Genomic DNA, 72,089 nt, shown 5'->3' on the forward strand with positions numbered 1-72,089 from the left:
AGATCTCGAGTTAGCTCCCTTTGATACATTATACATACATTTGAGTGTCTTTAGGTCACCAGCTATGTGCCACTCAATCCTGTAGTTCCCTAATCCTTCAACAAATAGCTCTTCTCCTGCTTGTTGCCTTTGAATAACATTAGGTATTGATGTTTGATGAAAAACCCAATATAGTATATCAAAATTCTCAGTATCTACCTCAAATGCTCCTAGCCACCAGATGTTATATTCAGATTGAACACTAAATGATGTTGAGTGATTGCAATGACTTGACGAAAGTGCTCTATTCATCAAGGTGATAGAGATTCTCTCCAATTTTTTACATTTCAGAATCTCACTTTCATCAAGTTTAATCACAAATCTAGCCACTCCCTGTGCCTCAACTACTGACAAGTCATAAAATTTGATCATTAAGCATTGTAGGGTGGGCAAGTCAAGGAAAATATTGTTAAATTCATTGAATGTAACCTCCTTTTTCTTGCCCTTGAAGCTAGCCTTGATATGAAAAGGCTCACCTAGAATCTCCATCACTTTGTTATTAACTCTCTGTCTGATAGTCCTAACCACAAATGGTTTCGGAAGTATGCAATTGTGTACCTGTCCTTGCTTCATATTTGATTGTAAAAGTTGGAAAAGTTGCATATAAGCATCTCGACTGATACCAATACTATCCAGTGTCTTCTGTACTAACTCAGAATCCAAAGAATGATCCTTCACAAATGACTCCAAGCATTGTTTCTTTGCCTTTTTAAATTTCTTCTTCTCCAAAATATCCTTTGAAACCACTGAAGGAAGAAGATGATAATAAAACTGAGCTGCTTTTAAAGAATCTCTTTCACTTGCATTTGGTTGTAGAAGAGATCTAAGCAAAATTAACATCACAAATCAATGCAAGTAGTTTAAATAAAGCCATATTTAAGATTTTTCAAGTGAAAAAAAATATACCTTGCTGCTTGGATTCTTTTACCACAGCCTCCTCCTCCTCGTTTGAGATTCTCAATATTTTTAAGAGCTCTTTGTCGATTTCGAAGGCCTAATAAAGTTTGCTTTTGTTGATAAGCTTTGATACGCTTTTCCAATGAATGAATTTTTTGTTGACAATCCTCTAGCTTCTGCAACAACTCTATATTGTGTTTCATCAAAAGATGATTCTCTAGTCCAAGGATATCCTTTTCTGCAACAAGATTAAGTGTATAACCTAAAAATCCATTGTAGCCATCGCCAATAAACCTCATTAATGACGAGCTATTATAGAAAGGAGGAGTGCTATTTCTGCTAGGATCTTTGGGATATAGCTTTCCATCTAACCAAAGATCAATATTCTTCTTTCCTTCAAACCTCAGTATATGTTTCATAGACTCTGTAACCGTGATAGATTTTGTTCTCTTTCTTATCGGTTCATACTCACTGTCCAACTCAATATGAAGATGATAGAGAGGTCTTTTATGAGAGCTACAGAGATCATTAGATGATTGATCCATAGCTGAGTTACAGAGATCATTGGGTGATTGATCCATAGCTAAGGATATGATTAGAAGCAAGAACGAAAACAAAGAAGAGACTAATAAGGAGGAGAAAAAAAGAAGAGAGAAACGATGGAGAAACGATGGAGGGAGGCAATCAAGTATCCACCAAAATTCAAATTGAATATTACTTTTCACTTTAATGAGGAGAGGTAAGATCTTCATTATGACAACCTTGCCAACTTTATGGCGACCTAGATTTCTAGGTTTGATGTGACCACGAGAATATCACGACAATGACTTATTAACGAATTTTGATATTTTAACTTACCAAAATATAAACCTTTTAAAAATTCTATAAAATGATTTTATTTCGTAAATTGTTTTCTCTCTCTAGGATCTCTTACAGGGCATTTTCGAGACCTCAAAACTCCCCTAATGTCCATTATGAAAGCTCTCTATGCGACCCAATGCTCCAAGTAGAACACGAGAATAAAAGAGGTTATAGTTTACTTGAGAATATAATTGAGCCAAGCTGACAATAGGCATTCTAAAGAGCCCATCAACATGAGTTCACATGCATCATATCACGGAATAATAACTATCTCGTAGAAAGAACAACTACGTTTATTGATGGATAGATTACCTGCAAGAAGCTTGCCCTACTTAGACATCACCTTGGAAAATATATTGTTTTCGTTCCTATTTCCACTTGGCTGTGGTGCCTATGATGGCAACATCTATCTTAGTGAATACATCAAGATGCGGTGTCAACCTTGTTCTTTGTGTACACCTTACGCAAGTCTTACATCTTGATTCTATACTAGCCAAAATAGGCTGTCTTGGGATCATGAATGACACAAGCACAACTTGCCTATAAAGGGATATTGACAACTACATGCGTGTAAACAAGAACAGTACCAATGAGGAGGTCACTAGGCACATCCTCTACTATAATGCTCTCACTTCAATGCTAGGATCCCCATCTTGGCACTTAACTTGAAGGACCTTATCAAAATAGTCGATGCATGGGGCATGCCTCATTTCTTCCTTATATTCATTGCAGACGAGGTCACCAATACAAGGTAGGCCGAGATCAACAAGTTAGAATGCATTGCCAAGGTGTTCAATCCTGAATTCTCATGGAAAGTTTGCATCGTCGAGTGCGCTATCTTCTTTCACACTAGGTTTCACCTTTTCTTCAACTAGTATATTCTTGGTAGAGCTACTTGCATCAGACGCATCTAAGCACCGTGTCATTAGGTATGAGATTCAACATAGGGGCTCCTTACATGCACATGTGATCCTATGGTTACATGAGGTAGACGTTGCAAACATGACAAACGAGATATGCACATACATTCCATCCAATGATGATCGGTGCAGTTTGACAAGAAAACTAAGAGCCCTCGTCATGGAAATAAAATATCATAGGTGTTGTCATGCCTGCTACATAAGCAAAAGTAATGGCCATGGTAAATGCAAGTACGAATTTTTGTATGCCTCACATGACAATTCAGAACCAACAATAGACCTTGAAACTCAACTATACATCTATTACTATCCTGGAGATGAGTATTGAAATGTTGTGCCATATCATGCAACACTATTGCTCCTTTGGGGAGTGCACATAAATATTCAACGAGTAACAAACTCTTCCATCTCTTACTACTTGCTCAAGTATGCAATGAAAGTGGAGCTAATTGGAAAGTTAATGATCCAGATAGAAGATGCCAAGAGATAGGGACTACAAGACTTGGACTCAAACAAGTAAAAAGTAAATGTTATCGCAATATTGTGTAAGCCAGTGTCACCCCCACCAAAGCAACATTAAATTTCATACAAATTCCAATAGTCATACGAAGTGAGTTTGTTGAGTACATTGACATCTCCCTTGCACAAATATGATAGCGGAAGCTCACAAGGACAAGGAATATCATCATGCACCATGTAGACCTTTACTATGCCCCACCATCGAGCTTAGAGCATGTAGCATTCTATCACTACCACAAAAACTACATCATCACCAAAACATACATTGCATCTGATCTCAAACCCACTCTCTGTGTGATGCTTATGGCAATACCGTGGAGTAGCATAAGAGACTAGTACAATTCATTGATTTTCACCTAGACCACCAAATTGAAGATTCCTTCTTTAACACATTATTGCAACGAATAAGATTTAGGTTAGAGAGCAAACTAATAAGTGCTGAGAACTTGGCACAATCATACTTCATCGAGTGCCAACTCCATAGTCTCATGGCCAATGAGGAAGACCTCAAAATATTCATCATAAACTACACACAAAGAAACTTGCTCGTCTCAAATTGAACCCAACAATTGTTTGATGAACACGATCGTTCAAAAGATTCCTTTCATCAAAGACAACCCATTGACATTCATAGTACCTCTAGTAGCTTCTAAGCGAAAGTGGCGTCGCACCAATACGGATAAAGATATCACAACTCATGAAAGAGTTTTGAACAATTCTTGACAGTACTCTAACAAGAGAATAGCAATGTGTCTACAGCCACCTCATCGATGTGCCATAAGGTCTACACATCATCAACAACACACTAGGTACTCGAAAGAGCTTCCTCATACATTACTACAATTACAACCTCATTTGCCAGGGATAAGAGCATACTGTTGATAGCAAGCATAGGAGCAGCTACAACTAGACTATGCAACCTATCCACTGTGATCTACTACTAGTTCAAGATATTAGTACATGCACAACAATATTTAGTGCACTTGCAAGAGACGAATGAATGCTACATTGCACTAATAGAAGCTAATGCAATCATCATCAATGAGATGTTCATGTTAACAAGGACAACATTCAATATAATAGTGTGCCAAGATAGTGAGTGTTTGCCAAGGCTCACTGCTTAGTCCATTCAGCACAAGAAGCTCATGATATTATTTGGCGATCTTGCACAAGTACTGCCTATCTGCAACCATCAACTTAGTTCTACAAACAATGTCACATCACCTCTTCATTGTATTGGGCATATGGAAAGCAACACACTCTCCAAACCTCTGTTTGACACGTATGGGAATTGCCATTCCTATAGTTTCTACATGTGATCAGGCATCGTTTTCCAACAAAGCGAGAGGTACATGAATGCTTACATAAGTGCATGATTGACAAGAAGGCCATCCAAAATTTCATCGACCAAAAAACAACAATCATATGCATACACAAGGAAGATGTTTGCAACTACAACAAGCAGATTCTACACAAATACTACACATCTGAACAGATCCACACCATCAAAGTTCAGATGAATGCAAACGATAAGGCATAATTGTAGACTTGGCTACATGATAAGCACTTCCATAGAGACAGAGGAGATGACAGTTGGGGCGATTGCAATGATAATTGGGAACATTGACCTCACCATAGGTGCAACAAACGATGAGATGTGTAAGATCAAGCGTATTGACACATCAAACGATAAAATGATATAAGGAATCTAGGTCACGATCCAATCAGCGAATTAATAGCTCACCCTATGGTGCAACAAGCACTAACGCAAGACACTGAATAGCAAGTGGTACCATAAATCCACATTCTCATTGACGATCGTGTATGCAATCATTGGTCACAAATCGCAAGGAGCCATAGTCAACCAAAAAATACTTTTACACATAAGAAGCGTATTCGTGTTCGGACTAGTCTATGTAATGCTATCCCGCGTAATCGAAAGAAGAAATTTGTGCATCATCGGCCTTCCAAATCCATTTGCCTTCGCTTCGACACCTTTCTTGACACCATGACTCAAGTAGAGAAACAACGTAGCTCAACAAAAAACAAATAGAGATTTAACACAACACATTTCATCACACAACAACCTCATACGCTTCTTGTAGCAAGTAATAAAGCAATCTTCTAAACCTTCTTTCAAATGCTACTTGTTAATATACTAATGTGTTTTCCTAAATTTTTCTCCTACTAATATATTTATTAACATACTAATGTGATTTTCTCATTTTCTCCTTTATAGATACACATTACCCATCAAGGCAAAGACGACTCCAGACGAGGTACACACAATCCAAACGATACCTAGTATGTGTAAAAATACAAATATATTACTTCACCCAACCACATTGACATATGCATGCAGATGTTCTAGCTATACATTGAAAACCATAGGAACACCCAACTCCAGTCGTCCTACAAATACATAAAATCATAGGTAACGACAAACCAAATGAGAATGGCAAACATCACTGGGCAAAAGCCATCAACTATGTCAATGGCTTCGCAACATACAATGACCTCCAAAAATTGATTTCCGCATCCACTCAAATTCTCAACAAAACAAATGATGACTTGCATTGATAAGATCGCAATCGGTACACAACCTTCTACGAACTTCGCAAACTTCATTTTTACTTGAAACAACAATGCTAACTCATATGCACTTAACATGTGGAACTCCTCAAAGACATACTTGACATACTCGAACTTGACTACTAAAACTCGATTCACAATCCACTACGAACAAGCATGGCCTAAGCACTTTTGAACATAAGAACAAACCGCATTGGAACATATCCAATTGAGCTGTTACACTATAGATTTAACATCTCGCTCAACTAGTTGGTAAAAGTCACAAAAAAAGAAGGCAATGATATACTAGAAGATTACATAAAAAAGAACCACTACAACCAAGGTCGTGACAATCTTGCAATAATGATCGAGAAGGTCACATACTTATCAAGCAGCGAGGTATACACCTAGAAATACGGTTCCAACTTAGATCCATTCAGCAACATAATTTATGTAACATGCAAGTTCTCAAACACAACTTCTTCTCAAACATTACAAAAAAAAACTAACAATATCAACATTTATCATAGAAATGCAGACAAAAGCAAACAATAAGAAACTAAACTTCTACCATCGCTAAACTTGCAACCTCAACTGATGCAAGTCCTGCCACCAACTCAAGTACTTTCATATCATTTGGCACCGTCTACAACCAAAACCCATAAGCCAATCTAGAAGCGCCAACACACAGATACAAAGCAAGTACTTCATCTACAACATAAGATGTAAGAAAAACAATAAGGAGGACATTAGACACACGACCAACATCGAGAAAAGAATCCAATAAAACCGAAGAAATCCCGTCAAGAAAATAAAGAAAGACATAGAAACATTCCAGCCATTTGAGGATAACTTTGAGGTTAACATAGAAGAAATAGTTGATAGCATAGACAAGGCTAGGAATTTTGAGCAGATGGTGTAAGAAAAATGCAACGGTGACAAGGTACAACAACCTATATGGATACCTAGGAAAATGTAAACATTATTATTTTTTGAAGAGAAGAAACCTTAGTTTACATAGCAAAAAAAAAAAAGAACGTTCAAACTCACGATCATTGACTCGAATTATGTAAGTATACCTATTCTCTTATCGAGATTCTCCATGTATTTAAACAACGCTAAATCTTATCTACGAACGTACTTCACTTTAAAACATGTCACATAACTAAATACCATCATTAAAACTGCTACATAACAAACATGCAAGAATTGCATATGGAACTTCATACTCCTTTACTTAGCTGAGCATGTGAACCTAGTTTATCTGCAAACATAACGGTTTTCAAAATGGAGTGATGCAAAGTTATTTGTGGAGTGAACTTAGAAACTCTCTCAAAATAATTTCTTGTTGTAGTCCAGTTAGTTCGAGTCTCGAACAAGAACTGCGAGTGTGTGAGTTCAAACCTTGGGTTCCGCTTCCGTGGTGGCGCAAAAGTATTTGCATGGACAAAAGGTTGCTAGTTTTTATCGTCCACACGGGAACAGCTCCTAAGTTGTGAATGCGAATGGTGCTGAACTTACAGCTGGTAGTCATGTAAAAATAAGCACGTTGCAACGACGACGAGCTTCTGGAACTAAGCATGGCAGTTGCGTCTTCCCTCGCAAAGGATTGCGTCACGCCATCATGCATTGCCCTGCAGTGCAGGAGCAGCATCAGCATCAGTAGCAGGTGCAGAGGCCTGCCGTCGCGCTTTCGCCTTCACTCCCAATTTGTACCAGGTTCTCTCTCTCTCTCACACACACACACACACACACACACACACACACACACACGCATTAGTTCATTTTGACCTGAAAGGTGTGATTTTGGTCTTCTCTAGTCATGGCCTTCACAGTTCAATTTGACCTGAAGCTCGCGATTTCCATTTTTGATCTGAAACATGTGATGCTGGTCTTCTCTAGTCATGGCCTTGTCAGCTCATTTTGATCTGAGATCTGTGACTTTTATCTCCTCTCGTGATGGTTGCGTTGCAGGAGCATCATGCAGCATTGGTTCCTACAAGCATCCCGGCAGACAAAAGACATGCCGCTTTAATGTTTCAGCCGCCATAAAAGAGACCAGAGGATCAATTACAGATGCAGATGGGCTTCGTTTTGCTGTGGTACCGTCAGACGTCTCTCCTTATCACTTGAATTTTGAAATTGAGGACAGAATTTCGGAAAGGTGCAATGAGGGAGTGGACTATGTAACTTGCTGGCCGTTCTAGGCAGTAATAACGTGTGCCTTTACTGGTGATATCCTCATTGTGAAGGTTGTCGGGCGTTTCAACGAGTTTGTCACAAGACCTTTGCTTGCTGGTGCTCTGGAGACTTTCAAAATGCATGCGGTCAAGGATGACAACATTGAGGTGCAAATATGCAAGAGCCCATTATTACTTTATATCAAAAGTTCTAATGCAGATTTCTGCCCTCTTAACAAGTTTTGGAGTCTCTGAAATGGAGAAAAACATGCATATTGAGATATCTTGAGAGAAATTTCTGTTTCTTCAAAGGCAATTAGCATCAAGGCCTTACCCTTTTATCAGTCCTGTATGCAGTGATATGAATTATTCGTTGAACTCATGGAAATGATAGCTATGGAGTGTGGTGGGCCCTTAGGCTTGCTGTGCCTGATCAATGCAATTAGTTTAATTGATTGATGCATCTGGATAATAATTGTTCTCTTATTCACAAGTTATTCTGTCCACTTACAAATGAAAAATGGGACTGGATAGAGACCAACAAGAGAATGTACTTATCACTTTTAATGTAAGACAGGGCTTTCAAACTCAGAATAGAAGTAATGTGCTGATGTTGTACCTTCAAATCCCCGTCATTTTGCAGAGTTGATATAGCTTCACTATCCCCATCAAAAGGAAATTTCTCACATAGCACCAATTTAAGCACTAGGCTCCTATATGCTATAGTTACCCAAAATTGCGTACTTAAACTTTCCACCATTTGTCTAGATGATGATGGCAACAGAGACATAGAAGGGTGGACTACAAAGAAGGATATACATGATGAGAGTGAAGGCAATGTTAACAAGGACATAGAAGAGTGGACTGCAAAGAAGGATAAATGTGATAAGCATGAAGGCAAACACGAGGAAATTAAAACCGAGAACCGAAAGTGCACTGTACAAAGAGCTTGCCTATGATAGACAAAAACCATGAAAAGTGGTTGACTTGGACAGGGAAAATGTTGGTTTGCCAAAATATGGGAGCTGGTTTAAAAAGAGGCCCAATAAATGGACAAGAAACACTTAAAAAAATGTGCCCAAATATGGAGGTGACAAAACCTCTCAAAATGCCCCCCCCCCCCAAAAAAACCCCAAATTTTGGTAACATCTAGGGACAAGAACTGGAATGAGCCAAGGGTCTACACAATTATGTTCAAATAAATGAGGGAATGCTTATATCAAATATGATATTGTATTGCCTTGAATAAGAATTTACTCCAATTTGAATGTTGCTAGCTTGATGTGCTCATGAACAAGATGATATTCAAACCCCCATGTGCTTGGTCTTCAAATGAAATACTAGCTTCTTGGCTAGAGCATTCACACTTTGACCATCAGAGTTGGTGATGGTGAGTTTTTCCTATGTATGGCCTAACTCTTGAATAAGATGGGAACGATATGAGAGCGTCTAAGTAGCATTGTACTAGGCCCAATACTTTGCCTTTGCTCAATATTGTGTTTGATTGTGTGTTGCTTCCTGTTGAACTAGTAAATGAGTCAAGAGCTAGAGATGAATGTAGTATCCTCCATGTGATCTCTTGGTGTCGAATTTGCAAGCCTAACTTGAGGATGCCAAGGATTAGGTATCTCTAAGATAATGAAGTACTTAGTTTGTGTTGACTAGATAAAGGAGGGACACAACCAATTGCTTGCATTGGGTAGCGTTGATAAGTCCCAAATTATCATGAAGTATAAGCTTGTCATTGAGATCCATGACATTTAAAACAGGGTTACACTTAGTTGCGCCTTTAGAGAAAAGCATCTCAAGACGATGCTTGTCACAAGGACACAAATTTTTGACTTCATGCCCTTGGAATAGACACTTTAGGTTGCATACATAAGTTGAATGTGTCAGGCTAACAAGAAAATCCTAGCTCGAGTAGTGGTGGGGGAGATTAATAGTTGTTATGGATAAATACCAATAGGATACCTAGGTTAGATATTGGTTAGAGACATTGAATAGCTCCTTGGAAATGACTTTTGGTGGAATGCAGAGCAAAATGGATGTCCCATTACCTTAGGGCATTAGAAGGCATGCAACACACGAAGTAGGGGGGCACATTTGGTTGATATAATGGAAGTAGATGATGAGCCTATTTCCTTGGACAAAGCTCAGTAAGATGTACGTTGGATGTAGTCCATGTAGGAGGAGTGGGACTCCATTGCCACTAACTCTGCATGGGATCTTGTGGATTTACCACTTGGTAAGAAGGCTATTGGCACAAAATGGGTTTTTAAACTCAAACACAAAGCTGATGGTACTATTGACGAGTAGAAAGCACACAATTGGTAGCAAAAGGCTATGCACAAAAGAAGGGCATAGATTACGAGGAAACTTTTGCTCCTACATCTTGTATGAGTACGGTGAGATGTGTGATTGCTATGGCTGCAAATTATGGCTAGAAAGTATATTAGTTGGACATTCAGACAACAATGGGGATTTGCACGAGGATGTTTATGTGTCACAATCTCCAAGGTTTGTGATTAAAGGGAAAGAGCACATGGTATGCAAGCTGCATAAAGCTCTTTATGGTCTTAAATGGCCTCCTCATGTATGGTACTAAAAAATTGATGCATATTTGGCCAGCAAAGGGTTCCAACTGCTCCCACTCTATACATTAAGAATGAAGGGGGGGACTTGCCGATTATCATTCTTTATGTAGATGACATGTTGCTCACTAGCCTACAGAGGGAAAAACTATAGATTTTAAGGTTGAATTAAAACATGTATTTGCTATGTCAGATATGGGCTGTTTACATGATACGGGGACGTGAAAATTTAAGGAGATTTTATCTTGCCGATAACATTTGATTAAGTTTTTAATTAAATATGCAAGGTTGTTTAGTATATGTGATATGCATGGCAGTTATTTCATGATAAGAGACTAAGGACCTTGAGAATGTAGTGGTTGTTAAAGGCAAAAGTTTTAATAATTAATGCGTGACAGGTACTAGGTAGTACCGGGGGTTAGATTTTGGCCTAGACCAATTTATTGGTCACTAATGTTAGTTTGGTGACATTAGAGATTAGGCATGAATTAATAAATTAGTGCCAATCTAAGGGTCAATAACTACTCAGGGATACTTGGAAGACAAATTGGCCAGCCAATTTAATTATTGGTTGGTGAAATTAAAATTTTAAGCACTAGAATGATTATTAAATTAAAATTTAAAAATGTTTTTTAAAAAAATTAAATTAATAAGCTAAATAATGCTGAAAAATGAGATTAGAAGGCTGCCATTGGGCAAAACTTGCCCATACAAGTGGGAAAAACGTTTTTAGGGGGGGTTGTAAATCTATTCCATCCATTGTGAGAGAGAAGAAGGCTGTTAGAAAGCAAGGAGATATTGCTGATGTGATTCTAGCCACCAGGGTTCAGTTCTACAACATGCAATAACAGTTTGGAGCCCTCTAGGATTAGATGATAGCAGCCCAAGGTTCTTCTGGTGCAGATGACAGCATATAAGAGGGGGTGGCAATCTTTTTGGTGGTCCTAAGCTGTAGGTGATAGCTTCTATGGTTGTTTGAGTAGGACAAAAATAGTGTTTTAGCATTTCTTATGATGAAACTCTGAAGTTCTCTCTCTACACCATTGTTTCTCACCCCCATCCATCTCTCAAGTTATCTCAGCATTTTTCAACAGTTTGAGCCATCAGAGGAAGAGATTTCAGTCAATCTTTGCTGTAAACCTAATTTACAATAGAAATTAGGGTTTGACTACCACCTCAAGATGCATGCTTAGAATTGAGGGCCTAGGACTTGAATTTCAGCTGTTGAAATTGAGGAATTCTAGGGAGATTCAAGAGGCTAGCTAGCCAATATTAGATTTGGGGTTGAATTTGTCTTTCAAGGAGCAAGCTGAAGGCCAATCCTTGAGCAAACCAAGGTGAAATTGGTTTGGAGGCTTGTTGGTCAGTTCGATAGCAAGAGGGACTGGATTAGCGGAGGAGATCAAAGGATCTTAGTTGTATTTCTTCCATTTGTAATATAAGATAAAGAAATACTGGGGACGCCAATTTTGGGGCCAACAGGGTATCCAACGTCCAAGATTAAAGTGGTAAAATTTTCATTTTCAGTTTATGTTAATTTTATGCTTGCCGTAATTAGTGTTAAATCAAGTTATTTACCACCCTATTTGAGAAGGAAGACGGGTTCCACTACACTATTATTTGGGGATTTAGTTTACCCAAAATCAACATGGTATCACATGTCACAGTCATAGTATGTGGATAAGCTGTTACATAGGTTCAATATGCAAGATTGTAAACCTATGTGCACTCTTACGGAGCCAAGCTTAAAACTGTCTATGCATGATGGTGAAGAGATGTTTGATGTTGCAATTTATAGCCAAGGTGTTGTCTGTCTTATTTATCTTTGCAACACATGCCTTGACATTCAGTAGCAGTTTCATGGCTAAGTAAGAAATCTTGTGAGGTTGAGTATAGGGCAACCTTCACTGCAATAGTGGAATGTGTATGGTTGCGTAGATTGTTGGCTGATCTACAGATTTCTTTGGAGGGTCCTACACCCATTCTTTTTGACAGTCAAATTGCTATTGCAGTGGCATGGAATCCTGTTTCATGCTCGTACGAAACACATTGAGGTACATTACCATTATGTCAAAGAGAGAGGCTATCCAGGAGAGATCAGTTTGATGTATGTCGGTACACAAGAGAATGTTGCAAACATTTTCACCAAAGCACTTCCTCGTGTGAAGTGTGAGGCTTGTCGAAAATCCTTGAACTTGCTACCCTTTGGTGATTGATCTTCTTGTACTTCTACCACATTGGCATTGCAAGGGGGTGTTAGAATTTGCCAATTCTATGGGCAGTTCCCAATGTTTTAGTTATTTGGTTTGTAGTGTGAACATAACTACATTAATAAGTTGTGTCACCACTTCTAGTGTTAGCTCTAGAGTTGAATGAGCTCTAGTTGAGTTAGGGATGGGTCTAACTTAAGACCTATTGTTCTTTCATTCTATCATTGTAGCATTTGCATCTTTTGAGTGTGGAACTACTGCCCACTCTTGCTCATTTTCTTGTGTTCACTCATTCTCTCTCTTTCCTCCATTTCCAACATTGATATTTGGGCATTTTCATGTTTTAGCAAAGATATGTCAGGTTCCCTTAGTTTCACATCAGCTCATCTCAGCACTGCATTGTGGCTGCAGTGTTGCCATGTGCATGCTTGGTTGGCTGCATAGGTTCTGTTTGAAAATTTATATCTAATGCTCTATGGTAAGAGTGCTCAGCGGAAAAATTTGGTATTGTCATTGTAGTTTGGGATAGGCTCCTGCAAGTGCATAAATTTACAAGCTGTAAGAGAATGAGTTTCTTCCAACAATATGGAAGCAGCTGCTTCCGCAAAGGGGGAGGAAATTGTGGGTTTGACGCTCCATATATTGTTTGTAACTTGCAAGGTTCAGACAAGTTGTAAGCAAGTGTCTTGCAATATGGAAGGGTAAAGCAATTGCTCTTCTTTTGTGTGTGTGTGTGTGTGTGTTTTGGGGGGTGGGGTCTGAACCTATGTATTGTTTGCATTGCATTACAGTCATGATAGTTTGTTGGAGTAGAATAGTCAAGATAAGCATTAGATGGAATAATCAAGATAATGTGAGGGGTATATTGTCGGTCTTGTGATTGTGGTTCCAAATTTACTTGGTACTTGTGTAAGGCTGGGAATTCTGTATTTTCTCATGTTTTGGATCAGAACAAGAGAAGCTGTTTCATGAGTGTATGGGGAAAGAAGAGTAATTGAGTCAAAGACCAGGGGGTTCATACAAGCATCTTAACTTGGTAGCCTTAAATATGATAATATAAAAATGCATTATACAGTTTGAGCATGCATTAATATTTAAGAGAGTGTTTACTTCAAAAGGGATGAAGCCAACAAGGATGTACTATGTGGCAAGTGTAAATAGATTCACTAAGAACAAAACAACCGGTCGAATTTAAACAAGATCACAAATCTTCTTGTTAACTTCATGGCTTTTTATTAAAAAAGATAGACTATGAATAAGGTTAATTATGGAGGTTACTTGTGCGTAAATAATTTGATAGTTGCAGAAAATATTCAACATTTTAGGGCTTACATTCACGCAGTGTGCTGTTTGGAGGCACCTTCAAAAGAGGTTGCAATGCCCTTTTTGTGCATATGAAGTCCATTTGTGTAAAATAATTTCTGGTGAGTTTAATGCTAGTTTTGTGTTTGATTTGTTGAAAACATTTCCTAATTTCTTTTTTCAGGTGGTTTGGGTTCCAGGCTCATTTGAAATCCCAGTTGTAGCTCAAGCCTTAGCAAAGACGGGGAAATATAATGCAGTTCTATGCATAGGAACTGTTGTAAGACTTCTAAACACAAATAAAATTGCCAAATTGTTCTTATAATGCTGTTTTCAACATGCAGTTCCAGTTTTTGATATTATTCGGTAGCAGTTTATACGGTAATCCTAGTTTGCAGGTTTTGACGTTGTCCCAAAAAAGTTGAAAAAGGAGGATAACTGAAGCTCCTATTGATGAATTCAAGTCTATAGGCTTTCTTCATGATGATCTTACAGTGTGTCCTAACTAATCTCTATTTGCCTGTTTGCTTTATGTGCTAAGTTAATGGTGTAATTCATCTCTTCTGGCTTGTTATCTCATGAGTGTATACTTATCCTAGAAACATTTGCAGCCGGATTTCAAAAATGCTAATTGCAATAAGTAAATTCAATGCATGTATTTGAATCACTAGTGCATATGGCAATGAAATAGGTTGTGCACTAGGGAAGATATGATTTTCCTTCATGTTGCAATATCAAGGAACCCATTGGTGTGTTTAAGCAGCCTCTTTAAATGCTTAGAAAGGTGCTTGCATGACACTCACCTAGGATGGCATCTAAATAGCTTCTTTTAATTGAGGACTTTTAGCCATGGTTTTGGTCATGCCTTGTGATCCTCCAAATCCAGGCATTTCCACTGAGTTTCCAATCAGTTTATTCAATCAAAACAGGATTAGGTAAACTCAAGTGCAGTTTATGTTCTTAAATGCTTAATATATATGTTGGTAAGGAAAATATTCTGTCTCTGTGGTGTATCTCATTCTTCCTATAGATTGCAGTTTTATAGACAATGATTATGCGTGCATAACATAGAGATGATTGGTTTCATACACAATCTTCTTTCCATTGAGATATTTAAGCCATGGTGTTTGATACTTGGGTATTCAAAGCAGGGAGATCACCTTTGATGTCTTTAGTTTGGCATAGTGCTTGTTTTGTGTATGGTTTAGTTACCTTTGATTGAGGATCTTCTTTTAGTATCATGAAGCATTAACTTTGGGTTATTTACAAGGAAGCCTCAAGCTTGTGCTGGTTGTAGAGGAAAAGGCCCACTACAGAGACCCAGTCATAGGAAACCTGCTTTTGAAGGCAGCTCTTGTCTAAAGTCAGGCATTAAACCTTGATCAATGCAGAAGCTCCAGAGGAATAAGAGGCTATATGGCATGTCTTATCTCGGAAAAAAACACAAGAGACTGTATGGTTTGGAGGTTAGTCAAATATTAATTCTCCTGTTTTTTCTTTGTTTGCTGTCATTTTAGGGCTTTTAGATTGATCCAGAAGAGGGCATAGGGGTGGTATAGAGCTTGAGTCTCCAAGCTCTACCCACCATTGCATACTTTGGAAGCATCTCACTGTTCCATCCTCATTGTTGAGATGGGGAACATGGGATGCTAGAGAATGTTGGAGTCATGTGATGGTGATGGATAGAGATGGTAGGTGATTGATACCAAGTCAGCCTGCTCAATATTCATGTAGAGAAGGTGCTTGTTAGGGCAACCATTCTTAGCAATGTCTTGGCTCAATTCCTCTAAGCACAGAGACATAGAGTAAAAAACCCCTTGGAATGGAAGAAATTTTTTGGTGAGCTTTCTTAGACCAGCTTTTTAAATCATCAAAGATTCTAGGCGAGCTTTTGCCTCTCTCATACCATACTCATTTCTGTAGATCGAGTACCCCTCGTTTTCTCTCTCGGGTTGTCATTTGTATCTTTGGGTCAGTCTTCTTCTTGGGCTGCTTGTGCCTATTTTATGGGCTACACTTAGTCTATTGGTCCCCCACACCTTGTTGTGGCTAGCATCTCTCTATGTTGGATTGAATACATACACATTGCTTAGAGCTTATGAGACATACTTGCTCGGGAAACCCAAGAACTAACATTGGATAGCCACCCAGTCGCTTGTCCTAAGCATCACCATCCAAATCCCATGGAATGTATGGGGTTAGATGCTCATATTGCTTTTGGGTCTACCTCATTGGGGAACCTTCGGCTTGACCCACAAGGATAAACTTGAGGTTCCTAAAGACTCAGCTATAGTTGCTAACAACATTCTAATGTTGAGCGAAGAAGGCTACTATTGTGTGATCAATCATAACTCGAAGTGGGCAAGCACCACACTTGGTTCAATGAGAGTGAGAAATGGGGGTAGTAAAATGTTGGCCCCTCTATCCATAAGGCATAGTTTCACGTTGGCTCCCTAAAACGGTGCTATGTTGGTATCTAAAACTTGGATCCTAAAAAAGTCAATGTTCAGCTCTAAACCTAGTCATTGAGAAACCACTCAACTAGTTAAGTCCACTTAGACGTAGGACAACTCTCGTCAGGGGAAGTCGTTCTCCTGCTTTCCACGCGCACATCCAAAATATCTTTAATTTTCTAATTAGGATCTTAGCACATTTAATTTGACATTCAAAGTCAACTCTTGAATTAATTCTTTAGCACAGGTTTCTATATGCCTTTAGATCATATATACAAAAACAATCGAAAATAATCATTTCAAAACAATTCTTTTATTTCAAACAAGGTAAATACTATGGTCATTATTCTATAATTATATCTTATTCTTAGTTGGACACAAACTGGCTCTGGGAAAAAACGACCTTGTATCGAGCTAAAAACTGTTGTCTATAGAGTATTCTATACCGAGTAAAAACCGCTATGGACTACAACTATTGGTATTGGGTTTTCAGCAAACCATCTTCTAGTTAGTATAGGGATCTTTTGGTGGGCTTGCAAGCCATTGATCCCATCATGGACCCGTGAAGGTTTTTGTCACAAGGACGTGAAATTTTCTTGCTTTGCTTAGCATTTGATTAAAAGTCAATCAAATGTGCTAATTTGACTTGTACATGTAAGGTGTAAGTTAATTATTTCACAGTGTGGGACCTAGGACCCCAAGATATTAGTTGGTGCCAAAGAAAAAAGTTGTAATAAGTTATGTCTGAGAGATACTAGGTAGTACTTGGTGTTAGATTTTGACCTATACTAATTTATTGGTCACTAATGTTAGTGGAGGCATTAGAGACTAGGCATTAATTAATTAATTAATGCCAGTCTAAGGGCTAATAACTGCTCAAGGATACTTAGAAGACAAATTGGCCCAATCAATTTAATTATTGATTGATAAAATTAATTTTTTGAACACTAGAATAATTGTTAAATCAATTTTCTGAATTAGTATTTTGAAAATTAATTTAATAAGTTGAATTATGCTGAAAAATGGGATTAGAAGGTTGCCAAATGGCAAAACTTACCCATGGAAACCCATGGAAGTGGCAAAAACGTTTTTAGGGGATGCTGGCTAGAAGTCTATTCCAACCATTGTGAGAGAGAAGGAGGTTGTTAGAGAGTAAGGAGATGTTGTTGATGTAATTTACAGCCACCAAGGATCAGTCCTATAGCGTGTGTCAGTAGTTTGGAGCCCTCCAGGAGTAGGCAATAGCAGCCCAAGGTCCTTCTAGTGCAAATGACAGCATACAAGAGGGGGCAACGGTCTTTTTGGTGGTCCTAAGTTGCAGGTGACAGCTTCCATGGTTGTTTGAGTAGGGCAACAGTAGTTTTTTAGTATTTCTTGCGATGAAACTTTGATATTTCTCTCTCTACAGCATTCTTTCTCATCCCCTAGCCATCTCTCAAGTCATCTCAGCATTTTCCAGCAGTTTGAGCCATTAGAGAAAGATATTTCAGTCAATCTTTGGTGTAAACCCTAATTTACAGTAGAAATTAGGGTTTAACAACTACCTTGGGATGCATCCTCAGAATTAAGGGCCTAAGACTTGAATTCTAGCAGCTGAAATTAAGGAATTTTAGGGAGATTCAAGAGGTTAGCCAGCCAATATCGGATTTGGGGATGAATTTGTCTTTCCAGGAGGAGGGTGAAGGCCAATCCTTGAGCAAACCAAGGGGCAAATTGGTTTGGAGGCTTGTTGGTAAGTTTTGGTAGCAAGTGTCACTTGGATTAGCGGAGATCAAAGGATCTTAGTTGTACTTCATCAATTTGCAATGAAAGCTAAAGAAGTATCGGAAGGGATATCGGTTTTGGGGCCAATAGGCTATCCAATGTCCAAGATTGTGTGGTAAAGTGTGCATTTCAATTTTGTAAATTTGTTAATTTAGTGTCAAATCAGGTTATTTACGACCCTATCCAAGAAGGAAGGTTGGTTATAGTTTTCCTAGTGCTCCGCTAGTCATCAAGGTGGTGGGTGATTAGCTGTACCTTGTGGAGAGACCTCTCATCTACAAGTCTAGTTTGAGCACTCCATAGAACCAGCTCCTAGTGGTGGATGAAGGGGAGAGAGTGCGCAATGGAGTGCGAGATTGAGGCGCAAGTTGCAGAGTTGAGAGCTAGAGAGAGTGAATGCAGAGATAGGTGTACCTGATCGTGATGGTACACAAAGAATAAAAAAATGTATTTATATGTTAGGGTACAATAAGGGTGTGTTCACACCCGTAAGACTATTTACACGGAGACGAAGGGACTTTACACCCAACAACCTTCCACTTAAAGGTCTGAAGTGGTACCTTTAAGGTAACCAACTCCCACTAAACAAATGCAATGCCCATGCTAAGCCTTTGCAAGACACTTAGTGAGAACATTTGCAGGGTTATCTTGAGTTTTGACCTTAGTCAGTTTGACAAGACCATTATCCAAGACTTGTCGAATAAAGTGATACCGAACATCTATGTGTTTGGTATGTGCATGGAACATGGCATTCTTAGCCAGATATATTGCACTCTGGCTATCACAACCAAGCACTTGAGTCCCACCAGCCAAAGTAAAAACATACCCACTGGTAGATCTCCTAGTGTCAAGATCTCCTACCATGTCCAAATCAGAAAATCCCTGCAACTCTAGTGTACCCTTTCCATAGCATATACACTTTTCTCGTGTACCTTTCAAGTATCTGAAGATACATTTCACTGCTTCCCAATGTGGCTTGCCAGTGTTAGACATGAATCTGCTAACAACTCCCATTGCATGAGCAATGTCCGAGCGAGTTGCAACCATGGCATACATCAAAGATCCACAAGTTGATGCATAAGGTATACCCTTCATGGCATTAGCAGCTGCATCATCCTTGGGGCAAGTAGCTTTGCTAACCTTTATATGTGGCGGTAAAGACACGCCAAGAGGCTTAGCACCAGCCATATTAAACCTGTTAAGTACTTTGCTGATGTACTTGTCCTATGAGAGAAACAATAAACGCTGCCCTGTGTCTCCCCTCTGTCTCTTTTAATGTGCATGCCCAAAATGTGTTCAGCTGTCCCCAAATCTTTCATGGAGAAGGCTGAACTCAGCTGCCTTTTAAGAAGATTCAAAGTATTCTTATGCTGTTCTGCAATCAGCATGTCATCCACATATAAAACCAGCACAATAAGGCTTCCATCATCAGTCTTTTTAGTGTATAAGCAGTGATCTGCATGATTGCGTTTAAATCCATGGCTGAGCATAAAGGTATCAAATATTTTGTACCATTGTCTAGGGGCTCGTTTCAGCCCACATAAGCTGCGTTTCAGCTTACAAACCAAATGCTCTTTTCTTGGAATAGCAAATCCTTCTGGCTACTTCATGTACAGCTCTTCATCCAAGTCACCATGAATAAAAGCAGTCTTCACATCCATCTGATCCAACTCTAAATCCAAGAATGCAGTGAGAGCAAACAAAACACGGAGCATAGTCATCTTCACGATTGGTGAAAAGACCTTCTGGAAGTCAATGCCTTCCTTCTGTGTGTAGCCCTTAGCAAGTAGCCATGCCTTGTACTTGGGCTTCCCATCAATACATTTCACTTTGTAAACCCATTTATTAGGAATAGCTTTCCTATCCTTGGGCAAAGGTACAAGCTCCCATGTGTTATTTGCATATAGAGACTTCATCTCTTCTTGCATAGCAAGCTTCCACTTTCTCTTGTTTTCGCACGAGTGTGCCTCTTTAAATGTCAGAGGCTCACCCTCATCAGTCAACAAAATGCAATCCAAAGTTGGCTGAAACCTCTGTGGCTGCCTTCTTTTGACACATGTAGACCTTCCTACCCAATGATTTGTATTGTCAGGTAGTGGGCCTACATCCTGAGGAATGTGTACACCATCACTAGGTGGCTGATTTTCAACATTTTCTTGTTGCTGTAATCTGTTTTCAGCATGTTCTTCTTGCCGTCCTATTTCATCTTGTGCATCTATTTGTTGTCCATGATCTTCTGGCTGTAGCACAATAGGTTGCTGCTCATTTTCAGCATAAAAAGGGATAGAACTTTCATCTAATGGTTGCTGAATGGCTGGCTGTTCATACTGAAATTTGACCTTCTTTTTGTCAAGATCACCATGTGTAGCATTTTTCAGCAACTTTGCCTCATTAAATACTACGTCTTGGCTGCGTACTATCTTCCTGCCTTGAGGAAGCCAAACTCTATAACCCATCTCTCCCTCATCTCCATATCCCATGAAGATGCCCTTAATGGATTTCATGTCTAGTTCGGTCCTTTGTTCTATAGGTACATGCACAAAGGCATCACAACCAAAGACATGCAAATGGTCACATGAAGCAGGTTTGCCAGATTAAACCTCTTCAGGAATGCGATTTTCCAATGCACGATTGGGAGAGCGATTGTATACATGAACTGCAGTTGTAAGAGTCTCTCCCCAGAACTGCTGCGGGAATTAGCTGTAGACATCATGATTTGACTCTCTCACAAATTCCCTCTTAATGCCATGCATCTCACAAAACTTGTTAAATTCATTTGAGATATACTCACCCCCAATATTTGTTCTTATGGCTTTCAACTTAAGCCCTTTCTGTGTGGTAACAAAAGCATGAAACCTTTTAAAAGCATCCAACACTTCCTTTTTGCTCTTAAGTACATACACCCATGACTTTCTACTAAAATTATCAATGAAAGTAACAAAGTAGTGTGCACCCCATACGAATTAATAGGCATAGTGCACGCATCATAGTGTACTAAGTCAAGAGCATTAGACTTCTTAACGACACTAGAGTAATAAGGAAACTTTATTTGTTTTCCATATAAGCAATCATTACAAAATTCGAGACCAGAGCCTTTTACATCAAATCTCCCTAAAGAGGAGAGAACCTGAAGGTCTTTTTTGGCTCATATAGCCAAGTCTTTTGTGCTAAAGCTCTATTTGTGAATGGACTTCAGCCACAACCAAGAACTTGCTAGGTAATGGTTTACAATGTAAGTAATATAAAGTCCCCCTTTTACTGCCTTTAATAATCAGCATAGAGCCCTTATGGACCTTCCAAGATCCACCACCAAAGGTAGTAAAATACCCTTTAGCATCAAGCTGCCCGACTGATAGTAGGCTTTTCTTTATGCCAGGTACAAATTTGACATCTTGCAAAATCAGCTCTTGGCCATTTTCAAGAGCCAAGTGAATGGTGCCAACACCCTCTCTCACATGCATAGTTATTACCCAAGTAAACCTTGCCTAGGCAACCTGCAGTGTATTTAGAAAATGACTCCAAAGAGGGGGTAACAAGAAAAGAGGTACTGCTGTCCACTATCCATGATTGTGACAACCCATCATGAGCTGAAAGTAAGGCATCAATTACCTTCTTTTTGGTGATGTGCATATCACCTGCTGTTGCCATAATATCTGCATCATTACATGAGGCTACAACAAGGATCTCTTCAGTGTCAAGAAGCTTTTCAATGACCACACTAGATGCAACATTTGCCTTTGCAACTTCTTTTGAGGAAGAGCTGTCATCATCTTTCTTATCATCCTTCTTTTTCTTAGCTTGCTGTTTCTTTCTTTTTTGCTCTTTCTTGAAGTACCGAAAATCGGGCTTTTTATGCCCCTTATGCCCACACTGATAGCATGTGACATCCTGTTGTTTGCCCTTGCTTTTGCTTCTGCTTTTCCCTTTACTGGCTGCATTACCCCTCTTTTCAGACGTGCCTCTTACATGGTAAGTTGAGCCACTGCTTTCACTACTAGACTTTCTCGTGATTTCTTCATTAAGGATTGAACCTCTAACACCATCAAAAGTCAAAGCGGGGTTGTTGCTAAGTGACACAACCAAAGATTCCCAGCTGTTAGGCAAAGTCATCAATAAGAAAATAGCTTTCAATTTATCATTGAAAGCTGCCAAACCAGAGTCCTGCAAACTGATTCAAAACCCCTGTGAAAGCACTCAAATGCTCAGATGCTGGCTTAGATTCATCCAACTCCATGTTCACAAGTTTATGCATAAGATGCACTTGATTCACAGGAGTTGTATTTTCATAAGTGTCCTTAAGCTTTTTCCATATAGCATAACCTGTATCAAGATGCTTGATGTCTGTAAGTACATCATGAGACACTTCCATCTTAATGTATGCAATGGCCTTCTTGTTGAGTCTAGCCCAATCCATATCTATCATAGCTGCAAGCTTAGTCTCCAAGAGAGCATCTTGCCTTGCATCCTATCCTTCCACAAGTCAAAGGCAGTGCCATCAAACCTCTTGATTTCAAAGAGGGATTTAGTGTCACTGCTGCTAGAAGCATTTGCAGCCATTTTTCAGCAATACATCAGAAATTCAATGCTGCAATTTATGACAGCAAAAATGGGCTGAATATTCAGCAGATTTCAGCCCAAATTTTTTGTAAATAATAGCAAGATTCAGTCCAAGTACATGTACGGCAGTAGAACGAATGACTTTCAGCAGTATGACTGCAATTTCAGCATACATTAAATGCATACATCACATTGCGAGGTAAGTCCCACTTCAGCAATATCACCAAAAAATACATCTGCAACAATCTCAGATCTGCAAAGGATCACTAAGACTGTTGCAACATGAATAATCAGCAATATATCAACTCAATGGGAGGTGCCCAACATGTGTGCTGCATACATATGTGCTCGTATCAACTTCTGATACACAAAACACCAAGAAATCTCTGCAATTTCTCCAAAATCGCACAAAGGGGAGATAAAAGTGCTCAAATCACTCTGCTTATGGCAACAAGATTGCTTCAGCAATATTCCCAAAGTGCATTTCACGCATCAACTTTGCCAAAATCCATAGATTTCAGCAAAAGGCTCAAAATTTCACTATCAAATCTGCCCCAATTGCATTAATACATGTTCCTTAGAGCAGCCAATGTGACTCAGCTGAACAAAATTTCACCAATACAGCAAAAGCCCCAAATTTTATGGGTCCAATGTTGAGAAATTTCACTCAAATGAGCAAAATTTCACTAAATTTTGCGAAATCCCCAATTCAAATGCGCACAATGTCTGTAATTTCTGATGGAGATCTTTAATTTTGCATAAACAGAACTCAATCTGAAAAGCCCCAAAATTTTGGGCATAAATATGCACAAATTTGAACTCTATGCTTGCGCATGCGAATCCCCGTCAGAGCAAGAGGATAAGTGAGAATAAGGAAATTTCGGATTTTGGTTTTAAATGGGGGGGGGGGGGGGGTTGTTGACCCACCGTCACGACCTGTTGTATGCCCGTCCTTCGGCCTGCCGTCACACAGGTTACACCCGTCAGCCGGCCCGTCATGCAGGTCACGGCAGTCTGTCGGCCCGTCATGCCAGGAGTCTGTGCAGTTGTCGCTTGCACGTTGGTTCCCCTCTCTAGACTTGTCCCGTCAGTTGATTTCGTTGGCGCGTGGTTTCAATGTCGACCTGCACAACTGGTCGCTTGCCTGATTGTCACGTGTGCTTGCCGCTGGCGCTTGCTCAACTGCTCGCTACTCGTCTCCTGTCTGCCGGCAACAGTTACACACTCAGTAGCTACTAGAGTCACCCTGACTGGTGCTCGACTGACCTTCTTTTGCCTCGAGCTGTTCGCGAGCTGCCTTTGATCTCGAGAAGTGTGCACTCTGTGCTCTGATACCAGTTTGAAGGGTAGAGGGTGCGCAATGGAGTGCGAGATTGAGGAGCGAGTTGCAAAGCTGAGAGTTAGAGAGAGTGAACGCAGAGATAGTTGTACTAGATCGTGATGGTACACAAAGAATAAAAGAATGTATTTATATGTTACAGTACAATAAGGGTGTGTTCACACCCGTAAGACTATTTACATGGAGATGAAGGGACTTTGCACCCAATAGTGGAATCCAATAGTGTGCTTGGAGATAGCCACATTTCTCCCCATACACTGTATAAGGACTCAATCTATGAGTAGCTTTCTTTGGAATACACAAACAAAGCAACCGATACTTAGTTGAAATATTACTTGGAAACAATCCTTTCTTAACTACATCTTATCGGATCAAAGCAACAGAGCAAACAATTATTCCATTGCTTAACGATTGCAAAAGGATACTATGTTTTTCTTAAAAAGCTAAGGGGCTGTACATGTCATTGCAATTCCTTGCTTCTCGCTATGGCTAGGACTTTCTCGGCTATGGTTGTACTTCTTCTCTTTGGGGCCATCGTATTGTAATGATTCTGATTGGCTCTCAAAGTAGAGTGGATGGTAGAGAGCTTGGTTAGGAGAAGGAAATGTGGAAAGTTTGGTAAGGATTAGGTTGAAGTTGTTGGAGCTTGACATTCCTTGGACAGGCAGGTGCAGCAGGTGCATGCAGCAGGATAAGCAGGCAGTCCACATGGCAGTGCAGTAGGCAGTCCATGTGGCAGCTGACGTCAGCAGGCTAGAGACATGTGTTAGGTCGGGCAGGCAGGCTGTCCACAGTCAGCTGCATTACTGCATTTAATGCAGCCGACCTGTATTTTCTGGTGCATTATTTGTGGCCTTTTTATTGGCCTCGATCTTCACATTCTTTGACAGTTGTGCTCTCAGTTTTCAGGGTGCAGACTGTGGAGACTGCCTCGAGGTTCTCGGAGAGTGAGATCTTTGAGGTGGAGACATATGCAAATATTCTCTTTGCACCCATGTATATATCTCCATCCTTATGCAACATTCTTTACCTGCTGGGTGTAAAAGTCCTTCGGGTGTAAAGTCCTTTAATCTGCGTGTGTATAAAATTATACGGGTGTGAACACACCCTTATTTGTATCCTAACATATAAATACATTTTATTCTTTGTGTACTGTGACTTCCTGGTACATAATCTTGGGATTCTCTCACTCTCACTCTCGACACTGCTCTTGTCCCATTTTTGTCTTGCATTCCATTGTGCACTTACCTCAACAAATTGGTATTAGAGCTGCAGCAAAGGATTGCATGCTTCCCGAGGCAGGCAATAGGTCAGTTGTGACCAAGTGAGGTAGGCGATAGGTCATTTTTGACCAGCTGACCAGTCGAGGCAGTCCATAGGTCATTTTCTGACCAGGCAGATAAAGCATGAGCTGCGACAGACAGGTCAGGCATGAGTCAAGCGTGAGTAGGCAACACCGATAGGTCAGGTGTGAGCAGGTGACAGCCTGGCTGGGACCACGGGACAGCAGGCAGGCTGCGGTAGTCAATCGCAGATCATGCGATAAGAGGCAGGTCAACAGCGTCACATTTCACTATTTCTTTTTCATCAGATTTTTTATTAATTTCTGCAGTCTGTTCCCCTTCTCACTGATGGGGGTTCGCACGGGTAAGCACAACTCTCAGATTTCTGCATATTTATGTCCAAAAATTTGGGGGTTTTCCCAGATTTGATGCTGTTCATGCATAACAGTGACATTGGACCCAGAAATTGTGCACATTGGCCTTGAAAAATTTGGGGCTTTTGATGTATTAGTGAAATTTTGCTTAGCTCAGCCAAATTTACTGACTTTGGTGCACATTTGGACTCCAGAAATTTGGGGCTTTTGCAAAATTTGCTTGTTTTATGCTCTCGCTAACATATATTTATGCAATTGGGCAGATTGGTCAGTGAAATTTCGGGACTTTTGCTGAAATTTGTGAATTTTGGCAAAATTGATGTGTGAAATGCACATCAGGACATTGCTGAAGCAATCTTGGTGCTGTAAGCAGTGAAATTCAAGTTTATTATCTGCCACTTGTGACATTTTGAAGAAATTGCAAAGAATTTTGGTGTTTTTGTGTATTAGAAGTACTTTTGAGCACATATGTATGCAGTATACATGTTTGGTAGTTCCCGTTGAGTTGATGTGTTGCTGAATATTTATGATGCAGCAGTCTTAGTGATCATTTGCAGATTTGGGATTGTTGTAAATGTACTTTTGGTGATATCGCTGAAGTGGAAGTCACCTTGCGTTGGTGTATGCATGGATTGTATGCTGAAAACTCAGTTATATTGATGAAAGTTATCCTTTCTACTGTTGTACATGTATTTGGATCAAATCTTGCTCATATCTCCTAAAATTTTGGGCTGGAATTAGCTGAATATTCAGCTTGATATTTATTGCCATAAAATACAGCATTGGTACTTGGCACTTTGTTGAACAATGGCCGCTAATGCCTCTAGCAGCAGTGACACTAAATCCCTTCTTGAAATCAAGAGGTTTGATGGCACTGGCTTTGATTTGTGGAGGGGCAAGATACAAGGCATTTTGTTTCTCAAGGATTGTGATGATGCTCTTTTGGAAATCAAGCCTACAGCTATGACAGATGAGGATTGGGATAGACTCAACAACAAGGCCATTGCGTACGTTAAAATGGTTGTGTCTGATGATGTACTTATAGACATTAAGCGTCTTGATATGGCTTTTGCCATATGGAAAAAGTTGATGGACACTTATGAAAATACAACTCCAATAAATCAAGTGCATCTCATGCGCAAGCTTGTGAACATGGAGCTGGATGACTCTAAGCGAGTATCGGAGCATTTGAGTGCTTTCATAGGATTTTGAGTCAGTTGTAGGACTTTGGTTTGCAGCCCTTCAATGATAAATTGAAGGCTATTTTCTTATTGATGACTTTGCTTGATAACTGGAAGCCTTTGGTTGTTTCACTAAGCAACAACCTTTCTTTAACATTTGATGGTGTCAAGGGCTCTATTCTCGATGAGGAGATTAGAAGAAAGTCCAGTGAGGAAAGCAGTGGTTCAACCTGTCATCTTAGAGACAGGTCAAAAAAGAGGGGTAATGCAGGAAATAAGGCAAAAGTAGGAGTAAAAGCAAGGGCAAACAACAGGATGTTACTTGTTATTAGTGTGGGCGTAAAGGGCATAAAAACCCCGATTGTCGGTACTGCAAGAAAAAGGAAGAAAGAAAGAAACAAGAAGGAAAGAAAAAGAAGGATGACAAGAAAGATGATGACAACTCTCCCTCAAAAGAAGTTGCAAAGGCAAATGTTGTATCTAGTGTGGTCATTGCAGAGCTCTCTGACACTGGAGAGATACTTATTGTAGCCTCTTGCAATGATGTAGATACTATGGTAGCAATAGGTGATATGCACATCACCAAAAAGGAGGTGATTGATGCCTTACTTTCAGCCCATGATGGGCTGTCCTAATCATGGATAGTGGACAACGGTGCCTCTTTTCATGTTACTCCCTCTTTGGAGTCATGTTTTGAATGTGAGATAGAGGGTGTAGATACCATTCACTTGGTCCTTGAAAATGGCCAAGAGTTGATTTTATAGGATGTCAGATATGTACCTAGCATAAAGAAAAGTCTATTGTCAGTTGGACAGCTTGATGCAAGAGGATTTTTACTACCTTTGATGGTGGATCTTGGAAGGGCCACAAGGGCTCTATGTAGGGAAGGGTAGGCATGGAGATCGAGGCAGTCAGTCATTATGCGCCGTGAGAGAGACAGAGAGAGTGCGAGTGAGCAGAGTAGAGAGTGAAGACGTTTTTCTGTACAATGACGAGTGTACCACTTTAGGTTTTTAGATAGATATATGTATGAAAGTACAATATGCTAAGGGTGTGTTCACACCCGTGCACATATAAAAGGCACGATGGCCCTTTATTTCCAACTGTTAGCAGTCATGTTTGTCATGCCTTGTCATCTCCTGCCTGTGAGCCTCAGTCTGAGTCAGACGAGGACATTAGGAGCTCTGACATGTCTGTCATGTGTTATGATGGGGGAGGCTAGTCACTCTTGACTGGCTGTCTTAGGATGTGTATTTCTTTTTGGCCTCTTTTAGTGGGCAGCCACTGGCTGCCCGGCCACTTTTTTGGTCACTGATATGGGGCGCCCATTTTAGGGCATTTTTAGGGTTTGCGCCCATTTTAGGGTTAGGGTTAGGGTTTGTCCTTTTGCCTATTTATTGGCAGCCCCCCTTCCCACTTGGTCACTTGTCTTCTTGCAGATTCCGATACTCCTTCTCCCCCGTGGTGGTGCTGCCATCATCATCAGCCTGATCTGGTGCCCTCACTGACGCTGTGGGCTGCGTGCAGGGACTGATCAGTCTCCTTCCGCCTTCCCATTTGTATTCAGCATTCATTTCAGTCAGTGCAGATTTCTCTTCCTTATTTTCTGCTTTCTCTCTCTCTCTCCCTCTGTGTTCGTATTCCCTCTTCCGCAGCGCACTCTCACATGGTATCAGAGCAGAAGGAGAGTACACGGAGCTGAGTTTTACGCGGGAGAACACCCACAACCTTGCGTTTGCTGGCCAAGACGTCTCTAACAGCTGAGGCGTCACCTTCTGCACCATCTCCTTGATCAAGGCGGCCTGTTTTGGTATCCACCTATTTGCGTTTGCTGTTGGCGTCATCCCCAAATTTGCATTTTCAGTCTGGGCGGCCCTCCTCCAGCTGGGCGACACTCCTCCAGCCTGCGCCTTGCTGTTCTGGCTGTTGTTCCATCTTCAGGCGGCTCTTTTCCTGCTGGCGACCTATTCCCAGGCTGCGTTTTGAGGCAGGAGGCTGTTTTTCTGTGGTGATTGCATCGTTAGCATTTGCGTTTGACATCATCCTTGCGTTCTGTGCAAGGCGGCCAGCTCAGGAGCTTCTGGTGTTTGTGTTTCGGCCCCAGCAACCTTCCCTTGTTGTGTTTTGGTGTTTGCAGATATCGAAGATGTCTTCTCATCAGTTTACGGGCTTTGATGACTCAGATGACGAGCTTTTGTCTTGACACTCATCTGAACGGAGGTGTGATTTCTATCACGAGGACCGTCGTCCGGAGTCTATTCCTCTTTCCCGTCCCCCTTCTATTCATGTATCTCGGCGAGCCCCTTCCAGTGGGCCGAAGATGCAGCCTTTGGTACCCCCTGTACAGGTACCCGTACTTCCTCAGCTGTCCAAAGAGGACCGGTTGGATGGCTCCAACTTTTCTCTATGGTCCTGCAAGGTGGAGTGTATCTTGGACTCCTTCGATCTTTGGGAGCTTGTTTCTGTTCCTATTCCCCGGCCTCAGGTGGATCCCGCAGATGGGACATCTATGGATCGTGTAGCCTTATGGGATCGGCTTAATTCTAGAGCCAGATCTTTCCTCTTTCTGAGTTTGCAGGATTCTGTCCTTGTTTATGTTCACAGGTTGAAGACTGCAGCAGATGTGTGGAGAAAGCTCGCGTCTCTCTATCAACAGAAGACGTTTGCCCACCGGATATCTATCGAAAAGAAGTTGCGGATGCTCGCTATTGATGATAGTCCTTCCATGAAGGACCACATCAACAGATTACAGGATATGAGGGATGAGCTTGCATCCCTCGGTCGGACGATATCTTCTGAAGACATGGCTATGATTCTTTTGACTCAGCTGCCATCGCCTCAGTTTGATGTCTTCTACACCAGCCTTCTTACATCGAGGACCCGTGAGAAGCTTCTATGGGAGGAGCTATCCCTGCTTGTCTTGGAGCATGACGAGCGACTCAGAGAGGTCATTGCTAGTGGATCCGACTCCACTAGAGCCTTTGTTGCAGGTTCGGGAGGACAAAAGAAGAAGAAGAAGTCAAAGGCTAAGAAGAAGGACAATTCTTCCGGCTCTGACTCAGATTCAAAGAGACCGAAGTGCCCACACTGTGGGAAAGGGACACATCCCGAGGAGAAATGTTGGAAGAAGTACCCTCACCTTCGTCCGGGAGCGAAGGGTGGATCTACATCAGAGCCTTCTTCTACCTCTACACCAGCTGTTACCCATGAGTTAGTGTTCCTTCATATCCATGCTTTGGAGGAGGATCCTTCTTCCGTGGCTGCAGTGTCTTCTGCGCAGCCTTGGTTAGTGGACAGTGGTGCTGCGAGTCATATGACTCCCCGAGGTGATTTGTTACAGGATCTCCGTCCATCAGAGGGTTCCGTCACTGTTGGTGACATTTTATTGGTGCCTATTAGTGGTGTTGGCACATTGCCTTTGTTTACCGACCGACCTTCGAGCTCCTTTTCACAGGCCCTACATGTTCCGGATTTGGGCCTTCCCCTCCTCTCAGTTTATGGCCTTACGAGGCTTGGCACACGTGTGATCTTCACCAAGCATGCCGTTGTTATTGAGGATTCTCTTACAGGAGCTGTCTTATCTACAGGTTGGCAGGAGAGCGGGCTTTACAGGCTCCATTCCCCTTCTTTGATGCAGGGTCCTCCGAGGCAGTCTATTGCTACACCCGTTCCCGCTTGTGCACCTTCTATTCCACAGGTTCCTTCCCATCCCCCACCCTCTCCTCTGGTGGTTCCCTCGTACCTCCCATCCCTTTCAGAGGGGGACGATCTCGGTGATGCGGCTGTGGATCCCCTGGCCCCTAGTGTTTTAGAGGGGGATTCCCAGGATCGTGAGGAGCTCCTTCAGCGGCAGTCTACATCGACGGACTTCATCGACCTTGGCATTCCTCTTGCCACCCCAAGATCCGTTTCTCCCTTGGCCTTCAGCCACATCCAGGATCTGAGAGGGGGTGTTAGCAGTCATGTTTGTCATGCCTTGTCATCTCCTGCCTGTGAGCCTCAGTCTGAGTCAGACGAGGACATTAGGAGCTCTGACATGTCTGTCAAGTGTTATGATGGGGGAGGCTAGTCACTCTTGACTGGCTGTCTTAGGATGTGTATTTCTTTTTGGCCTCTTTTAGTGGGCAGCCACTGGCTGCCCGGCCACTTTTTTGGTCACTGATATGGGGCGCCCATTTTAGGGCATTTTTAGGGTTTGCGCCCATTTTAGGGTTAGGGTTAGGGTTTGTCCTTTTGCCTATTTATTGACAGCCCCCCTCCCCACTTGGTCACTTGTCTTCTTGCAGATTCCGACACTCCTCCCCCGTGGTGGTGCTGCCATCATCATCAGCCTGATCTGGTGCCCTCACTGACGCTGTGGGCTGCGTGCAGGGATTGATCAGTCTCCTTCCGCCTTCCCATTTGTATTCAACATTCATTTCAGTCAGTGCAGATTTCTCTTCCTTATTTTCTGCTTTCTCTCTCTCTCTCCCTCCGTGTTCGTATTCCCTCTTCTGCAGCGCACTCTCACACCAACAACCTCCCACCTAAAGGCAATGTGCCTTAAGAGGAGAAAAGAATCAGCTAAATCTAGGCATGTACAAAGCTGAAATAAATATATCTATCCAACTCCTATCATCTGTTGGCAATGAGCAAACCGCTTTGCTGGAAGACCCTTAGTGAGAAGGTCTGCAGGATTATCATCTATATGCACTTTCACAAGCTCAATGCTCTTGTTGTCAAGTACATCTCTAATGAAGTGGTACTTTACCTGTATATGCTTTGTCTTTGCATGAAAGACAGGATTCCATGCTAGCATGATAGCACTCTGACTATCACAATGGAGAACAGGTAACTCTATGATGCCAAGCTCTCCCACCAGACATGAAAGCCATAAAGTCTCCTTGCATGCCTCAGTGGCAGCTACATACTTAGTCTCTGTAGTAGACAATGCAACATACTTTTGTAGCCTGGAGATCCAAGAGATTGCTCCTCCTGTGAAAGTAAACACATACCCAGAAGTGGACTTCCTGCAGTCCGCATGACCAGCATAGTCTGCATCCGTAAAGCCAACAACAGATGCCTTCTGCTTTCCAAAGCAGATGCACAACTCGTTTGTGCCTTTGAGGTATCTCATAATACCTTTCACTGCATCCCAATGCTTCTTGCCAGGGGTTGCCATGTATGTGCTAATCACTCTCACTTCAAAAGCAATGTCAGGACGTGTAGCAACCATAGCATACATCAAACTGCCAACAGCTGAAGCATATGGTATCTTGGCCATTTCAGCCTTCTCATCATCAGATGTAGGGCTGTCCTCTGCACTGAGTTTCACATATGGAGGCAATGGAACCCCAATTGTTTTCCCCTCCTCCATATTGAAATGCTACAAAACTTTGGAGATATACTTCTGCTGAGATAGATAGAGTAAGCCTTTAGATCTATCTCTGAGTATTTGCATGCCAAGAATGTGATTTGCATCACCCAAATCCTTCATGTCAAAGCTGCCATGAAGACTTTGCTTCAATGAATCCAAGGCATGAGTATCCCTGCCAGCAATCAACATGCCATCAACATACAAAACCAAGATAATCAAGCTGCCATTTGCTGCCTTCTTGGTGTACAAGCAGTGATCCACTTGACTTCTATGAAAGCCTTGGGATTGCACGAATGTATCAAACTTATGATACCATTCTCTTGGTGCTTGTTTCAGCCCATACAAACTCCTTTTGAGTTTACATACCATTTTTTCTTTCCCTTGTTTAACAAACCCTTCAGGTTGCTGCATATAAATGTCTTCATGCAAATCACTATGTAAAAACACAGTCTTTATATCCATTTGTATGAGTTCCATATCTTCAACTGCAACCAGCCCAAAATGGTTCTCAATGCAGTCATCTTGACTACAGGAGAGAAAATTTCATCAAAGTCAATTCAATGCTCCTACTTGTACCCTTTTGCAACCAATCTTGCTTTGTACTTTGGTGAGGAACCAGAAGTGACCTTCATCTTGTAAACCCATTTGCATGGAAGGGTTTTCTGCCCTTTAGGCAATTGCACCAAGTCCCAAGTGCCATTTGTCTCAAGAGATTCCATCTTTGACAGCATGGCTTTATACCATTTCTTGCTGTCCTGTCAGTCCATTGCTTTCTTGAAGCAAGACGGTTCACCACAGTCTGTCAACATGACATACTCAGTCACATTAATTGCACCAGGAACAAATCTGTCAGGTTGTCTAGTAGCCCTAGACGATCTCCTAACCCAATGGTCATTGTTTGCTGGCTGTTCCTGCAAATTTCAATTTTCAGCATGCTGTCCTGGCATTTCAGCCTGCAAACTAGCATTAATAGCTTGCTGTCCTGGCTGTTTCTGCACATGTAATGGCTCATTTTCATGGTAATAGCTGGCTGATCATTTCCAGCATCATTTCCTGCATTTAGAGGTTCATTTACAGCAGGTATTTGCTATTGTACAACGGGCACATTTTGCTGTCCAAAAGGTATTTCTTCCCGGAATACAACTTTACGGACCTCCTCAGTCTTTTCGGGCTGTTTGTGCATGCGATCTTCCCTGAAGATAATGTCATTGTTGCGTACTACTTTCCTTTTCTTGGGATCCCACAATTTATACCCCATTTCACCCTCGTCACCATATCTTAGGAAAATGCATTTACAGGACTTTGGCTCAAGTTTGCTGCATTTTTCTTTACGAATGCGCACAAAAGCCTCGCAACCAAACACTTTCAGATGAGCATATGAAGGTGGCTTGCTTGACCGCGCTTCTTGGGGAACTCCCCTCCCCCCCCAAAAGACATGTTTGGTGACCGATTAATCAAGTGAACGGCTATCATAACAGCCTTTGCCCAAAAACCATGGGGTAATGCAGCATGAGACAACATCGTACGGACCTTATCCTGTATGGTCCGATTCATACGCTCTGCAACTCCATTTTGGGGTGGATTATGAGGGGCAGTGAGCTCCCTCTTTATCTTTTTGCTGTCACAAAATGCCTGAAAGGCTTTGGACACATATTTCCCACCATTGTTAGAGCGAAGATACTTACGTGTCTTATCTGTCTGATTTTCAGCCAATGCTAAGAATTTTTTAAACTTGTCAAGCACTTCATCCTTGCTACGGATAAGGTAAACCCATACTTTCCGTGTAGCATCATCGACAAAGGTGACAAAATATTTCTTTCCCCCTAAAGATAATCCTAGCATTTGACATACATCTAAATGTACTAACTCTAAAGGAGAAGATTTCAAAGAAAGAGACTTTTTGTGAGACGTTTGTGTGTGTTTGCCATAAATACAATGATCACAATGCTTAAAATCAGCATAACGAAGACAAGGCAAGTAACCCAAACGAGAAAGCACTTTCATTCCTGTTTGACTCATGTGTCCCAATCGGCCATGCCATAAAGAAACACTTGGCTGCTCGGTTACGGCAACAACATGGCCACGCAGACTAGATACATGAAGGGGATACAACGTATCACTCTTGCAACCTCTGGCAATAACCCTAGATCCCTTACAGATCTTCCATTTTCCATCACCAAAGGTGGTATGAAAACCATCATCATCTAGCTGCCCTGTGCTAATCAAGCTCTTCTTGAGCTGAGGTATATGCTGTACATGTTGAAGTGTAAAGACAGAGCCATGCTGAAACTGTAACTGCACACTGCCAATACTTGCAATCTTACATGCATAGTTGTTCCCAACCACTCACGATGAGGGGTGACATGAAAAGCACCTGAATCAAGAATCCAGGTATGCATGCCATCATCTGTATCTGCAAGTAGAGCATGTGCACGAAAATGTGAAGAGACAAAGAGTACATCACTCCCACTGTCACCATCATGAGTGACTACATTCACCTCTTCAATTTTTACACTGCTCTTCTTAGGCTGACTGTCCTTCTTCTCTTCCTTGCAATCATGTGTCTTCTTGCCTTTTCCTTTCTCTTTCTTCCATTTGTAGCAGTCACGTTTAAAGTGACCCTTCTTGCCACAATGATGGCATTCAACATCTTTGCCACGTGATTTACTGCGTCCCTTGCCATCATATTTGCCCTTTTGTTGTGATCTACCCCTAGTATGTAAAGCACTGGAAGACTTATTGGATGCATTGTTCTGCCGATTCATCTCTTCCATAAGTAGAGCACTCTCTACATCAGCATACAAAAGGATCACATTAGAATTGCCCATAGCAGTCCTGAATGTATCCCAACTCTTTGGTAGAGTGCAAAGCAAGAAAGTAGCCTTAAATTCCTCATCAATCATGAACTTCAAGGCAACCAACTGGCTGAAAATGGAGTTAAACTCACTCAAGTGAGTAGACATTGCTGTACCTTCTTTCATACGCAAATCCATAAGCTTTTTCAGCCAATATACTTTGCTTGCAGCACTCTTTTGGGCATACAGTTCTTCTAGTCCAATCCATATAGCATATGCAGAATCCAAACCTTCAATGTTGAAGAGCAGGGCATCAGAAATCGATAGCTCTATGGTTGAGCATGCAAGCTCATTCAACTCATCCCAATCGTTCTAATCCATGTCCGCAAGCTTTGCCCCTTTAGTTTTGATCGGCTTTGCCTGCTTCTTTTGTAACAGGATATTGTAGGACTGTTTTTGCCACACTGCAAAATTATGTGCGCCTTCAAGCTTCTTTATATGCATCAAATTACTGCTATCATTGCTGCCAGCCATGGTTTTCAGCCCAAATGGGACCAAAAAACCAGCGAATGCAGGCCCAAACTGTCACCCAAGTGACCAAGGTACAAACAAGTACCAATCAATAATAAATGACCATGCAGAAGTACAGATTTTAGATCTGTAATTAAGTTTTCAGAAGCACCAAACCAAGTGCTACAGCATTATCCAACTGATTACAGCTGTTCCAAAGGGCATGTGCATCACATTACATGAGAAATCCCAAAATTTCAGCTGCAATTTCTGTTGTACATGTACCCACGGGCATAAAATTTGACATGAATGGTCAAAAGCCCCAAATTTTTGTGCTCAAAGCGTCAAACACACATCTGCATTTCCTCTGTCACGCATAGGACTGTCCAATTTTGCCAAAATAAAGCAATTTCAGCAAAACCCCCAAATTTTACCAAGTGTTGATGTCCAAATTGCACGGAATTCAACCTGCATGTACATAAAGTGACCAAATGCTGCACAAATTTTGCCCAAATCGCAAAAGGCCCAAATTGCATGGGGTCCAATGTGCCTCAATGTCGAGAAATTGGATCAATTTCAGCTCAATTTGTACATGTTCATGAAAAGCCCCAAATGTCGGGGACAAAATGTCACAAATTTCTGCAATTTCTGAGACAAATTTACTGTTGCATCTTGCTCACACCAAATTTGGACAAATCCCTAAATTTTACAAGTCTTGCGTGCACTAATTTCAATGAAATTGAAAGAATTTCACTAAAATGTGAAAAGCCCCAAAATTCCCGGGCAAATGTGCACCAACTTTGCAATTTCTGAGTCAGATTGTCCAATTCTGTGTTGAGATCTCTAGATTCGAAAAAAGCCCCAAATTTTTGAGCCGATTTTGCACAGATCTGAGATTTTGTGCTTACGCGAAACCCCGTTAGTGGTGGGTGAAAGAAATTTCAAAAAAGATTGAATTTTTGGAAAAAATTTTGATGGGTCCGTTGACCCGTCAATCGTACACTGTGACGCCCGCCTGTTCGCTATTACGCGCTGGTCGCCCCGCTGGACACGGCGCTTATTGTAGGTCCCTGCCCCGTCAGCTAGTCGTTGTGCAGTCGCCTCGTCGCGTGCAGCTATCGCTTATCGCGTGCAGCTATCGCTTGTCGCGCGACCGACCTGTCTAGCTCGTCGCCTGTTCACCCATGTAACATGTCTCCCTGTCCACTTGTGGGACACATCTTAGCAGCCCATCGGGAAGAGAGTCTAGAAAGCGCCACGCGGCACTCCCAAGGAATGTCACGGGGTTTGCGATCTAGGTCTTCCCGAGTTTGCCAGGAAGCGGAAGCATTCCGGCCGTTCCCACTTAGGACCGACCTGAATCAGGGTTTCCCTAATGTTCAAGTTCCTAGAATGGTAGCTAGCATCGAACCCCAGACGAACTACTTTACGCAGAAACATCAGGGTCGAAGCGAATTTATATTGCACTTGGTTCAAGGAGAATGGGAAACGAGAGGGATGCGAAGCTCGACCTCTCTGCTCGTAAGGCATAGTTCCATTCCGTTCCCCTAAAACGCCATAAATCGGGACTCTAGTTCTCTAGATTCTAGGTCATTGTTACCTTGCTGTCAATTCCTTTGAGAAAAGTTCCCGGCTAACCGGGACCACCCTTCCGTAGGACGGACTCAGGATCACATCCACCGCACTTTCTTCAGGTTGCTTTAGTTATCTAATTACCTACCACATTTAGTTTGACAAGCAAAAACAGCTTCCTTAATTAACCAATTAATCACTGGTTCCTTCACGTAACTTAGGCAATGACATAGAAAAACAATGTCAAGCAAGTTCCTTTTTAACATTTGATCTTTATTTATCAGTCTTTGGAATACATCATATAATCCGTCCGAAGGCTATTCCAGCAATCCTCAGGGATCGCTATTCCAAGTTCCGCCCGTTAACTAGTATACGGGCCTCGAGATCCCATCTCGAGTCACGTCGGCCTTTTGTGCAGGATCCGGAGGCAAAGGATTTACCACCAGAGCCTCCCCTGGCACCCAAGCGTCCTCCTGCTCCAAGTAGCACCCATGGAGAGACCTTTCGCGGCGGGTTCGGTCCACGTACTCGGCGCGGCTAACAATCCCCTTGGATAGGGTGAGGCAGACAGTCAGAGGTAACTGATACTGCCTCTCCTTCCAGGCTTTCAACCTGAAGCATTAGTTATTTTCCGGTATTAGTTTCTTGAGCAAAGAAATACAAACAGTGCTCCTAGTGTACAATCACGAGCATTCCAGTGGTCGTTTGTATGGCTAACTGCTAAGGTGTGAATCCTTCTCTCCGAATACATCCAGCATTCGATCCGGGATTAATGGCGACTTGGCAAGATCCCAAGGGTTTCATAAGCTGAGTTGCTTGTTTATCCTCTTTCCTTGGGTTAGGGTTTATACCCTGTTGACCCAAATTGTTTCCACCTTAGGTTTCCTTAAATTATAGACAATAAATCTTGGATAATCCCAATGTCCTCACTTGATTGGTCAATTGCTTGCTAGGCAATTCATAATTACCTTGGCTTGACAAATCAGTCTTCAAGGAAGAGTGTTGAAGTAGGACGACTTCTCAATTCTTAGGAAATTTGACTTGCGATTAGAACTCGCCAAACTTGGTCTAAGGAGTAGCAATATTATTTTGTGATTTAGACACAAGATCATGCGACGTTGCAGCTTGTTGCACGATATAGGTGTCAATACCAACTTGTGGGGTTATATCTCCCATCATACGGTATTTCTTGGTCAAGAATATCTTCGGTCAAGATAAGGGCTTGGGAGTCCTCTTGACCCAATCCAATCCTAACCCTCCTAGGCCGATAACGCTTTGGGCCTAGGGTTCCTAAATTCATACGGAAGTCTAGTATTTGGTCAATTGATCCTTAGGGTGAGAACCCTAGATCATTCTTGCATGGGCGTTTAGCTAACCCTAACATTTCGTGAATGTGAGTAGGACCTTTGAGATCAGAAATGTTAGGTTGGCATCCTAAGTGCGATACTAGGCAGAATTTTAACATAGCTTAACCCTATCTAGCACATTGAGGTGTTTGTCGTATTAACTATTTACGCTTTTATGAATCCCATGTGAGTTACACAATTACAAGCGATTTACCTAATTGATCTAATTGTCTTACGACAAGAGGTGATCTTTCCTTAGAGATGCAAATACTTTCCTTAAAAGATGTAAATAACTGCAAGATATAACATTCCATGCAAATATGCGATTTCAAGACCATAGACCTTTTCCTTCTATGTAGCTATAAGATCTACAATGATCGTTACTTCTCCTTGCCCTAAACTATAATGATTGACAATTCAGGGCTAACTCTTATAAACCTTACGTTGATGCAACGAAATCAAAGCTTTAATATTTTTAATGAAGATGCATTCAAGCTTTGATAAAAGAATTCCATGCATGAGCGAATGCCATGAGTCCTTCATTGATTTAATCCTTCATTTTATCACTTAACCCGACCTAAAATGTAACCATCTTCACATGCAATTTTCCATGCATTGCGACTATTTGGACATCATTCAATGGGCCTTTAAGATTATCTCATACACGAGTCACAACTAGGAAATTACTACCTAAGTGCATTATGTGTTATATGCGCTGTTCTTTTCGCAAGGCAACAAGGATGCCTTTAGACAAATCTACCTTTTAACTTATGCAATATGGGTTCAAGAATGCAACTACCATGACCATGCAAGTACTCGTCATGCAACTTAACTTGGTAATTCGATGCAAGTATATAAATTTTCCAATGTATTCAAACTTGTCTACGTGAATTAAAGACATGCTTAATGCATCCTTTCATGCGGGAATGTTATCGGAACCTGGGCGTTAAGAATCGGGGCGTTGTCCACTCGCGTACTCGGGGTGGAAGCTCCCGCGTGTGCTCCTCTCGCCTTTTGCTTTGGAGCCATTGGCGCAGTGGACTTGGACTCCGCGAACTCTCCTTGCCCTTTTTTTGGTTTTCAAAAGTGCCTACTAGGCCGATATTTCATCCCCCCCACGTAGAAATTGGGCCTTACAAGACCGGTTTTTAAAAACCGGGGAAGGCAGGGGTGAACAAGGCTTATGGAAGCCTTAATGGAAGCTTCCAAATTAGAAGCTTCCTAGCTTCTATCAGGCAGATGACGTGGAGAGAGAAAATGATTGGGAGGATGAAGATGACGATGAGGGAGATGAAGATGATGATGTTGATAATGATGGGGAAGGTGGAGGCGGCAGCAGCGTGGCGACGGCGGCAGGCTCCCAGGCAGCGTGGCAGCCAGCACGATCTCCACGACGGGCAGCAGCAGCACGGTCTAGTCCTCCTCCCCCTCTCAAGATTAGGAGGGGGGGTTTATATAGATCTAAGGTGGGGGGGGCAGCCACACATGTGGCAGGGTGCATGCCCTCCTCCCCATGCCCCTCCACCACTTAGCTCATACTCTCTCTCCCCGCCATGCAACGGCTGAAGGGGACGGAGTTCAATAAAAAAATTTGCAGTAAATTCATTATCTCTTTTCCCATGAAGGGGTGTTCTCGTGTGGGCTACGGGTTTTTAGCCACGGTCTCTTATGCACAACGCGGGCTGGAGTTCGTTGATGCACGGGGAGGGAGCATTTAGTCATCAACTTTTATCGTTGCGGGAGATTACTTTGGGTTGCTTTTTGCGCGGGGTGTGTGGGGTCTAGGGTCATTTAATATTTCATTATGGAAATATTACAACCTAGCCCGTCGCACGCTCATCATCCCATCAACTACCCGTTGCTCTTGTCGACTGCCTCTCAACTGCTACTCGTTGAACTCTTGCAGCACCTTGGCTGTCTCTTGCCAGCTCTGATACCAGTTTGTAGGGAAGGGTTAGGCACGAAGATCGAGGTAGACAGTCATTACGCGTAGTGAGAGAGATAGAGAGAGTGCGAGTAAGCAGAGTAGAGAGTGAACACGTTTTTCGGTACAATGACGAGTGTACCACTTTAGGTTTTTAGATAGATATATATGAAAGTACAATGTACTAATGGTATGTTCACACCCGTGCACATATAAAAGGCACGATGGCCCTTTAGGTTTTTAGATAGATATATGTATGAAAGTACAATGTGCTAAGGGTATGTTCACACCCGTGCACATATAAAAGGCACGATGGCCCTTTATTTCCAACACTCTATGTTGATTGTTAAAGTTAGCAAAAGGGGGGCTTTGTACTATTTGCATTGTGAATCATTACCTATCAAGTTTTTGGCTGTGGCTGAAGTTCATTCACAAATGGAACTTTGCCACAAAAGACTTGGCCATATGAGCCAAAAAGGCCTTCAGGTTCTTTCCTCTTTACAGAGATTTAATGTAAAAGGCTTTGGCCTCGACTTTTGTAATGATTGCATTTATGGAAAACATGTGAAGCTTTCTTATTATTTTAGTGTCATTGAGAAGTTGAATGCTCTTAATTTAGTATACTCTAATGTGTACACTATGCTTGTTAATTCACATGGGGGTGCATGGTACTTGGTCACTTTTCTTGATAATTTCAATAGAAAGTCATGGATGTATGTGTTAAAGAGCAAAAAGGAAGTGTTGGATATCTTTAAAAGGTTTCATGCTTTTGTTACCATACAAAAAGGGTTTAAGTTAAAAGCCATAAGAACGAACAGTGGGGGCGAGTATGTTTCTAATGAGTTTAAAAAGTTTTGTGAGATGCATGGCATTCAGAGGAAGCTGACAATCCCTTGCAATCCTACACCAAATGGCGTGGCTGAAAGATATAATCGCACACTTTGTGAGAGAGTCAGATGCATGCTGTCCACAATTGATCTCCTGCAGTAGTTCCAAGAAGAGGCTCTTAAAATTGCAGTTCATGTGTGCAATCGCTCTTCCAATTGCGCATTGGAAAATGGCATTCGTAAAGAGGTTTGGTCTGGCAAACCTGCTTTATATGACCATTTGCATGTCTTTGGTTGCGATGTCTTTGTGCATGTTCTTGTAAATCGGATGACTGAACTAGACATGAAATCCATCACGGGCATCTTCATGGGATATGGAGATGAGGGAGAGATGGGGCATAGAGTTTGGCTTCCTCAGGAAAGGAGATAGTATGCAGCCGAGACGTAGTATTTAATGAGGCAAAGTTGCTAAAAATTGCTACACAGAGTGACCTTGACAAAAAGAAGGTCAAATTTTAGTATGAACAGCCAGCCATTCAGCAACCATTAGCTGAAGATTCTGTTCCTTTTGATGCTGAAAATGAGCATCAACTTATTGTGCTATAGCTAGCTAGAAGATAATGGATAGCAAATAGATGCACAGAATGGAATAGGACATTGAGAAGAACATGTTGAAAACAGGTTACAGTAGCAAGAAAATGTTGAAAATCAGCCACTAGGTGATGGTGTGCACATACCCGAGGATCTAGGCCCATTACCTAACAATAGAGATCATTGGGTAAGAAGGTCGACACGTGGCAAAAGGCAGCCATAGAGGTTTTAGCCATCTTTGGATTGCATTTTATTGACTGATAAAGGTGAGCCTCTGACATTTTGAGAGGTATAGTCATGTGAAAACAAGAGAAAGTGGGAGCTTGCTATGCAAAAAGAGATGAAGTCTTTGTATGCGAATGACACATGGGAGCTTGTAGCTTTGCCCAATGATAGGAAATCTATCCCTAACAAATGGGTTTACTGCTGGCAGTCATGTTTGTCATATCTTGTTATCTCCTGCTTGTGAGCCTTAGTTTGAGTTAGATGAGGACTTTAGGAGCTCTGACGTGTCTATCACTTGTTTTGACAGAGGAGATAGCTCATTCTAGAGCACTCAGTTTATTGCATTTCAGTGCATTTTCTTCTCCAATCGGGATTTTAAGTGCATTTCTTGGGGCAGTTTTTGCATTCTTCAGCTTGCCTCACTTGTCAAACATTGTCCACCCTTTTCAGGATTTTTTTTGAGCATTTTTGACATTTTTATCAGCATTAAATGTTGGTCACATATTTTTGGCCCCAAATTTCAGGTCGACTAGTTTTTGGAATTTTTGGCTATTTATAGCCATTTTCCACTTGGCAGTCGGTTAGATTATCATCTTTCCTCCTTCCTTGGCATGTGCACACTCCGACTTAGTCATCTTTCTCCGTCTTTAGTGCTGCCGTCATCATTAGCCTAATCTGGTGCCCCTCACTGACGCTGTGGGCTGCGTATAGGGACTGATTAATCCTCCTTGTGTATTTAGCATTTGTTTCTTGTTTAGTGCAAGTTTCTTTTCTTCTTCTCTAGCAGATTGTCTCTCTCTTCCTTTGTGTTTGAGTTCCTTCTTCCATTGTGGACTCTTACATGGGGTATCAGAGCATGGTATCTAAGAGCGACACATAGTTCGTGAGGCCATCCACATTTGCGTTTGCTGAAAACACAAGCTTCTAGTAGCTGGCTACTGCATCTGGTGCTTAGGCATCATCATTTGGAGCCTACTGGGTGGAGGCGACTGTCTGTTAGCCAGGCAACTACCTTCTGTAGTGGAAAGCAACCTTTACATTCACATAAACGTTTTGGTGCTTCTGCATCCTTCGTGAGCAGTTGACAGTATTTTCTCTCTCAAGCAGACCTTCTACATTGAGATATCTGTATATTGTAGCCGATACCTCCTGTCTCGGGGTTGTCCATAGCCAAACATAACTTTTTGTGGGTGTTTTGTAGATATATACGAAGATGTCTTATCACCAGTTCTTTGTTGACTCAAAGGAGGTGGTCTTTGTTCCTTCCTCTGAGAGATGGAGAGATTTTCGTGCTAGTTCACTTGACGACCGGAGGTCAACTAGCCCGTTTGTACGAGATCCTTCTCCTTCCCGTTCTCTCCATGTTTCATAGAAGGCTTGTTTTGCTGGCCTTCATATGCCTTCCATGGGACCCTCTATACAGGTGCCCATACTCCCTTCTTTGCCCAAAGAAGACTGGCTTGATGATTCCAACTGTAAAGAAAATACCCTAACAACACAGAAACATAAATAGAAACCATACGCCAAAGCACAGACTGATAAAAGAACACAACTAGGGTTAGGGTAACTTAGAGACAATGAACACAGTGAATGAATGAAGTGATATGACTACTGAAAATACAATGCTCATGCAGCAAACACACTATGCAGTGAATGAATACTAAACCTCGAACTCCTGTATCTCAAGGATCAGGGCAGGGGTAATGAGCTGGAGAGTGTCTCGTACTCTGAACGGATCCCGAATCGCAGCAAGGTAGCCTTCGGATGTCGAACATCAGTAAATGCAGAAGTGAGAAGTTGGATTTGATGCAGATAGCAGTGAGGAGAGAGAAGGACTAAAAACGCAGGTAAGATAGCTTGTAGGAGAGAGAGAACTGCCAGATGCAGGCATGACAGCCTAGCGATAGCTTGTAGGAGTTGGGAACTGCTGGAGGAGAAAATTGCCAGTCGATACCTGCAGCAGTTGGGCGACAACTTGCAGGAAGCAAATGCAAGGTTGTGATGACGTGGCAGGCTGTACGGCAACAAGTCTGCACAGGAACAGCAATCGCCTGATTGGAATCAGCTCCAAACTACGTGAAGTGGGTTGGAAATCAGGCGTCAACTGATGGAGACAGCAATGGACAGCTTCAATTGAGATGTCCTCCGCGAACGGGGTGTAGGTAGCAAGCTAAAACACTTGAAATCTGCAAAAACGAGATTGAGGCTGAATGGAAGGCAACATACCTAACCTATTTATAGAAAGTTTGGGCCCTCCCAAAAGGGTTTGCGTTTCTTTTAAATAAACAAGGTTTCTTCACTATTTAAGCATGTTTTGGGGCTGTTTAAGTAAAGCTAATGCATTTTTAGCTCAACACCAACCACTCACTTTGTCCATGTAAGGTGGAGTGCATCCTTGATACCTTCGATCTTTGGGAGTTTGTTACCCACCCTATTTTCAGTCCAGTGCAGGATCCCACCGTTGGATCATGGATGGATTGTGCGGCCTTATGGGATCGGCTCAACCCAAGAGCTCGATCTTTCCTCTTTATGAGCTTACAGGATTTTGTCATAGTGCATGTGCGCAGGTTGCAGAAAGCAGCAGAAGTGTAGACAAAGCTTGCTTCTTTGTACCATCAGAAGACATTTACCCATTGGATTACACTTGAGAAGAAATTATAGATGCTTGCTGTTGATGATTCTTCTTCCATGAAGGATCATATCAACAGGTTGGAAGACATGAGGGATGACTTGCATCCCTTGGTAGGATGATCTCTTTAGAGGATATGGCCATGATTCTTTTGAATGAGCTGCCATCTCCCCGGTTTGATGTCTTTTGTACCAGCCTTCTTACATTGAGGACGCGTGAGAAGATTCTGTGGGAGGAGCTTGCCCTGCTTGTTTCGGAGCATGATGAGGGTGCCAAAGAGGTAGCTAGTGGATCCACCTCCACCAAAGCTTTTGTTGCAGGTTCGGGAGAGGGGACGCAGAAGAAAGGGAAGTCACAGGGTCAAAGACAGGAGAGTTCACTTAGGTTCTGACTCCGAATCGGAGAAGCCTAAATGCCCATATTGTGGGAAGGGGACACATATAGAGGAGTAATGTCGGAAGAAGTACCCTCACCTTTCTCCGAGAGCGAAGGATGGAGCTAAAACATCTGAGCCTTTTGCCTCTACTCCAATAGTTACCCATGAGTTAGTGTTCCTTCATATTGTTGACTTGGAGGAGCCTTCTTCCATGGTTGCCTCATCTTCTGAGAGGCCTTGGCTGGTTGATAGTGGAGCTTCTAGTCATATGACTCCACAAGGTGATTTGTTGCAGGATCTATACCCTTCTGAGGGTTCAGTCACTGTTGGCGACATTGCATTTTGGTGCCTATTTGTGGTGTTGGCACTTTGCCTTTATTTCCTACAAGGCTCCGTACCCGAGTTGTCTTCACCGAGCAGGCTGTTTGTATTGAGGATTCTATTATAGAGGCTGTTATTGCGCCAAGTTGGTAGGAGAGCGGGTTTTATAGGCCCATTCCCCTTCTCTTATGCAGGGTCCGAGGCAGTTGTCTATTGCTACACCCATTCCTGCTTATGCACCCTCTTTTGCACAGGTTCCTTCCCATCCCCCACCCTCTCCTTCGGTGGTTCCCTCGTACCCCTTATCCCTTTCAGAGGGGGACGATCTTGGTGATGCGGCTGTGGATTTTCTGGCCCCTATTGTTTTAGAGGGGGCTTCCCAGGATCGAGAGGAGCTTCGTCATCGGCAATCTTCATCAACGGACTTCATTGACATTGGCATTCCCCTTGCCACCCCAGGATCCCTTTTTCCCTTGGCCTTCCGCCACATCCAGGATGTGAGAGGGGGTGTTAGTAGTCATGTCTGTCATGCCTTGTCATCTCCTGCTTGTGAGCCTCAGTTTGAGTCAGGCGAGGACTTTAGGTTCTTTGACCTGTCTATCACTTATTTTGACGAAGGAGGTAGCTCATTCTAGAGCACTCGGTTTATTGCATTTCAGTGCATTTTCTCCTCTAGTCGGGATTTTATGTGCATCTCTCGGGGCAGTTTCTGCATTCTTGAGCTTGCCTCACTTGCCGGATATTGTCCACCCTTTTTGAGATTTTTTGGAGCATTTTTGGCATTTTTATCAGCATTAAATGCTGGTCGACATATTTTTGACCCCAAATTTTTATCAGCATTAAATGTTGGTCGCACATATTTTTGACCATCAGGTTGGTGGGTTTTTGGGATTTTTGGCTATTTATAGCCATTTCCCACTTGGCAGTGAGTTAGATGATCCTCTTCCCTCCTTCCTTGGCAAGTGCACACTTCGACTCCGTCGTCTTCCTCCGTCTTTAGTGCTACCGTAATCATTAGCCTGATCTGGTGCCCTCACTGACATTATGGGCTCCATGCAAGGATTGATCAGTCCTTCTTTTGTATTCAGCATTTGTTCCTTGTTTAGTGGAGGTTTATTTTCTTCTTCTCTTGCAAATTGTCTCTTTCTTCCTCTGTGTTTGAGTTCCTTCTTCCGTTGCGCACTCTCACATTTATAGGGTGAAATGTATTGATGGGAAGCCCAAGTACAAGGCTTGTTTGGTTGCTAAGGGCTATACACAAAAGGAAGGCATAGACTTCTAGGAAGTTTTTTCACTAGTGGTGAAGATGAATACGCTCTGTGTTTTGTTTGCCCTCACTGTATCGTTGGACTTAGAGTTGGATTAGATGGATGTGAAGACTGCTTTTCTTCATGGTGACTTCGATGAAGAGCTGTGCATGAAATAGCTTGAAGGTTTTGCTATTCCAGGAAAAGAGCATTTGGTTTGTAAGCTGAAATACAACTTATATGGGCTGAAACAAGCCCCTAGATAATGGTATAAAAAGTTTGATACCTTCATACTTAGTCGTGGATTTAAATGCAGTCATGTAGATCATTGCTTATACACTAAAAAGGCTGATGATGGAAGCCTTATTCTTATTGTGTTAGTCTTACATGTGGATGACATGCTGATCGCAGGACAATATAGGAGTAACACATATTGGGCATGTGCATTAAAAGAGATAAGAGGGCAACACTTGTTGTTTCTCTCACAGGACAAGTATATCCACAAAGTACTTGATAGATTTAATATGGCTGATGCTAAGCCTCTTGGTGTGCCTTTACCGGCCCATACAAAGCTTAGCAAAGTTGATTGCCCAAAGGATGATGCAATGGCTAGTGCTATGAAGGGCATACCTTATGCATTAGCTTGTGGTTCTTTGATATATGCCATGGTTGCAACTCGCCTTGACATTGCTCATGTAGTGGGAGCTGTTAGTAGATTCATGTCTAACCTTAGCAAGCCACATTGGGAAGTAGTGAAATGTATCTTTAGATACTTAAAAGGTACACATGAAAAGTGTATGTTCAAGGTTGCAAAAAATTGTGGCATTGAGTACAGAGGTTGAATATATTTCAGCTACAGAAGCTTCTAAGGAAGCTATTTGGCTTGGCTGTTTGGTTAAGGATTTCGATTTCTCTTCAGTACTCTAATGCTTGGTTGTGATAGCTAGAGTGCCGTATGTCTGACTAAGAATGCCATGTTTTATGCATGTATCAAACACATAGATATTCAGTAGTACCACTTCATTTAACAAGTCTTGGATGATGGTGTTATCACACCGACTGAGGTCAAAACCCAAGATAACCTCGCAGATTTTTTCACTAAGAGTCTTGCAAAGGCTTAGCATGAGCATTGTATCCGATTAGTGGGAGTTGGCTAGCTTGAAGGTACCACTTTGGGCCTTTAAGTGGGAGGTTGTTGGGTGTAAAGTCCTTCGGGTGCAAAGTCCCTTAATCTCCGTGTGTATAAACTTATACGAGTGTGAACACCCCCTTATTTGTATCCTAACATATAAATATATTTTATTCATCCCTTAATCTCTGTGTATATAAACTTATATGGGTGTGAACACACCCTTATTTGTACCCTAACATATAAATGCATTTTATATTTGTGTATTATGACTTCTTGGTACACTCATCTTGGGATTCTCTCTCTCTCTCTCTCTCTCTCTCTCTCTCTCTCTCTCTCTCTTGACACTGCTCCTATCCTGTTTCTGTCTCACATTCCATGAAGGGGGGAGAGTGTGCAATGGAGTGCGAGATGGAGGCGCGAGCAATAGAGTTAAGAGTTAGAGAGAGTGAACGTAGAGATAGGTGTACTAGATTGTGACGGTACACAAAGAAATGAAAGAATGTATTTATATGTTAGGGTACAATAAGGATGTGTTCACACCCGTATGACCAAATACATGAAGATGAAGGGACTTTAAACCCAACAACCTCCCACTTAAAGGCCCGAAGTGGTACCTTTAAGCTAACCAACTCCCACTAAACGAATGCAATGCTCATGCTGAGCCTTTGCAAAATACATAGTGAGAACATCGGTAGAATTATCTTGGGTTTTGACCTTAGTGTGACAAGACCATCATCCAAGACCTGTCGAATGAAGTGGTACCGCACATCTATGTGTTTGGTACGTGCATGGAACATGGCATTCTTAACCAGATATACTGCACTCTGGCTATCACAACCAACCACTACAGTACGTGAAGAAAGACCAAAATCCTTGACCAGACAGCCAAGCCAAATAGCTTTCTTAGTAGCTTCTTCTGTAGTACTCAGTGCAACAATTTTTTGCAATCTTGAACACCAAGAGATAGCCCCACCAGCCAAAGTAAAAACATACCCACTAGTAGATTTCCTAATGTCAAGATCTCCTGCCATATCCGAATCACAAAATCCCTACAACTCTAGTGTACCCTTTCCATAGCATATACACTTTTCTTGTGTACCTTTCAAGTATCTGAAGATACATTTCACTGCTTCCCAATGTGGCTTGCTGGGGTTAGACATTAATCTACTAACAAATTCCATTACATGAGCAATGTCAAGGCGAGTTGCAACCATGGCATACATCAAAGATCCACAAGCTGATGCATAAGGTATACCCTTCATGGCACTAGCAGCTACATCATCCTTAGGGCAATCAGCTTTGCTAAGCTTTGTATGTGGCGGTAAAGGCACACCAAGAGGCTTAGCATAAGCCATATTAAACCTGTCAAGTACTTTGCTGATGTACTTGTCTTGTGAGAGAAACAACAAACGCTGCCCTCTGTCTCTTTTCATGTGCATTCCCAAAATATGTTCAGCTGTCCCCAAATCTTTCATAGAGAAGGCTGAACTCAGCTGCCTTTTAAGAAGATTCAAAGTATTCTTATGCTGTTCTGCAATCAGCATGTCATCCACATATAAAACCAGCACAATAAGGCTTCCATCATCAGTCTTTTTAGTGTATAAGCAGTGATCTGCATGATTGCGTTTAAATCCATGGCTGAGCATAAAGGTATCAAATATTTTGTACCATTGTCTAGGGGCTCGTTTCAGCCCACATAAGCTGCGTTTCAGCTTACAAACCAAATGCTCTTTTCTTGGAATAGCAAATCCTTCTGGCTACTTCATGTACAGCTCTTCATCCAAGTCACCATGAATAAAAGCAGTCTTCACATCCATCTGATCCAACTCTAAATCCAAGAATGCAGTGAGAGCAAACAAAACACGGAGCATAGTCATCTTCACGATTGGTGAAAAGACCTTCTGGAAGTCAATGCCTTCCTTCTGTGTGTAGCCCTTAGCAAGTAGCCATGCCTTGTACTTGGGCTTCCCATCAATACATTTCACTTTGTAAACCCATTTATTAGGAATAGCTTTCCTATCCTTGGGCAAAGGTACAAGCTCCCATGTGTTATTTGCATATAGAGACTTCATCTCTTCTTGCATAGCAAGCTTCCACTTTCTCTTGTTTTCGCACGAGTGTGCCTCTTTAAATGTCAGAGGCTCACCCTCTTCAGTCAACAAAATGCAATCCAAAGTTGGCTGAAACCTCTGTGGCTGCCTTCTTTTGACACATGTAGACCTTCCTACCCAATGATTTGTATTATCAGGTAGTGGGCCTACATCCTGAGGAATGTGCACACCATCACTAGGTGGCTGATTTTCAACATTTTCTTGTTGCTGTAATCTGTTTTCAGCATGTTCTTCTTGTTGTCCTATTTCATCTTGTGCATCTATTTGTTGTCCATGATCTTCTGGCTGTAACACAATAGGTTGCTGCTCATTTTCAGCATCAAAAGGGACAGAACTTTCAGCTAATGGCTGCTGAATGGCTGGCTGTTCATGCTGAAATTCGACCTTCTTTTTGTCAAGATCACCATGTGTAGCATTTTTCAACAACTTTGCCTCATTAAATACTACGTCTCGGCTGCATACTATCTTCCTGCCTTAAGAAAGCCAAACTCTATAACCCATCTCTCCCTCATCTCCATATCCCATGAAGATGCCCTTGATGGATTTCATGTCTAGTTTGGTCCTTTGTTCTATAGGTACATGCACAAAGGCATCACAACCAAAGACATGCAAATGGTCATATGAAGTAGATTCTACAGGTACATGCACAAAGGCATCACAACCAAAGACATGCAAATGGTCATATGAAGTAGGTTTGCCAGACCAAACCTCTATAGGAATGCCATTTTTCAATGCACGATTGGGAGAGCGATTGCATACATGAACTGCAGTTTTAAGAGCCTCTCCCCAAAACTGTTGCGGGAGATTAGCTGTGGACAGCATGCATCCGACTCTCTCACAAAGTGTGTGATTATATCTTTCTGCCAGGCCATTTGATGCAGGATTATAAGGGGCTGTCAACTCCCTCTTAATACCATGCATCTCACAAAACTTGTTAAATTCATTTGAGAGATACTCACCCCCATTATCTGTTTTTATGGCTTTCAACTTAAGCCCTCTCTATGTGGTAACAAAAGCATGAAACTTTTTAAAAGCATCCAACATTTCCTTTTTGCTCTTAAGTATATACACCCATGGCTTTCTACTAAAATCATCAATAAAAGTACCAATACGAATTAACAAGCTTAGTACACACAGCGGAGTGTACTAAGTCAAGAGCATTAGACTTTTTAACGACACTAGAGTAATAAGGAAGCTTCAGATGTTTTTCATATAAGCAATCATTACAAAATTCGAGACCAGAGCCTTTTATATTAAATCTCCCTAAAGAGGAGAGAACATGAAGGCCTTTTTGGTTCATATGACCAAGTCTTTTGTGCCAAAGCTCGATTTGTGAATGGACTTCAGCCACAACCAAGAACTTGCTAGGTAATGCTTTACAATACAAGTAATATAAAGTCCCCCTTCTGTTGCCTTTAACAATCAGCATAGAGCCCTTATGGATCTTCCAAGATCCACCACCAAAGGTAGTAAAATACTCTCTAGCATCAAGCTTTCCAACTGATAGTAGATTGCAAAATCAGCTCTTGGCCATTTTCAAGGGCCAAGTGAATGGTACCAACACCCTCTATCTCATATGCATGGTTATTACCCAAGTAAACCTTGCCTAGGTAACTTGCAGTGTATTTAGAAAATGACTCCAAAGAGGGGGTAACATGAAAAGAGACACCATTGTCCACTATCCATGATTGTGATAGCCCATCATGAGTTGAAAGTAAATCATTGATTACATAATTTTTGGTGATGTGCATATCACCTACTGCTGCCATGACGTTTACATCAATGCATGAGGCTGCAACAAGTATCTCTTCAGTGTCAGGAAGCTCTTCAATAACCACACTAGATGCAACATTTGCCTTTGCAACTTCTTTTGAGGAAGAGCTGTCATCATCCTTCTTTTTTTTACCCTGTTGTTTCTTTCTTTCTTGCTCTTTCTTGAAGTACCGACAATCGGTCTTTTTATGCCCTTTACGCCCACACTGATAGCATGTGACATCCTGCTGTTTGCTCTTGCTTTTGCTTTTGCTTTTGCCTTTACTGGCTGCATTATCCCTCTTTTCAGACTTGCCTCTTACATGGTAAGCTGAGCCACTGCTTTCACCACTAGACTTTCTTTTGATTTCTTCATTAAGAATTGAACCTCTAACACCATCAAAAGTCAAAGCGGGGTTGTTGCTAAGTGACACAACCAAAGATTTCCAGCTGTTAGGCAAAGTCATCAATAAAAAAATAGCTTTCAATTTATCATCAAAAGCCGCCAAACTAGAGTCCTGCAACTGACTCAAAACCCTTGTGAAAGCACTCAAATGTTGAGATGCTGTCTTAGACTCATCCAACTCCATGTTCACAAGTTTACGCACAAGATGCACTTGATTCACAGGAGTTGTATTTTCATAAGTGTCCTTAAGCTTTTTTCATATAGCATAACCTGTATCAAGATGCTTGATGTTTGTAAGTACATCATGAGACACTGCCATCTTAATGTATGGAGTGGCCTTCTTGTTGAGTCTAGCTCAATCCACATCTATCATAGTTGCAAGCTTAGTCTCCAAGAGAGCATCTTCACAGTCCTTGAGAAACAAAATGCTTTGCATCCTATCCTTCCACAAGTCAAAGCTAGTGTCATCAAACCTCTTGATTTCAAAGAGGGATTTAGTGTCACTGCTGCTTGAAGCATTTGCAGCCATTTTTCAGCAATACATCAGAAATTCAATGCTGCAATTTATGACAGCCAAAATGAGCTGAATATTCAGCTGATTACAGCCCAATTTTTCAGCAAATAATAGCAAGATTCAGTCCAAGTACATGTACGGCAGTAGAACGAACGACTTTCAGCAGTATGACTGCAATTTCAGCATACATTACTGCCAGGTAACTCCCACTTTAGCAATATCACCAAAAATACATCTGCAACAATCCTAGATTTGCAAAGGATCACTAAGATCAGCAATACATCAACTCAATGGGAGGTGCCCAACATGTGTGCTTCATACATATGTGCTCGTATCAACTTTTGATACACAAAACACCAAGAAATCTTTGCAATTTCTCCAAAATCGCACAAAGGGGAGATAAAAGTGCTCAAATCACTCTGCTTATGGCAACAAGATTGCTTCAGCAATATTCCCAAAGTGCATTTCACGCATCAACTTTGCCAAAATCCATAGATTTCAGCAAAAGGCCCAAAATTTCACTATCAAATCTGCCCCAATTGCATTAACACATGTTCCCGAGAGCATAAAATGGGCAAATTTAGTGAAATTTCACAAAATTTTGCAAAAGACCCAAAATTTCCGAGTCCAAGTGTGTAGGAATGTCAGCCAATCTGACTCAACTGAACAAAATTTCACCAATCCAGCAAAAACCCCAAATTTTATGGATCCAATGTTGAGAAATTTTAGTCAAATGAGCAAAATTTCGTCTAATTTGGCGAAATCCCCAATTTGAACGTGCATAATGTGTGTAATTTCTGACGTAGATGCCTCAATTATACATGAACAACACTGAATTTGGAAAAGCCCCAAATTTTTGGGTATAAATCTGCACAAATTTGAGCTCTGTGCCTCCAGCGCGTGAACCTTGTTAAGAGGAAGGGGGTAACTTTGAAATTAAAGAAGTTTTTGATTTCTTTTATTAAAAAGAAAACTGACAAAGGGGGGGGGGATCCATTGACACTGACCTGATGGCTGTCCTCGCCTGCGGGTACCTAGTCCCAGTCGTCGCGCAACGGAGTCACTTGCCAGTGCCTGGTCGTCACTTGGTCCCAATTGTCATGCTGGACACGAAGTCCAATCATCTGCCCTGTGCCATCTGTTATAGGCAGCCACCCGTCGACTGGTCCACTGCCGTCCCTGCCGTCACGCCTATTGCTGCCCGCTAGTCCATGCTGGTCACGTTGGACTTGCTGCCTGGTCCCTCGACTGTTGCCTGGACTGTTCGCCACCTAGACTGTTCGTCACCAGCGACTTGATTGTCGCCTGTGAGCTGCCAAGTACTCGTCTCCTTTTGGTGGTCTCGGGAAGTGCGTGAAGCCTTAAGCTCTGATACCAGTTTGAAGGGGGGAGAGTGTGCAATGGAGTGTGAGATGGAGGTGCGAGCAATAGAGTTAAGAGTTAGAGAGAGTGAACGTAGAGATAGGTGTACCAGATTGTGATGGTACACAAAGAAATGAAAGAATGTATTTATATGTTAGGGTACAATAAGGGTGTGTTCACACCTGTATGACTATATACACGGAGACAAAGGGACTTTACACCCAACATTCCATGCACACTTACCTCAACATTCATTGCAGATTTTTTGCATTTCACTATCTCTTTCTCTCTCTCTCTCTTCTCTTCGTTCACTCTTTTTTTTGGTCATACGTTTCCGCATTGCTTTACTCTGACATGGTATCAGAGCATTGAAGGATTGATCAAGGGTGGACCTACCTAAGGAGGAGATTTCAGCGCGACACAAGGCTGCTTTTTCAGCATTCTAGGGCGAGTAGGAGGTTTGTGCATTAGAAAAAGGCTGGGGCGAGCGTGGGTGTGTGAGAAAAGAGAAGATTTGTGGAAGTTGCTACTAGTTTTTGCTGTTAGAGAAGGAAGAAGGCTGCATTTTAGGCCTTCAAGTGCAGATTTCACCTTTTCATCGTCTTTGGCGGGTGAAGAAGGAATGGGATGAGCAGCGAAGAGCCCTACTAGGCTGCATTCTCATAGTCAGAGGGGGCTGCTTTTTGTGTTTTGTGCAGGCATTGTAGGTTGAGATGTCTTTTGAGGCTGAGACAGAGTATCGGGCGATTGTGGATCGGAAGGTGCTCGTCTTTCTTTCTCTTCCATTAGATCAAAAGCTCGATGGCAAGAATTACCGCATTTGGTGGGTCATGATGCTTGCCATTTTGGAGATCTATGATTTGGTAGAGCTTCTTATGGAGGCTATTCATCATCCTTCACGAGACGAGTCCGGAATCTCTTCCATTGATAGGGTGGAGTTGGCAAAGGCTCAGGCATATTGGGACAAACTTAATGCTCGGATCTACTTGTTTTTATTTCTCTCATACACTACAGTTGTTCTCTCTCATATTGAGCATTTGACAGTGGCCTAGGAGATATGGTTGGAGCTTGATCAGATGTACAGTTGTTGTCTGTCATGAAGCGAGTTTCTTTGGAAGTGCAGATGAGGACCATGAGTGTCACCAAGTCCTCTTCTATGTGGGAGGATATTAACAAGCTGAGGCAGCTTCAGATGCAGGTACAAAATGCAGGGAAGGTAATCACTTCTGAACACATGGCGATAACTCTTTTTTCATAGTTACTACTCGGTTTCAGTGGTTTTTATTCCGCCTTGATTGCTTCAAGGCAATTTGAGACTCTTCAGTGGGAAGAATTGGTTCCTATGGTCTTGGACTAAGAGGAGCAGTTGAAAGGGACCAATGCTTCTAAATTTGAGGCCTTGGTTGGTCAGTTCTCTTAGAAGAAGGGGATTGACCAAAAGAAGGAGGAGGATAAATTCAAGAAGGACAAAGAATTGTCACATCTATGACAAGACATATCATTGGAAGAAGGATTGCCCCGACCAGGAGAAGAAGGACAAGGAGAAGAAGGATAAATCTTTAAAGGATTTCGAAGTGGTGGCTGCTTCCTCCTCATCAATTGCTTTTCTCTAGTTGGATGTGGTTGAGGAATTGACCCTAACGGCTTTTGATGTTGCGTTGACGGCCCTATATAGTCGGGAGTGGATTGTCGACAGTGGTGTCTCACGGTACACAACCCCTTCTTCAGCAGGTGTTGCTTATTTGTTGCCTTCGCATGGCCAAATTCTCATTGGTGATAGTTCGTCTATTCCTCTTCAGGGACGAGGTGACATGCATCTTATTCCAAATGGGCGAGGTGGTGCCCATACCCTTGAGGCATTTAATGTGTCGGCCTTGGGATACCATCTACTTTTGATGCACAAGATTTGTGCCCTCGGTTTCTTGGTTGAATTTGATGTGGATTCTTTTCAAATTCTTGATCATGGATTGAGATTGGTTCTTTCTTCAGGATAAGCGGAGAATGGAGTCTATAAGTTGCGGTATTCTTTTGCCTTGATTTCTCTTTCTTACCTCACAAACTTAGTTTGAGCTTTGGCATGCTCGGTTTGGTCACCTCAACTATGAGTACCTTCGGAAGGCGTCAAAGGGATAACTTGTTCGAGGTTTGTCGGATATTGTGGTGAGCCAATAACCTTGTGTATATTGTATCCATGGGAAGCAAACTCGTGATGCTGTTTCCAGCAAGGCTTCCAGGCAGTCTTTAGCACCCTTGGAGCTTGTTTCTACCGATCTTTGTGGACTGATGAGGACGGAGTCCCTTAGAGGGGGCTTGTATTTCATGCTAATTGTGGATGATCATAGCAGGATAACATGGGCTTATTTCTTGAAGTTGAAGTTGGAGGCTTTTTCAACTTTAAGGATCGGTTGCTTTTTGAGGAGCACTGATCGGGCCGAGAATTGGAGACCTTACGAGTTTCTATTCCTTCACTTGTATTATAGCCCTTCCAATGGACAAAATACTATAATTTACCTCTTGAAATTCTTGAATCTAGGATTTTGTCTGCTTCTTCAATTATGATTAGAGGTGATGACTTTGGTATTCTTCTAGGGATATTGGATGTATAACATGGCTCCAAGACTGAAACATGGAATGCATGATGGATTTTCATGGATAGGGGAAGTTGGAGATGATAGGTGATTGGATTTACTTAGCCAAGAATCTTGAAGGGCCCAAGTCGTTGATAATCCAATTTTTGGGAGGGATGAGAAGAACTTAGATCATGTTGAAGAAGCCAAACTTAATCTCCAATTTCGTATGATGGGTGTTGCATGTGAAGCTTACTTGCATTTCCCTTATATTTCTCTTGAACTTCTTTGATCTGTGCTTGCAACTGTTTATGAATATCAAAGAGGTGTTGAGCTAAGTCTGTAGTAGCTAGATTCTTCTCCTGTGATTTTACATGATTGTCTATCCTTGGGTGTTGACCATAATTAGCAAAAAGGATGGTGTGAATTGAGTGGAGGCATGGGAGGAATTATTGTATGCAAACTTAGCAAGGGGTAATAGATCCACCCAATTGTCTTGATGATAGTTAGAGAGAGATTGTTTGCCCTTGCTTGGAATGATCACTAGTTATTCTACACTTGACATTGCTATGCTTAGATGGATAGCCTACATAAAATCTATGAACCCTGAGTTTAAGCGTATTACAAGAAAAGAAAACCCAGTTGTAGATATGTTGTCAGAGTAAGACATGAGGATGAGGAGAGCTTAGTTGCAGATGATGATAAAGCTGAAATTTCAGCCAATGTATATTATGTATCATGTGTGAAAGCTTTTGAATAAGCATGATATGCAGATGAATGGCTGCAAATTGGATAATACTTGAGTACATAAACGTCATCTGAACACAACTGTGGTTTGAGGTGCTGAACTGCAACAAACATGAGAAGTGAAGTGTAAGGAGAAGGAAAACACAAGGATTGCAGCAAGTGGGCAAGCTAAAGAAGATGAGCATATGAACATTGTAATCTTGCTTTGATAGTGAGAAGGTGATCAAGAAGGCAAAGAAGATGAACATATGAACATTGTAATCTTGCTCTGCTATCGAGAAGGTGATCCAGAAGGCAAAAGAGAGGGAGGAAGGGAACACTGATGATTGAGCACAAAAGGACAACACACGAAGCACTGCTACTCTGAAATGTGAGACTTCAATGGTGTCTATATAAATAGACAATGGACTATCAAAGTGGCCAGTGCACAGAAAAACCTTAAAGTTCACTGTATAAGACCCAAATAAGTAATAGGCACGGGCTGCTTTTCAAGCCTCGAGGACTCAAATAAGAGGTGGGGTCTATTGGTCCAAAGTGCACAAAAACTAAAACCACATGAAAAACCTACCCTGTGGTGGGCTCACACATGTAGAGGCATGACTGGAAAGTGTGACAGCATGGCTGATGGTTTCGTTGTGGGTGAAAGATAAGTTCCAATAGATAAGTAGTTGTGTTTTGGAGGTGAATGTTTGCAACCTTAATTTTTGCAAGGTGGTGGTCAATACTGTTTTATATTATGAATCATGACAAGTTTCTACGTTAATATGGTATTGTTTAGCTCTTCTTTTGGCTTCCTATGATAACTCTTTCCTCTCACCTTTGAGCATCGTTGTCATTTTCTGCCATACAAATGTCTTGAAATTGGAAACTGTGCAGGCGCACTAAGGTTTAAACATATTTGAATGTCTTGATCTCAGATAAGGGGTGATACAACACATTATGAAGCAGTTGCCAATTCTGCAGCTTCTGGAGTGCTTTCTGCAAGTCTCAACTCAGGTGAATGCTTTTGTTAGAATATAACATGGCTTTCCACTTTGTCAATTTTATTTTGTGCTTATCCATAGATGCAACATTTTTGGGTTGAAAAAAGCACGATAGAGAATGCTGTATGGATTTGTATTCAGACATAAACTTGCTGCACCACGTGCTCAGTTGAATTACTTTATTTAAGCCCTTTACTCATCTGGATCTCTTTTCTGAATAATGGACCAGGAGTTCCATGCATCTTTGGCGTGCTTACATGTGAAACTTTGGAGCAGGTAACATCAGGCTTGAGATTTCTATTATCGGTTACTATCCTTGAATTTACTTGTTGTTTTGCTTATCATGCAAAGCTTTTCATCATGTCATAAACCCACCAACTCTATCCATGTGCTGCATACTTTTGTATCAATAATATGTATGTTTGCATTCAGAAGTACCACTTGGAGCTGAGTTTGGCAGCCATGGAGTTCGAGCAGTAATGTGTTATATGTCAAGGCTGCTAATCATTGTACAGTGACACAAGGAATGTTTGTTTCTCTCTTAGTGTACTGAACTGCTATACTGAATATCATGCTCGTTAAGAAGGCATAAAAAGAACTCGTCTTAATCACCAGTTTGTGGACAAAATTTAACACATTTATATTGGGAGTTGTAGTCCATGAGGCACAAACACACTTTCAAATTGAAGAAGTGCTGAATTTGTATTTTGCATTTAGTTGGGAGTATTTTCTTGGGGCAAAAAGTATCATCTAATAAATTTCTGTCATTGGTTAATGAGTTTGGAAGTCATTTTGGAAATTGTGCCATACATGTGTTGGATTTTATTCACTTGAAAGTTGTTTTTGAAAGTCAATGAAGTTTCATGGGCTCAGTATGGTGGAGGTGCAAAGGGGTATTCAAATTTCCAACCCACCAAATGTCAAGCACGAAGTCAAATAGATGTGGAACCGACAAAGATGTGTGACCATGGCCTTTTTTGGATAGTACAATAGTTTTTCTGCATGCACACACATGCTAGATTTTGCCTCTCATTTCTGTGTTGTTTCTTGTGTGCTTGATCACTCTCAAGGTTTCACAGAAAACACAAACAATGTAAGTATGGATGACTTTCTGATGCTCTGCTTACATTTGGCCTATTTTATAATTCAGGCTCTTCAAAGGGCTGGAGGCAAGGCTGGAAATAAGGGAGCAGAAGCAGCCGTAACAGCTGTAAGTCAGCTTGTGGTGTCTGGATGCATTCAGATTTGCACTATGTTCATTCAATGCTAATTAATACTCACCTGTTCTTTTCCCAAGAAAAGAAGATTCTATCTTCATACCATGCTAATAATATTTACCTTCTTCCCGAAACAGATAGAAATGGCATCTCTGTTTAAACGACACCTTCACAAGTGAAGCACTCGCTTTCCGTCCATAATCTAGTGTTGATACAACTTAAGATCAACTGCTCCATGCTGTGAGCATATGCCAACTGAACAGTAGCAATTATACTATCTTGGAGGGAGAAATATATGAGATGCAGTCTTGAAGCGGGTCAGTATACAGGTTGCGGGTCAGTATACCTTCTAGTGACTTCACTTATGCTGTACAAATAAAGGATATGAAAGTATTTTGATTTGGCTAGGATGATGATCTAGTCCAAGTGAGTGTACAATGGTATCAGATAACTTCAGACTAAGGTGGACTTCACTATCCATTTTTCCCTAGAGATGCACTGCCAGACAACATTTTGTCCAAATCCCACGTAAAACCATGAATTTTGTCAAAAATCATGCATTTGCATTCCAGATTTTACCCTTTCCCTTCGGTTTTCCTCAAAAACATACAACTGGTATACAATTGCTGGTCATAATTTGAGATACTAAAAACTTGCATTAGGATTAATTTCAATCTTTTATATGTTTTGACTTACTTGGGCTTATAGTCTTGAAAAATTCACATTAGAATGTCTTTGCCAGAGAAGATCAAATAACCATCCTCCTATCTCCCTCTCCCAACTGCCAACCCTGCATCTTCTCATTCCACATCCACTCTTGCTGGCTAGGCTTGTCACCACCAGGCCAAGGTTACTGCACATTGCAGGGTTGAGCTCCCAAATCCCTTTCCATCATATACGTTGTTGCAGTCAATTATATAAAACACCCTTCACGTATCATTATAGTTTAAAATACCCTTCACATATCATTATAGTGTAGAACAGACCCAATACATCATGCCATACATACTATGTAAAAGTGGTCCATGAGAGTTAGATACAGGCTGTAGGACAGTTCTGGAGAGTAGGTTATAAAAAGCCCAACATTTGATTGGGGTATACATTTCATAACTTACGTCCTTTAAGTTTCTATTGAATGAGGGTTTGAATTTAAGTTTTATCACATTTTAAACTTGGGAAATTGAGTACTTGAATGGAGTTACAGATTTTGTATCTCTAATGCATAATATAGCCCAAATTCTTTTTACCCAAGAGTATAGATCAAACTTATTGATCATTCCAAAATATTCGAGGGGGCTTTTTGCGACAGGATCGAGTGTTCTATTCTTTGGTGAATTCTACTAGTGCCATTATAGATTTCATATTTGCTCTAATTTTGGATTATCTAAATTGCAGTTGCCTAAATGTGTGTCTTGGTAGCATGCTAGTTGTTGACCATGATGACCAACATAGTTAAATGAGAGTTTGTGAAAGATAAAAATTTTTTTATGTAGAAAGTTATGTTTTGAGCAATATACATAATGTGGATGGACTTAATTGAGAGATGGTGTGTTTTACCATATCCATGTTAGACCTTTTTTGAAAAGGTGTAGCTTTTTTTGTGTAAACTTGTGTTCAAAAGAAAACTTCTAATTCCGGCACGTGTGGGGACTTGATTGAGAGAAAATAAGATCATGACGTTCTAATGCTTGATTCGATTACTGAAATGCAATTACTAAAATGCATGCTTAGTCAATCAAGGAAAATCATCTTGATAGCCTTATTGTGGATTTTTTGAGCTAAGATCGTTTGTATTTGGTTGAAGGGCTATATCTTGTAATGATTTTATTAAGCATGGAGTGGAAGAGCAAGTTGAAAGAGGTTCAGATTGGCGATAACATTGCATGATAATCCATTTAGGCAAGTTGTAAGATTAAATGGAGGTCATTGTGGCATTAATTGAAGTAGTCATCAAGGTTGGGTTACTTGGTTTCATCAAATATGTGCTAAAATGTAGTGTATTTGTACACTTTACTAAGGATTAGGATTCACAAGGATACAAATTGAAGCTATGTAAACGAGGTCCACATGTTACTGTATGGTTTAACTTGCTTGGATTCATTTATATTGTTTTTCTAATAGAACTCATCTCTAATTCTTGCACCTCCCTTCCTTGACATTGAGGAGGCATGTTTGAATACACATTGAAAAGTTTATAGCTTTGAGGTTTAATGAAAATGTATGAATTAAACACTAAGGTTAATGTAGATGCATGTTAAATGGTCAAAATATGGAATGGCATTGCCTTGAGTTTAACAATCATGTTTGCCATGTTGCTTCTCTTTTTAGGTTTTTCCAAGCCATTTGGTAGGTTTACAAATGCTTTTCTCTGAATGAAGTAGTACTAAGTCTCTCTCTCTCTCTCTCTCCCTCTCTCATGTATATACATACATTGAAAATGGATTGTAACTAAAATCTTGAAATGTATCTCTTTGTCCTATCTTTCTCATATCATATTGGCGTATGCATTAAATGTTACGTTGAAACAAAAGTGGAACATTCAAACGTGAAAAGGGTTTGGAATTACATTTGTTTAAATTGTAAGTAGATTGGCAAAGTATAATAGAAAAATTAGGAGACTCGTAATGTATCGTAGCTTTCGGAAGCTTGATCGTTGGACTTGATGAAATGCTTATTGTTTCAAGCGCTTTATTTGATTCGGCAATGGTTTTCTCTCATATAGTCGATACATTTTTTACACATTGTTTTATCCATTCTTTTCCTAAACCACATAAAAGAAAGAATGAACAAATCAAGGGTGTAATGAACTCATCGTTTTATCCATTCTATTCCTAAACCACATAAAGGGAAGAATGAACAAATTGAGGGCGTATTGAACTCACCACCTTATCTTCTCCTAAATGATGCGAAGTGAAGGCTCAATGGTGGCTCCACCATTCATGCGGTGTTGCTCGATTCGTTGCCTCTACTTGATAGCTCCTAATGCAATCCATAAGCACTTGGTATACAATAGAAAATGCGTAGAAAAAAAGAGAATCTAAGCGTTTTTTATAATTCGACTTTCACACAAAAAGGGGAAGAAGAGGAGCGCATGCAAGGAAGAAGCTTTACCTCTTTTAAGTCTCTTACTTTCTATCTCACTCTTACACTCTCTTACTCTCAAGCATAAATAGATAGGTTGGAATTAAGAATAAGAAGCATGCTTTCAAGTTTGCATATCACAAGGATGAGCTTTATCCATTCACTTTTTGGCTTTTATATGTGGTGTGGGGTTTTGAATTTGGGCTTTCACTCAAGTTGGATGTCTTACCTCTTAAGTCTATTTCTTTCTTTCTCACTCTCACACTCTCTTACTCTCAAGCATAAATAGATAGGTTGGAAGTAAGAATAAGAAGCATGCTTTCAAGTTTGCATATCACAAGTATGAGCTTTATCCATTCACTTTTTGGCTTTTATATGTGGTGTGGGGTTTTGAGTTTGGGCTTCCACTCAAGTTGGATATCCATCTCTTTTATTTGGCTCACGGTCGGTCTTTCCCAGTTTATGCAAATGCATTTAGATTATATTGACCATAACAAAATTGAATAAAAGCTAATGTTCGCACCTTTGTCGAATTACGGGTTTTTTTTCTTGATAGGAAATACCAGTTGTATAGACATCATGCTCGATTTTCAAAATGATATTATAATTAATTGTATGAGTGCAGATATTGATAAAAAATCATTAGATGCCTTGCACATTTTTCTTGATTTGTACTTCTCTTTGCTTTTGGCGCCTTTGTTTGCCTTTGCTGATTTTCTTTATCATTCTACTACCTTTCCGTTTTATAGTTAACATTACCTCCCTCTTAGTCAAGTGCCTGTTCCATGGCACTTTTCATTAGAGGTAGCATGCTTTAGCTTGCATTGAACACGAGGAATGTCGAGAACAATTGTGGGATCTTTGTGAGGAGAGTAGCGGTTGTCATTGAAGCTCGATTTTGACGATGAAGTTTTTGGAAGCTCAATGTGGGAATTGAAGTTGTTTTGTGGATTGGATGTCAAGCCAGAAGTGACAATGTGGATTAGATGCAACTCATGGAATTAGAATTTCTAGTGAGAGGTTTTTCAAAATAAATGGAAGGATTGAAGCTAGTTACCATGGAGGTTATTAGCTCAAGGTAGAATTTGCAAGCCATTAGATTCACCTTTACATGCAAGGGAAACCTCATGTGCTCTCTCCTTAGAAAAGTGTTAGTTTGTTTTGTGTGCACAGGATGTAGGGATGGATTGGGAGACATGTCGAACTTGAGGCACAAGCAAGGGTGTTGTCTCACATTTGAGGATTCAATCCGTATACAAGTTATGGTGCAATGACTATGTGAGTGCATGAGCTTATATAGGCTATTACATAGTTAGAAGAGATTATGATGGCTTCTATTTGTTGATCGTATCAATGAAATAGAGCACCGATTGATAAGTACATGCTGAGAACTATTGTCATTGCTATAGAGAAATTGATGGGGAATCATGAGGATAATGTCGAACTACCATGAGATCCATGGGGCTCACAATCATGAATGCGATAATGAGATGAAGTTTCTTAAACAATGAATAGAGACTACAATGTTGAGTACTATAGCATTGAATGATTCATGGTTAACTTTCTGATTGTTGTGCTTCCTGTATTATTACCATAGCAATGAGAGATTAGAAAGGACTAGAAGAACTTGTGTGGGTGACTCAAGGAGACATGTCTAACAATAGGCAACAAGCTGAGACTCCCTAGGTGTGTATCGCCCTTCACGTGCCCTGAGTTTACATGGGGAAATAAGTAGAGCTAGGGGTTAGGGATGGACTGACTAAACGAGGCTACCAGACATACCTAAGTTAAGGACCCCTAGGTGTAGTGTCATGTTTTGTGTGTGCATATTTCTCCCTTTGTATCAATGAAATAGAGCACCGATTGATAAGTACATGCTGGGAAGTATTATCATTGCTATAGAGAAATTGATGGGGAATCATGAGGATAATCTCGAACTACCATGAGATCCATGGGGGTCACAATCATGAATGCGATAATGAGACGAAGTTTCTTAAACAATGAATAGAGACTACAATGTTGAGTACTATAGCATTGAATGATTCATGGTTAACTTTCTGATTGTTGTGCTTCTTGTATTATTACCATAGCAATGAGAGATTAGAAAGGACTAGAAGAACTTGTGTGGGTGACTCAAGGAGACATGTCTAGCAATAGGCAACAAGCTGAGACTCCCTAGGTGTGTATCGCCCTTCACGTGCCTTGAGTTTACATGGGGAAATAAGTAGAGCTAGGGGTTATGGATGGACCGACTAAACGAGGCTATCAGACATACCTAAGTTAAGGACCCCTAAGTGTAGTGTCATGTTTGTGTGTGCATATTTCTCCCCCCCCACCCCTTATTTTGAAATAGAATGTAGTATAAGACTTTCCAACTTTGATGAAAGGAATGCAATGGTAAGATGAAGAGACTTAGGAGGCGTTTTAGGAGAGGTAACCTAGATGATGTTGAAGAAGTAATGATAGATGGTTCATGGGACTCAAGCATGGTATTTGGGAGATTGAGGCTTAGTTGATGATAGAACTTTCACCGTTGATTGAAGCTCATCTTCTTATTATATTATACCTTGTTTGTGGAAAGATAAAATAGCTAAGAGAATGCCTATGGAGGCACACTTTTATATGGAGCCTAATATTTGTAGATGTGGTTTTTAACATCCCTTTGGGTGAGATATCACACAGGACTTCATTGCTTGGTGTTGCTTTTGGTAATCATTAAAGGGAATGGTAGTCCTTGGGAGCTTCGAACATTTGAGCCGCCAACCAATGTAATCACTTATCACTTGTATTGTTGTGCATTCACTTGACAAAATATGAGAGTACATGCAATTGACATGCTTCAAACTTCATTAACAAGACTTTGTTAGAATAAGTATCACTTACTTGAGTCCAATTGTGTTTGTTGACCTTGAATTTGATTACCTCTAATTGATAGTCATTGCTTGTAAGGTGTGTGGGATTTTTCCTTGTTTAGTTTGATTGGTACACAATTATTGAAACCACGTTTAATCTATGTACATGTTTATGGTGGGGGTAAAGGCATCTCTGCCTAATTGCCCATGTATTCATTACATTGACAATATCTGCACACTTGTACACTACACATGGCAGGCGTCTATCACTGTCATTTCATTCTTTATTCTTTTAGTAACATTTAAATAACGGAAGGCCAATCACACATTGTGATTGTTGGAGTTCCCACATGTAGTGTCTCTCTTTGTTGCTCTCTTGCTCCATCCACCATAGCTCTTGCTTTGCTCTTGCTTCTACTTGCTTGGTTCAACTCAGGCTCTACCTTTTAATTGGTATCAGAGTCAACCATTTGAGGAGCTTCTTTATCCTTTGCTTTAGCTCGGGTTTAAAGCTTAAACTCAAGGTTTCATTCTTTTCGCTTGCTCCATGCTTGTTGAGGAGCTTTCCAAGGCTTAGTCAAGTTTTGTTGAGTGCTTATTGAGTTGAGGAGTAGGCATTTTATCCATTTTGAGTGGATACATAGCATGATGTAGAAGTCATGGACAACTATGGTAGCTTGACAACATTTTCATATTTTAGCCATAATTTTTGCATATGGTATGAGATTTAGGCATTCTATAGCTAGAAATGAAAAGAATGATGAAAGCTACAAATTGGAGCACTCATAGAGTTGATTTTGTGCAGTTTTTCATTCAGTGTCTTACATAGAACATAATTGTTTTGGTTTGGACAGCAAACAATAAATTCCAGAATGCATGTTTGATGCTTTAGGGATGCTATTTTGATGCTCTGGTTATGCTTTTGGGACTAATTTGAGCTTGAAATAACTTAGATTTCATTATCATTTCAATGCTATAATAACATGGTAGCAAGCATTTATCAGTGAAGAGCTTAAACCTAATGTTCATTGATACTTTATGAGATACTCAGTGGATGTATTGCCACTTCTATTGTTATTATACTTTCTGCCTATCTATGGAATGCTTTTGAATTGAGATTTGGGCTTTGTTACACGGATCTTGGATGTGGCTACATGCCTTGGTTACTTTAGTGACTTATATAATTACGAGCTTGAAGATTGTATTGGGTTTTATGCTCTCAACTTATATTTCATGTATCTTGGATACTCAAATGTCGTATACTTGATATTTTGAGCTTGCATATCTCATTTGACATTCAATTGTGTTCTAGTGGGAGTTATCTACGCTATGCTACATAGGGCATTGGATTTATGTAGTTGAGCTTGAGCTTACTTTCACTAAGATAGTGAGATTCTTACTTCATGTATGTGCTCTTTTGATATGTATTGGATGTATTTACCCTACAGTGGGCTAATTTGATAACTTACTTTGGACATAACACTTATGTTTGTCAATGTGTTGTGAGTGACATCTATATGCTCCTAGGTTATGCATTGAGCTTTGCTCAATGGGTTATGCATTTGGTAGCTCATATCTCTTTACCTTGAGATCTCCTACATGCATGATGTCTATGCTGATCGCATGTATGGTTACTGACACACTGCAGCTGTGATGTGTCAGTCTTTAGTGCCGGTTGTTCCTAGTCTTTCTTTCTTGGTTGCTCATACCTAGTTATTGGCATACTACTACAATTTATTACATCAGCCTGTCATTTTAGTTTTATGCATTCTATCTGAGGGTAGTCACTTAGATTTGAGAGTAACTTGATTATAATTAGTGGACAACCCATCCTTTTGGTAGCCTCTCTTGCTTAACCCTTGATTTGGCTATGATTTTGAGATAGTTTTGCTATTATTTACAGCAAGTAGTTTGTCTTGGATTGTGCTTCCATCTCTTGCATTATGGATGGTGAATCGAATGACAATGCTATCTTTAATATTGAAAAGTTGGATGGTACAAATTACAACTATTGGAAGGTATGAGTTTGGCATGCTCTAGTGCAAAAATTACAAATTAAGCCATTGAGACATGATGATGTAAAACCTAAACATTTTGATGCAGAGGATTGGGATGAATTGGATACGTTATGTAAATCTAGAATAATTTTGTCACTCTTTAAGTAGGTATTCTATAATATTCTCTATGATGGGCAAACCACATGGACTTATGGGATAATATTCGCAATGTCTATGACAAGCAGAGCCCTACCTTTTAGATATATTAGTTAAAGCAACTCATGGACCTTCGTATGAAGGAGGGGACCTCCATGTCTGTCCACTTGAATGAGTTTTATTCTATTTTTAGTCACTTGTCTTCACATGGGAATTGAATTTAAGGACAATCTTCCTCCCTTGTTCTTGCTCATTACATTGCTTGAGTCATGGGACACATTTCATACTACTATGTGTGCAACATATGGGGATGTTATGCCAATGTATCAGAATGCTATGGGACCGATTTGAGCACTATTTTGCTCAGTTTTACAGAGGTTTTTTACTACTAAAATAACCAAGGTTGAAGCTTATTTTCTCAGTAATAAATGCATATGCCTATCGCTCTTGGGTGCTTATTATCAATTATTTGGGGTGATGTACCAATGCTTATGGTTCACGTTATATGCTTGGTTATGCTCCCGAATTGCTTTTGAGCTGATATTGGAGCTTTGAATCTTGACATTGACTAGCCTCCAGTGTTATGTATGGTTATTTGATTCTCCAATAAGTGCTTTGCAAGTTATTTGGATTGGATGCTCATAGATATATGTTACTTGGATCTTGGATGTATGGATGCCTTCCATAGGATGCTTTGAGCTTTGTTTGCTCGTTTAGCATTCAATTTTTTGTTCCAATTGCAGCCGCTACTCGACATGTGGATATTACATTGAGCATTTGGCCATGCAGTTGAGCTTGAGAGTCTTATAGTGAGGCTGTGGGACTTGGTGACATGTACATGCTCTTGTCATGCTTTATGTATGTAGTTGATGCTTAGTGGGCTGATCTAACATTAATTTTGGGCCAGCACCTATCTCTATCACGATGTTGTTAGTGATGTATGCATCTTAGTTGGTTATTTACTAAGCTTATGTTACATTGTTTAGTTGGTCTCTTTTGTTACGCGTGAGACCCCCTCAATGCATGATGGTTATGCCTATGGGATGTATCTCAGTTTGACACATTGATCCTTTGATAGTTCTCGGTGCCAGTTGCATATTAAATCATCACTGCTAGTTGGAGCTATTCCCTGGCAATTGTAATTTGTCTTATATTATTGATTGCCCCTCTTTTGCATTGATTTTTTATTGAGTACTTCATTTTCAACATGTTTTAATTGTAGTTTATTGCATTGTTTATGTGAGTAGTCAACTTCATTTGACAATTCTTTGCATTGAGTTTGTGTACAATTTATTACTTGGTTAGTACCCCTTGTTTTCAACTTGAACTGGCTGTGGTTTTAGGACTGTTTGCAATAATTAGAACAACCTATTTTGATAGCGTATGCATTTTTTTACACTCATTATGGCTGGTGGCTTGAGTGATAGTGCTAGCTTTAATATTGGCAAGTTGGATGGCACCAACTACAACTACTAAAATGTTTAAATTTGGCAAGTTTTAGTGTAGAAAATGCAAGTTGGGCCTTTGAAACATAAAGGTTCAACAAGCTTGAACTTATTGATGCAGATGATTGGGCTGAATTAGATGAGCTATGCAAGTCCACCATCATATTATCCCTCTCTAAGCAGGCGTTGTCTAATGTTATTTGTGATGGGCAGTTTGCAGATGATAGGGTTGAATTAACGAGCTATATAAGTCCACCATCATATTGTCCCTCTCTAAGTAGGTGTTATGTAATGTTGTCTCTGATGGGCAGTCCTCATGAGAATTAAGGGAAAAGATATGCAATGTCTATGACAGCCCCACTTCTCAGATATATTGGCTGAAGCAACTCATGGACCTTTGCATGAAGGAGGGCACTTCTATGTCAGCTCACTTAAATGGGTTTCATTTCATTATCATTGTAGTAGATCTCTTCTTCCCTTATTCCTCTTAGTTACACTGAATGAATCATGAGCTATCTTTTTTGTACTACTATGTGTGCCAACATATTACTGATGGGCGACAATTGCAAGATGTAGAGGGTGCACTCTTCATTGAAGAGGTTAACAGAAACAATATCAATGATTCTTGAACCTATCATTCTTTGAAAATTAGAGGCAATAATGGTAGGAGCGATAATGACCACCATGGAAGGGACTCTCAACAGTTTCACTCTTAGTCACGTGGATAGTCTTGTAGTAAGTGCTATAGCCATAAGTTGTTATCGACTTGTCATTACTGTGGAAAAACATGGCATATTCGGCCACACAGTGCCATAAGATGCATGAGGACAAAGAAAAGGGCAAGGGTAAAGTGCATGATAAAAATGATGATCGCAACATTGTCTCTAGAAAAAGGGCAAGGTAAAAGTACATGATAAAAATGATGATCGTAACATTGTCCCTAGCTAGATCAGTATTAAGATTGAAGAGATCAATGTTGTGCATAGTAATTTTGATGATGATTTCATATTTGCAACTTCTTCTCTTGATACTTCGCAGTTGAGTGATGCTTTCTCACGGTATACTTAGTGTTGGCTAATAGATTTAGGGGCTTCCTTTCATGTGACCCCTCATACAAAGTGGTTTGATTCCTATTGCCGTTTTAGCCAGATCTGCCCATTTGGGTAATGACTTGGCACTCGAGATAATTAGTATTGGTGATGCCTGGTTCATGTTGCATATTTACTCTTCATGATGTACGTCATGTACCGGCTCTCATGAAGAGCCTTATCTCTATTGGCACTTTGAATGATGTAGGTTATGTGGTTTCTTTTGGTGATTCCTCATGGAAGATTACCTGGGGGAATCTTGTCATTGCACATGGTGCTAAGTCTAACACACTCTATCCCTTACTTGTATCTAGGTCAATTGACCATATTTTGGCAGTGGGATGCAGTTTCACATGTATCTATTTGGCATCGTTGCCTTGGGCACATGTCCTTCAAAGGAATGAAAATACTTACTCGTTTGAAATATCTTCTGCTCCTTGACTATAATTGCTTTGAGTCTTGTGATAATTATTTATATGGCATGTAGACATGTAATACACATAAAAAGTCTGGTATGCCACGCATGGATTAGCCATTGGCTCTTGTTCATTTGGATGTATGTGGTCCCATGCCTTGCAAGTCATTAGGTGGTGTGAAGTATTTTATTACCTTCATTGATGACGATACACATAAGGTTTGGGCATATCCTATCAAGCAAAAATAAAATGTCTTGGCTACATTTTAATGTTGGCTTGCTTTGATTGAGAACTAGTCTAGGTATAGGTTGAAATGCCTAAGGTTGGTGGATGATGGGGGTGAGTATGCCTCTAAAGCCTTTGAAAAGTTTTGTGTGAAGAGGGGTATTAAGCATCAATTGACTATCCCATATACCCCATCTTAGAATGGTATGGTTGAGCACATGAATAGGACAATTCAAGAGTGAGTTCACAATCTTTGGGTTGAGGCAGTTACTACTACTGTACACTTAATAAATCAGTTCCCATGTACTACTCTTGACTATTGGGTTGCACAGGAGATATGGTTTAGAAAACCTCCCTCATATACTCATTTGTACATCTTTGGTTGTGAGTCTTTTTGCCATGTACCCAAGGACAAGCACAATAAGCTAGATCCTAAGTATAGGAAATGCATCTTTCTTAGTTATGGGGATGCAAGTGAGATAGGCTATCACCTGTGGGATGTGCACGCTTGGAAGGTGCCATGATGTTGTTTTCCATGAGGAGAAAACTTATAAGCAACTTGAGCATGTTGTTGAGGTACATAGGGTAATATTTGAAGAGGAGCCTCCTGCTACTACTACATAGCAGCCGGCTAGACAGCATGTAGCAGCGGATGCTCTAGTGATCGAGGTCCTTGATGCTCCACAGGATGTATAGGCCCCACATCCTGTTTTGAGGTAGTCTACTAGAGATAGATAATAGCTTGCGTAGTTTGAGCCCTCTATGGATTATGTTATGGTGATAGATGCTGGTGGGCCTCTTACTTACGATGAGTCCATGCACAAAGGTGATAATCACATTTGGGAGAGGGCCATGCAATTAGAGTATAACACACTACAAAAAAATCATGTGAGATTTGGTTCCTTTGCCTAGTGGAAAGCGTGCTTTTCCATACAAGTGGGTCTACAAGTTGAAAAGTACCCCTAGAAACCCCAAATGAGTTGGCACCTAGGAAATGGTATGACTAGTTTGATGCTTATATGCATTCACAGGGATATTTCCATAGTGATATGGATCCCTGTTTATAAATGAAGAAGGCTCATGATGGCAATCTTATGATTTTGATCCTTTATGTGGATGACATGTTGATTGCTAGAGTGCTCGTGATGAGTTGGATGCCTTGAAAGGCTAGCTCAAGAAGAGATTTGAGATGAAGGACATGGGATAGGCCTCATATATTCTTGAGATACGCATTACATACGATTGATCTAAGAGGCTCCTTATCACAGAAGGAGTACA

General features: G+C 41.0%; 1 protein-coding gene across 2 annotated transcripts; it reads left to right on the forward strand.

Annotated features, from left to right (window-relative positions):
• The first annotated feature begins 7,291 nt into the window (after positions 1-7,291).
• COS1 (6,7-dimethyl-8-ribityllumazine synthase / DMRL synthase / lumazine synthase / riboflavin synthase) lies at positions 7,292-60,124 on the forward strand. 2 transcript variants are annotated; one of them, XM_087676270.1, is made up of 8 exons: positions 7,294-7,526; positions 7,782-7,909; positions 8,060-8,155; positions 14,275-14,370; positions 58,269-58,347; positions 58,564-58,610; positions 59,485-59,544; positions 59,689-60,124. In XM_087676270.1, exons 1-8 carry the CDS (start codon positions 7,388-7,390, stop codon positions 59,728-59,730), a joined length of 687 nt encoding a protein of 228 aa, XP_087532396.1. In that variant the 5' UTR covers positions 7,294-7,387; the 3' UTR covers positions 59,731-60,124. The 2 variants fall into 2 exon arrangements, with proteins under 2 accessions (XP_087532406.1, XP_087532396.1); XM_087676280.1 differs by lacking the exon at positions 58,564-58,610 and having other exon boundaries at positions 7,292-7,526.
• Positions 60,125-72,089: the final 11,965 nt, after the last annotated feature.

The sequence above is a fragment of the Lygodium microphyllum genome, chromosome 1 (assembly GCF_053477565.2).
Source record: "Lygodium microphyllum isolate KBCC chromosome 1, Lygodium_microphyllum_v1.1.10, whole genome shotgun sequence".
Taxonomy (NCBI): domain Eukaryota; kingdom Viridiplantae; phylum Streptophyta; class Polypodiopsida; order Schizaeales; family Lygodiaceae; genus Lygodium; species Lygodium microphyllum.

Coding starts and splice junctions, on each gene's coding strand:
- COS1 (XM_087676270.1), top strand. CDS start 7,388: ATGGCAGTTGCGTCTTCCCTCGCAAAGGATTGCGTCACGCCATCATGC. Junction 8,156..14,274: donor TCAAGGATGACAACATTGAG/GTGCAAATATGC, acceptor TTCTTTTTTCAG/GTGGTTTGGGTTCCAGGCTC. Junction 14,371..58,268: donor TTCTATGCATAGGAACTGTT/GTAAGACTTCTA, acceptor TCTTGATCTCAG/ATAAGGGGTGATACAACACA.